Raw genomic sequence first — 72,089 nt, 5'->3', positions numbered from 1 at the left:
TTTATTACTCTGGAAAGCTCTTTAAATGAATCAACAAAAATGCCCCATTTTCCTAAACTTTACAATAACATTTCTGCACTCAAGTACAACAGATTAAATCACTGACTACTACAGAAACAAGAGAAAGGAGGAAAACTCACCAGTGATCTTCAGTGTTGTTCCTTGGCCGAATACCACAGTGCTACGTTTTACGTCCTCCCTCGTACAAGAACCTCCTCAGTTTCAGGAGTGAACACAGTGATGGTGAAGTGTGTCTTTAACACATTCCCTTACGCTCCCACATCAGTCTGGATTTATTCCACAACTCTGTTTTGCCCAAATATATGAGAACAATGTTATTTGAGAGAAATCTGTATGTTTGGTTCTGATATATTGCAGTTACTGTGTGTCCCGCAGATGCAAACTGCATCAAATAAAATTGATATTGTGAGTATTGTAACGTTCGTTAAATACCAGGACAGTTTACTGTTGACAACTCGTCTCTTTTATTTAAACATTAATACAAGCGAACTCACTCAAGAAAAATAACTGAATCCTCTCTCTCTCTCACTCTCGCTCCTCGCGCACTTTTCCACTCACACACACAACTTAAATTAAAGAAACAGTAACCCAATAATAATCCCTTAAGGATCATTACAGTACAATATTATGAGACAGCTGTATGTCACTGAGAAAAAAGACATTATAAAATAATACCCAGAATTACTCAAATTTGCTAAGTGGTAAAGAAATCTCAAACAGATATTTGGAATAAGACTAAAAAGAAGCAATTCCAGTGTATAATGTCATTGTTTTAAATCATCAAAACTATTAATAGACAAGTCACTGCACATTTTCAGTGACAAAGTAATTAATGCTGCTGATTGTATTTTTTGTAGTTAGTAGAAATACTGATCATATATTTAAAAATCAGTAAAATCTATATTCAGTTAGCGTGGATTAACAGACTAGTGAATACATAGTCTTCATCAGCACTTCCTTTACATGATTAACGTGTGTGTGTTGGAAGTGTTCTGGGATGGTGATGTAATGTGTGAATGGAGGTCATCATGAATTACAGACCCATCACTCTGTTCAGTGGATCACACACGTGTCATATTAGTGTGAAGTCCTGTAACACTGCATGTGACCTGCCATGGGACAATATGACTGATCTAGTATTTATCTGATCACACTGATATTATTAAAGCAGCACATGATGGATGTATTATGTAAAATAAATGAGTTAAATGTGTGTCAAACCTTCTACCAATTATATGTAACTGCCAAAAATATCCTGTAAATGTGAGTTAGTTTTTGACTGAAGTGCTTTGTTTGTCTTTACATGTGTCAGTTCCTCAATATGTTTGAAAGCAGAAGTGTATGTGAGCAGTGAGGAGGTTTTTGTCATGGTGTGAATCACTGTGATACGTATTCATTAACAGAGGTGTCCCATGTCTTACAGTAATAAAATGCAGAGTCTCCAACCTCCACATTATCAATGACCAAATTGTAATCTGATGTAGAAGAGTGTGTTGATGTGAATTTTGGAGAGGAGAAACCTGACCCATATTCAGGAGAGCTTGAGTGATAATTTCTCAGCACATACTGTGGAACTCCTCCTGGTAGCTGCTTATACCAACGTGCTCCAGTGTCTGTCACTGTACCCAGATTACAGTCCATAGTGGCCTTCTGTCCTTTAGTCAGCGTGAGAACAGGAGGCTTCTGTGTTACCACGGTTACACCACTGACACCTGCAGTAAACACAGCATCCACGTTCCATTAGCTCATCCATACATTAGAAGTGTGTAAATGTTGAGGAGCTGCAGTGTGGTGAGATCTTACATGAGAGAGCAGTGAAGAGAGTGCAGAGTGCTGGCAGCATCTTGGCCGTGTGTGTTGAACTCTGTGCTGAGTGAAGAGACCAGAGGCTGGAGGAGCAGATGAAGGAGACACTGCAGGGCGGGGCTATAAGAGAGGTAGGAGGGGCAGGGGGAGGGGCCTCTCAACAACACACACCTTATGTGAGGTCCTACACTGGTTTATTTGTTTTACTATATGTTAATCATTTTATTACATATTAACATTGTACAGTGATTTGCCATATATTAGTGACTCATCTTTTAATCTATTTTCAGTGCACTACCATATTAACAGAAAAGCTTCTTCATTTACATATAGTTAAACGTACCAGTATTCTTGCCATATATTAGTCACTCATATTTTAATTAGAGGTGTCAATTCCAGGTTCATAGATTAAAAGTCCTCACTAGGATTTTGCTCAGGCTTCCTGGATTGTGTTGATTCCACTAATTTTACCTGGATTGCTAATTAGAAAATCTAGCAAGCTTGAGCAAAATCCTGGTGAGGACTTTTAATCTATGAACCTGGAATTGACACGTCTAATTTTAATCCATTTTCAGTATTCTACGATATTAACAGAAAAGTTTCTTCATTTACATACAGCTAAACGTACCAGTATTCTGCAGGTGTTTCCGGAGTGAGAGAGGAGGTTCACACTGATTAGGGGAGCGTATAATCTCTTGGGGAAATCTCCACAAGTGCTCCTCTCAGTGTGGTTTCCACTGCCACCTAGTGGAAAAGCATCATACATGTGGGCCTCATGAAGCTGTTTGAAAGAACACCAAGAGTGTGCAAAGCTGTTGTCTAAGTATTGTAGAGTTACTTTGAAGAATCTAAAATCTATGACTCAATATTTGTCCAACAGCATTATTACATATGTCTTATTTTAATGGTCTCACACCTACATGCTTTGTAAAATGTAGAAAATTTAAAAACAGTAGGTGTGTCCAAGCTTTTGACTGGTACTTTATATTAAATGGCATTTCACTAGCATTAACTCTTGTAACAAGAATATAAGTTGGTGATCAGTAATGAAGTTGCATTTGTAACATTCATCATAAGTCTTTATTCTGTGTTTATTTACAGTGTTATCTTTTTTTCATTTTTGTCTTTTTTCATGTTGTGGTGAATCATGTATTGTCTGTATTCCAGCACAATGAATCATTTCCAGAGACTCTGCCAGAGACTCAAACTCCCTCCGCCACTTGGCTACGTCTCAGAAATTTTGTCCATAAATGTTATGAACAGAATAGGTGACAAAGGGCAGGGCTGCCCTTTGTCACCTATTCTGTTCATAACTTTTTAGGTGGGAGTGCAGCTCCCACCGGGAACCAGTCTGAATTACTGCTGGCCATGCGAACCAAGCTCCTGCTCTGTTTGTACAGGAACTCAGGGCGGATCTCGTCCACCCCCAGAGACTTGCTGCCAAGGAGTTTCACAACTGACCTGGTCACCTCAGCCTGAGTGATGGGCAAATCCCCGTCCGAGTCCTCCAGCTCTGCTTCCTCTGTGGAAGGCGCGATGGTGGGATTGAGAAGATCCTTGAATATTCCTTCCACCACCTAATGACATCCCCAGTTGAGGCAGAGGCTGTAAACTAAAAGCTTTATTGTCCATGGTGAAAACAACATAAAGACTCAGGCCAAACGGCAACAGTAAAGAGGCAGGTGACACTTAGCACAGTCCAGGCAGGCAGTCCAGTGGCGTGGCGACTTGTATGAACAGTCAAGCTCGGCTTCCTTCTCCACAGCCCTCACCCACGCTCGCTAAGGATTCAACCCCAGCAGAGCCCATGCAAATCGGAGAGATGACAGCCCCCAAGGAGCAATGGCAGAGCTTGTGTGAGAAACTCCTTGATGGGTCATCTGCTGACAATTAGGGCTATGGTGACATATAAGAGCTTCTCTGTTGGGGTTGTTGCCTTAGTGGACTCAGGAGCATTGGGAAACCTGATGGTGCAGAGCATGGCAGAGAGACTGGGCGTGCCCCTGAAGGCCTTGGACACCCCGAGGCATGTCCAAGCACTGGACGGCAGGCCTGTGAGTGGTGGCATTATTCAATACTGCACTGCTTACTTTCGTCTCACAGTTCAGGGTCACGTTGAGCACATATCGTTCTATATCCTCCCACACCTCCATAACCCCATTACACTAGGACTCCACTGGCTTAGGCTTTACAACTCTGTCATTAGGTGGACCACAGGACAGATTATTAGATGTTCTAAGCCCCTCACACCCGTTCAAGGCAGACACAAATTCACTGTCCAATCCACCTCCATCCCTAGCCAGTATAAAAATCTGGCTGAAGTTTTTAGTTCCGCCAAGGCTACCCAGCTCCTACCGCATCGTCCGTGGGACTGCACCATTGTCCTGAAGGAGGCAACAACACCACCTAGAGGTCGTGTTTATCCGCTATCCCAAGAGGAGGAGTGGGTTATGAGCCAACATGTCGGAGAGGCTCTATCTCAAGGCTACATCACTTCCTCCACCTCGCCTGCCTTGGTCAGCGTCTTCTTTGTTAAAAAGAAGGACGGTGGCCTGAGGCCATATGTGGATCACCAATGACTCAATTCCCTCTTAGTGGGCTATTCCTACCCTCTGCCTCTAGTGCCCTCGGCACTGCAGCAGCTCACCAAATTTCTTCACTAAGCTTGATCTACGCAGCGCCTTCAATTTCATCCACATTAGACAGGGCGATGACTGGAAAATGGTGTCTAGCACATCCACCGGGCATTATGAGTACAGGGTCTTGCTTTATGGCTCTGTCGTTTTTACAGGGGTTCATTAACAAGGTCCTGAGGGAATACCTGAATAGATGCGTTGTCTCTTAAATCCATGACATTTTTATCTATTCACAAACCTTGGACCAACATGTGCGTGATGAATGTGCAGTCTTGGACACACTCCTGTGCAATCATTTATATTGCAAGCTCAAGAAGTGCGAGTTCCACCTCAGAGAGGTGAACTTCCTAGGTTACACCATTAGGCCAGGCTCCGTACACATGCAACCCGGCAAGGTACAGGCTGTGGTAGGATGGACCCAGCCTCACACGACGCAAGCTCCAAAGGTTTCTGGGCTTTGCAAATTTCTATAGGCGGTTAATTTGTTCATTTACCCTAATAGCTAAGCGTCTTATTGACCTACTATGTGGGGGCTCTACTAAACAGGTTTAGAAAAAGAAGGCTGAAGATACATTTGCTCTCTTGAAACAGGCATTCGTCAAGTCCTGCAGCAACCAGATCCGAGTAAACCTTTCATAGTAGAGGTAGACGCTTCCAATGTGGGAGAAGGTGCAGTATTCTCGCAGTGTTTCAAGAAGCACAGCGATTTAAAGCCCATCGTTTTTTTCTCTAAAAAATTAAGTTCAGCGGAGTGCAAGTACGGGGTTGGAGACCGGGAACTGCTGTCTATGCGTCTCGTGTTTGAGGAGTGGAGACACTGGTTGGAGGGAGCGTGGCATCCCTTCACATTCATCACGGATCACAAAAACCTGGAGTACTTGAAGAACACCAAATGGCTGAATGCGCGCCAGGAATAGTGGTTGCTCTTTTTCTCTCACTTTTGTTTTCAGGTGACTTACCATCCTGGGGAGAGGAACACCCTCACCGACGCTCTCTCTCGCTGATTCAACGGCAGTGCTGAGTCAACGAGTGAGAATCCAGTATTACTGCCAGAGTGTATAGTGGGCACTATGAACTATGAACATCGCTGCTGCTAATCCCCATCAGCATTGTCCACCTCACCGTAAGTACTTGCCTCTTGCACAGCGCACAGCTTTGATCAGTTGGACCCACTCATCCCTAGGAACAGGGCACACAGGCTCAACCTGTACATCACAACTGCTGGTGGATCGCTATTAGTGGCTGGGCATGCGCCGTGATATTCTAGCTCATGTGGCTTCCTGCACAGAGATCACATACACCAGCAGCCGGTAAGCTACTCCTCCAATCTGTTCCCAAACAACCTTGGACACACATCACGCTGGACTTTATAACCAACTTGCTTCCCTCAGAAGATAACTAGACCATCCTCGTAGTAGTGGACCGCTTCTCCAAGATGGTGTGGTTCCTTCCTCTCGCCGGCCTTCCCATGGCATTGGAGACTGCTAACCTACTGTTTAGATACGTGTTCCGGCAGTTCGGTCTACCCGAGGACATAGTGTCTGATCAGGGCCCGCAGTTCACCTCACGGGAATGGTGGGAGTTCATGTCGAAATTAAACATTACAGTAAGACTCACCTCAGGTCATCACCCGCAAGCTAATGGTCAGGTAGGGTTGCAACGGTATGAGATTTTCACGGTATGATAACCGTCTCAGAAAATACCGCGGTATCACGGTTATCACGGTATCACAGTTTGTTACATACATTATTAAAAGATACACTGACCCTTAAAGAAATTACAACAAAAGTTTTTTTTTTGTTCAATGAACTATTTATTGTAGAAACCTGGAACTATTGTATACAAAATGTCTCCTTTAAAAAAAATAAGCTGTACACGTGTTTATATAAATACTACAAAATTAGAGAAACCTAAATCATGGATTTCAGTACAATTAATTACGTTTAAATTATTTAATATCTAAAAAACTGAGCCTGGATCAGTGTCTGATCAACAACTGTTGTAAACGTCTTACTGCCAAGTTGGAATATAACCAGACACTGCAGAAAGAGAGCATTTATTTCTGACATGATCCTCACAATAGAGATTTCTGTTTTAAGGCTTTCACACCGAGTCTGGGTTGAACATATGAAAAACAGGCACGTCAGAATTTGAAAATAAATGAATGCATGTAAATTGATGGCGTCTTTCACATCCAGTGAAAGCGAGTGACCGTAGCGCGCGACTCCGCACTAGAGGTGGGCGATACTTGGAATTGTGGTATCGATCCGATACCAAGTATATACAGGACCAGTATCGCCGATATCGATACCGATACTTTTTAATAGATCATAGATCCAAAGGATCCAAAAGATCTAGGACACAATTTCAACAAACATTGTATGTGACAACAAAATACTTTATTATCACAATCAATATTTTTGTTTGGAAACAAGGGAACAGTAACAAAACAAAGTTTGCCTTAACATTAGGAAAATAAATCTATTTTGAATGAATGAATGTTCAATTTATATAGCGCCTTTCAAGATAGTCAAGGTCACTTTACAATTTTAACACAGATCAGGGCCAGCGCCACAGGGGGGCGAAAGGGGGCATCGCCCCCTCAGGCGAGGTGTCCCGCCCCCTCAATGTAAATAATAAGACCCATTTATTTTACAACAATCGCTACATGGCGCCCCCTCATCTGCTCAACAATCGTTACACGCCACCCCCCGCTCAACAACACATGTTTGCCATAACCCCACCGCTCAACAACTTACGTTCGCCACCCCAAAATTTTCTGACGCCCCCCCCACTGTATATGTTCTGGCGCTGGCCCTGACACAGGTACAGTGTTGCCAACTTAGCGACTTTGTCACTATATTTAGCGACTTTTCAGACCCTTTAGCGACTTTTTGTAGTAAAAAGCGAATAGCGACAAATCTAGCGACTTTTTGTGGTGTTATTTGAGACTTTTAGAGACTCTGACACTCTTTAGTTGCTGTCCTCTGGGCCGTGAGCCCCGGCAGGTGCTGCCGTGAGCCCCACAACACTCAGTGCAGTCTCACACTCAGAGCAGACCCTCACCACTCCACGTCCACACTGCAAATGAACTGCGCATGCCCAAAGCTGCTACTGACGGGGGATGTAAATATAAATGGTTTAGTCTTCAGTGAGACACGAAAAGAAATCACTGAATTTAACTCACACAGTCTCAGTCATTCTTCACCTCATTCACCACGTAGCCGGCCACTCGACTCGTCCACAGTGCATCTCTGTGAAAGCTAAACATCTAGCTTAAACATTTAGCTAACTCTCCACAGTATGTGCGTCTATGTGAAAGCTTAACATCTAGCTAACTTGCTCATCATGTCTCACTCTAAACTCTATTCTCAAAAATACAGGAAAGAGTGGGAATCAAGTCCTGAATTTAAAGGCTGGTTGAAGCCATGTATTGGAGATAATACATGGGCATACTGCCTGTATTGTAAGGTTGATTTCTATGCCAATTAGTTCCTGCTAACTGCTACTCATATACTAACATTTAACAACACAGCAAAAAAACTATGTAATTTACATAAATATTATTTATACAAAGCATTAAAGTCATGTATTTCTTTTGAGAAGTGACTGCCTATTTCAAAGGCAACAGATGTTCATTTGTAGTTCTAACATATTTAGAGTGTTTTTTACTCATTTTCTTCTCTCCCAACGTTATTCCTTTACACAGCTTCAAAAACATGTATTATGCAACTTAGGTGATAATGTCATTTAGCGACTTCTAGCGACTTTTAGGACAAGCGACTTTCCTTACTGAGGAGTTGGCAACAGTGCACAGGTACAAGTCTTACACAATCACACACCGGCTGGAAGCGGCAGCCAATTGCACACAACGTACTCTCTACCAGACACCACAGTCCCCTTGAGGACTGAATGGGGTGCAGAAAGTGGAGAGAGGACACACCCTAGTGACAGAGCACCATACACCACTGGGTATACAAGCACACATATATTCATGCACAGACACCTGCTTTTCTAGTGAACAGAGACACACAGTTACACACTCAGGGAGAATTAGTTAGGGAATGCCAATTTACCTAACTTCCATGTTTTTGGACTGTGGGAGGAAACCAGAGACACCTGAGGAAACCCACGCAGACACGGGGAGAAAATGGAAATTCCACTCAGATAGGGACTTGAACCCAAGACCCCAGTGCTAACCACCAAGCCACCGTGTTGCCCAAACAAGTAGAATACACAAAAAATACAAAAATATATAAAAATTATCCCCGCACTAGGAATTTTCTTCCTTTCATTGCAATTGTTTTTTTTTTACATGAGTAAAAAAATGACAGAAAATCATTAATCTATTTTTTTTTACCTCTGTATGTTTAAAGTCTCTTTCATACTTGTATAGCTGTGTAAATATTCATTGTGTGACGGGCAGGGTGAGCAAAAATAAATGGAAGCGATCACGCCAAGTCTCAGGGAAATAGGATGGTTTAATATGTAAAGTGCGCAAACCAAAACCCGTGAACTGATCCGAATTAAGGATATAATAACCAGCGGTCAACTGGTACATAGACAAGACATATATTGACGAACAAACAACCCTCAGGTGAGACGGATCGCGGGCTCCACCCACCCGAGGGACGAACACAACACCACATCCACAGGACAAGCTGCTGCTGTAGACGGGGGCGACCAGTAGGGGGCCCGCCGTAACGTGACACATTGAAGTTAAATTGTTCATACTATTTTTTCTAGTCCACCTCTCATATTATATCTTTCAAACCGTTTTTTGTTGCACTATGAGTTTTTGTTGCACTGAGTAATTTTGTTGCACTATGTGCACTTGCCTGTTGCTTAAATTCTATAAAATTCCCTGTTGTGGGATAATTAAAGCTTAATCTAATGTTATCTTAGATAACACTTTTACAAATATTAGGTTATTATCTCAATGTCTTAATTATATATATTATATATACATAGTGATCCCTCGCCACTTCACGCTTCAGCTTGTGTGGCTTCACTCTTTCACAGGTTTTTATAAGATATTAATTTGAAAATAATTTGTGGATCTTCGCTTTTTCGCCAGTTTTTTTGCGTCATTCGATAGGTGGAAAAAAAAATATTTTATGAATTTTTACATGAAAAAAATCCCAAAATGTATACAAATATTTTACAAATATTAATTCTAACAATAAAGGAATGTTATAAATAATAAAATAGTACAAATTACAGTAAATATTGCATAAACGTGATAGGTGTAGGCTACTTTTCTTCCTCTTGACATTTCAATACTCCTGTGGCGTCTGTCTCTGTACTGTGACATGTCACTCGAGGAAAGTGCTGATTGGGTGGGCCAGGCTACCTGCATGACTGCTTGGCTGGCGCCACTGAGCCACGTGACGATGCAACAAAAGGCGGGTCTGCTCCGTGCAGTGTGACGCAGCGCTGCTCTTACAGACAGAGGAGACTTTGATGAATCCGCGTGCACAACAGTCAGTGCGTGCGGCAGAGAAAAAAAGCTAGAGTATCGATCTTTTTACACGAGTATTGTTCAATATCAATACCAGCGTTGGTATCGATATTGTCAATATTTGGATTGATCCGCCCAGCTCTACTCCGCACACCTCGCGTGAACCTCCGCGAATGGCGGAAGCGTTTATATGTCCGAAACGGTATGTGCTAGTATAAAGAAACACCCCTCAAAAACAGGGAAGGAACGTTTACCTGACAAATTTTTATGTTGGTTTGTGTTTCAGGTTTGAAAAGTGCTGGAATTTAGGCTAAAGTACTTGAAAATGCTTGAAACTGTAACTACTTCGTTTCACAACAAATATCTATCTGACTGAACAGTTCTCTTGTATTACATTAACATGAGAGGACGTGAAGACGTTAAGATTGGGCATTTTGAAAATAAACAACCATTAAATAATGTGATAAAAAAGCGAAATATTTCGAATCATATGTATAAATATTTAACTTAATTAAGTTTAACGTGCTGGGAAATATTGAAATGGACGTTGAAAGCAATGTACAAGTGCTTTAATTCCACCTTGTAAAGGTGTATGAACCCTGCAAACATGAACACTGTTCATTGCGCTGAGGCACGAAGTTACAAAATTCGAGAGGTGCACGCCCTCGCGCACGGGCGGAGCCACCGTGATTATATCATTTTCGCCACTAATTTTAGTTTAGCCTTTTTTTGTTAAAAAATTTAGGCCTGATAGTTTTCAGGCGCCACGCCGGAATTCCGGCGTACCGACAAGTCCGCGAAAAAAAAAATTTGAGGGGGGGAAAAATCCGTCAAATCATAATGATAAACCACACGCGCGCGCATGCTATCTGTTTTGAGGCCGAAATATGATCCTTATGAGGTTCCCAAGTTACGATTTTTCGTGGTTACTACACATCTCCCATTTACTGTATAAAGCCTCGTTTGGACCTAAGTGGTTCTGCGTTGTAAACGGAACTTCGTGTTTGTGTGCGCGGCGTCAGGATTAGTTAAACGCAGTTATGGATAAAGGTATTGGTCAAAAGCCTAGCTTTAGGATAGGATAACTGCGTATAGTATGTTATTTACGTACAGTATGTACGTATGTTCCGATTTACACCGAAAATCGATTTACGACGGATCAACGTCGTAACCCGGGGACCGCCTGTATTTCAGACATCAGAAGACCTTCAGAGGTAGATACAAGATAAATTCAGTATTTTATCTTTATTCTGATTAAGTTAAATTTGTATCAGAAATATAAGAGTGTTTTTTTTTTGAGCCGGTACAGGTGGTCAGACGATCTGGTTAATCCTGGCCGCCTTATGGCATAAGGTGTAATATGAACAAAAGCACAAAATGTATGTCCTAATAAACCAACACAAAATATTATATATAATATATATATAAATGTATTAAATTTTATATATATAAACTAACTATAATCCTAATACTTGTAATTCTTTTAAACTTTATTTGCATAATTTCTTTGAGTTGTATGGTATCCTATAATTTACTAACAGTAATGAATAAATAATTAATCATGCCTGTTTAACATATTGTGTCTAATATAAATCTTTAGGTTACAGCATTTTCTCAGAATATTAATGGAAATTAGTTTTTTTATTTCACTATAATGATTACCTGACTTATTGATTATTAATTAATTTAAAGATTAATTATTAAATATTCTAAATATGGTACACTAACACTCCACACCCCCCCCCCCCCCCCCCCCGCTCAGAAAAAGTTCAGGCTCAGGAATTTTTCCCACTATCACCCCTGTGCGCATGCGCGGGTCAGTTTCTCCGCTGGCTTGCCTTTTACCGCTAATAAGCAAACGCACACGGTATGATAACCGTGCATTTTAATACCGTGGTATACCGTGAAACCGTTTACTGCTGCAACCCTACGGTCAGGTGGAGTGGGTCAACAACCAGGAGCTGGGAAGATTCCTCAGGGCTTACAGTAGTGAGCAAAACGATTCCTGATGCCCACTCCTCACCTGGGCTGAGTACACTCAGAACTCCCTGGTTCAGTCCAGCACGGGTAAGACCCCCTTTGAGAGCGTGCTGGGTCATCAGCCTCCCCTGTATACTTGGAACTCAGCCGAATCTGACCAGCCCATGATAGAAGACTGGTGTAAGCGGAGCGATAGGGTCTGGGCAGACACCCAACAGCGGCTGGAGGCCGCCGTGAGACGCTTTAACCCTTCCAGGACTAGGAATTTTTTTCTGTCTAAACAAAAGGCAGATCGCAGGAGGAGTGAGGCCCTTCCCTACAAGGTAGGAGACATTGTCTGGGTGTCAACTAGACTCGGCCTTAGAGGTAGTGACCCCTATGCTGGCCCCTATGTCATTGGTGAACGCATTATCCGGGTGACCTATAGATTCTGTCTGCCGGGGGATCGACGGGTCTCCAGTGTCTCGGCCTTGAAGCCCTTCTGAGAAAGCCCTCTATGTGCAGAGGAGAAGACAGTCCTGCCTTCTTCTCTCCAGCTGCCGGACGGTCCCGCTTATCAAGTGCAGCAATAACCGAACTCCAAGTGACGGGGTAAGAACCTGCAACAGGGAGGGCTATGGCCCGGAGAAGAGATCTTGGGTTCTGGCTTCCCAGGTGCAAGACCCCTCCTTGATCGCCTCCTCCCATCGAGAGCACTGGACCGCCCTTCTCCTCGCTGGCCCGGTAGGCCTCAAATGCGTCTGCTGGAGTGATCCTTGTGGGGGTCTCTGTCACAATAAGCAGGCCTGGAAGCCACCAGAGGGTGGTACACTGATACACCTACACACACCCACATCAGTCCGTCACACGCCTATCTTCCCCTAGCTCACTTATCATCAATACACTACCTCAGACAGCGAGGTCCAGTGTATATAGTGTATGTTTAAAGCACATAGGCTGTATTTTCAAACTATGACTTTGATATTTTAAATGTCTCCGTGTAGTAGCACTGTGACAGAAATTATGTCATTCTTCATTAGGTCATGTCATTTAGATTATAAGAGATCATTATGAACTTTATAATAATAATAATAACATTTTATTTGTAAAGCGCCTTTCTGGACACCCAAGGACACTGTACACACAGAAAAAAATATCTTAAGATGAACAAGCCCGCATTTCATCAGGGAGCCCATTCCACAGCATCGGACCCGCGACACAGAACGCTCTTTTCCCAGTGGAATTTAACTTATAGGGCGGAACCACAAGCATGTGTTGGCTTGAAGATCTAAGCGTACGTATCGGGGAGTATGGCTGGAGTAACCTACTTAAGTAGGAAGGAGCAAGGTCATGCGGGGATTTAAAAACCAACACTAGCAGTTTGTACTGGATGCGATACTGCACTGGAAGCCAATGAAGGTGACACAGTACCGGAGTAATATGCTCCCAAGATCTTTTATGGGTAAGCACCCTTGCAGCTGAATTCTGCACATACTGCAGCTTGCTCAAAGCCCGCGCAGGGAGGCCATACAACAGAGCATTGGAGTAATCCAGTCGGCAAGTGACGAATGCATGAATTAAGGTCTCAGCAGCAGCAAAAGAAAGGAAAGGGCGAACCCTAGATATATTCCTAATGATGGAAAAAGGCTGCCCTACATGTATTTTTAATGTGTGACTCAAAGGATAACGTAGAGTCAAACGTGACTCCGAGATTTCTTACCTCAGCAGAGGTAGAAAGAACCAAACCCGGAATACTGACAGGGGTGTCCCCAAGTCTCCTAACTGTAGCAGGAGAAGCAATTATGATGGCCTCAGACTTTCTATGGTTCAAACTCAGGAAGTTCTACATCATCCATGCCTTAACATCCGTTAAGCAGCTCAACAAGGCAATAGGAGGCAAGCTATGGGCAGGTTTGGTGTAGATATAAATCTGCACATCATCAGCATAGCAGTGAAACTGCAGCCCATGCTGCCTAATGATGTCACTATGAGGAAGCAGGTACAAAATGAACAGCAAAGGTCCAGGGACTGAGCCCTGGGGGACTCCATGTAACACAGAACAAATTTCAGATTTAAAACCTCCAATAGAAACAAACTGCTGCCTGTCAGAGAGATAGGAAGTGAACCATGCTAACACAGTCCCAGTTATGCCAATCATATTTTTAAGCCGAGATAGCAGTAGGCTATGGCACACTGTGTCAAATGCTGCAGTCAGGTCCAGTAAAATAAGCAAGCTAAGCAGTCCCTGGTCAGCCGCCATCAACAAATCATTCACCACCCTAACAAGAGCAGTTTCAGTACTGTGGTTTCTCCTAAAACCAGACTGAAAGACTTCAAACAGGTCACAGGATTCAATATGTTCCTTTAACTGCGCAGCTACTGCTTGCTCTAACAGTTTATTGAGAAATGGGAGATTCGAAATGGGCCTATAATTATCCAAATTCTCGGGATCTAAGCCAGGTCTTTTGAGAACTGGAGTGATGGCTGCCAGCTTCAAACATGCCGGAACCATTCCTGAGCTAAGTGAAGCATTAATGACCATGGTAATAAGAGGACAGACAGACGGAGAACAGGCTTTCACCCATTGTGTTGGCATGTGATCCAGTTGACATGTCGTTGCCCTAGAGGTCGTCATAAGCTTTGCAACCAACTGCTGATCCACAGCACCAAAAGCCGCAAAATAACTGCTACTGGACTGCGAGAATGGTCGAGATGTGTCCAACACATTCACAGTAGACTGAAACTGTGAGTATACTGTGTCTATTTTATGATTGAAAGAATCCATAAAACGAGAACAAAGTTCAAACGATGGAGTTAAAGGAAAACTCTTCACAGGGCCGAGTATCCTATTAACAGCTTGAAACGGAGCTCTGGGATTACCGTGGGCACTATGAATAACATTAGAATAATAAAGTGTTTTAGCTTCCTGCAGTTTTTCCTTGTAAATCAGGACATGATCCCTGTAAGCACAAGCATGCACAGTCAGGCCAGTTCTCTTTACAAGTCGCTCTAGCTGTTGGCCAACAGCTTTCACCTTGCGCAGCTCAGAAGTATACCAGGGAGCAGGCTGAGAAAAAGATACAGAGCGAGTTCTGAGAGGTGCTAGGTGATTCAGAATATCTGACAGTGTTTCATCATAGTGAGCCACTAGCAGATCCGGATTCAAACATTCAGGTATAGTCCTCTGTCTGAACATCTCCATAACAGCCAGTGGACTAACATTTTTGAGGTTCCGAAATGTAATCTGGCGTGATTGGTGCAGCCCTCGCAGAGGTCGTGACAGTGGAAAATCAAAAAACACAGCTTTATGATCAGACACACATAGATCAATGCTATTAAAATTAAAGGGAGATTTACCCACAGAACAGACAATGTCCAAGGTGTGGCCTTTCTTGTGTGTAGGAAAGTTGACGTGCTGAGCAATATCGAAACTCTGAAGCACATTTAGGAATTCCTTAGCATACAGGTACCCGAATCAATATGAATATTAAAATCACCAAGCAGTAACAAATCAGAGTAAACAGAGACAAGTGAAGAGATTAGCTCAGAAAACTCAGCCATAAAAACCGAAGTTAGCTTAGGAGGACGATAAATAAGCACAATTAGTACGGGTCTAGCAGCAGAGACTAACATAGCCAAACACTCAAACGATGTCATGTTCAAGATTGAGACAGATTTAATTTTAAGGTTAGATCTGTAAACTACTGCAAGTCCTCCACCACGACCAGTTAAACGCGGTTTGTCCATGTATTTGTAATGTGCAGGCAATGCCTGATTGAGAGCATAATACTCATTTAGGCTGCTGCCAGGTTTCGGTAAGACAAAGCAGATCAATGTCATGTTCCAGAATAACATCTGCAATGAACGATGCCTTGTTATTTAAGGAACGAACGTTGAACAGAGCACATTTAAGATTAAGATTAAGATCTGCGCTCAGCACCGGGACAGTTGTTGATATGTAGTGTAGGTTCCGTTTGTTAATCCCCTTTAATACTTTATGATGTCATTCTGATTAAGCAGAAGGACTACAATAATACAAGTATTGTGATTCAGTGCAACCATGTTTAGTTCATGTTATGCTATAATCTGACCCAGGTCAGGGAGAGTGCAAAGGGTAAGAGCACTTTGTTTACTGGTTGTCACTAGTCGCCATACTAGGGTCATTTAGCTGTCTCTGCGTTCAACTGATAAATCAATTGCTTCTGCTAAAACCTAGGGAAGTCCATATTAGGAGATTCACATATGTGAGACAAAGTAGCCTGCTGGGCGCCTATGTTTTGGAACATGCTGTGCTTAAGATATCCTGCTTGCTAGACTTGCTGAATTGTGTTTAGGATTGTATATAAGCAGGGGGACTGCCCCCTTGCTTTCAGAGTTCTTGTTCTAGATGAGACTCTCATGTCTGTGTCTGTCTTTTGTCCTTTTTAATGTTTTTGTATCTTCTAATAAATTAATCATTTTAACCACGTCTGAGTCCTCATCCATTTTCAGAAAATTTCCACGACACTACATCATGTGTATTTTGTTGTGTGCTGATCTGCGGTAGTTTGGCTGGCTAATGAGCCGGGTTGCTTATTATATTGCCCTCTAGCGACGGGATCGCTAGAGGGCGCTACTGCACAAAGAGGTTAATGAATGAGCCATAAGACATCTTGAAGTTATTTGATTTTATGAATACTATGATATTATATTGCTGGTACTGTATTTTGAACACCAAACATTGAACAACACTGCCGTCTTGTGGTAACTCTTGTGAACTGGAGCCACGTCAGCGAATGTGTCTGTGTGTGTTTGTGTGTCTCAGGATGTGCGACTGCAGCGTTTCAGCGTGTTGTTCATATGGCCTTTGTTTGTTTGTGGAGAGTCCAGAAGGAACCACAGATAGGAGCTGAATAAGACTGGTTAAGACTGCTCTGGCTGTGTTTGAGGACATTACTGCTTTTTGTACCTCTGTGTGTGGGTGTAACATTGATTTTAGAAATATGCTTTAAGCGCTTACTCTGATAAAATGAAAGCCTCTGAGTTAAAAGCTGACGTATTAGATATTTATTATACCAGTAGCGAACCGTGACCATTAAACCTGGGCCCGCTACTCTCTCCCCCCCCCCCCCCCCCCCCCCCCCAAAATTTTTTTTCCTCTCCTAATAAACTGCACTAAAGAATAAAGAAAAAACCGAGACGACAGTATAACTTTAGAAACGCATGTAGTGCGTTCAAATAACATTTGTACTAGATAACTTGTTAAGCAAAATAAGTTTCCAAACAAAATAAGGTTTCACAGCTCCGTGGTTCTCGCAAGCGGAATATGTAAATGAGGACGTCAAAGGGCCGAATCGAAACTAGCTAGCGGCCGTAGGCTAACGACAGCTAGCGTCGCCACAGCGGGCGGAAATTATCATACAGTTAAGCCCGCCCACTAAGAGGGAAGATATGATTGGTCAATTTTACTGTCATTTGAAACTGGTATTGCGCTGAATTATAACTGCCAGGCCCTCTGTAAACGAACAGCGGGCATCACAGTCCTGATAGGGGGAGACACAGGCTCACAGGCTTCCACTTAACCCCTCACCTTCCAACACAGATTGAATAGACACGGTTGAATAATTTATTTGCTTAAATTTTTGTAACTGTTTAGATGTCGATTGTAAAACTGTAAGTAGATAAAATAAAATTGGATAATTATATATATATAATGTTTTAAGAATATTTTAGGCCCTCTGAGAGGGCGTAGAGGGCCCTGACGGTTCCCCACTGTATTATACTATATGGTATACAATAAAATACATCTTATCCTATGAATCCTTCTCACACATTTCCCATTCTGTCACCAGGTTGACAGTTGAATCATTTGCCTGACGGAGCATTTCTGTGTGTGATAGTTGAACAATCAGGTCCGACAGGGACAGCTGGGTATATTGGAGTAAGCGCTCCATCTACTGGTGATGTGCTGCAGAGTCTCTGAGCCTGCAGACTTTAGGACAGACACATGCACATGTTCCATGGTCATCAAAAGAGATTGTTTAGAAAGAAATAACTATTCCTGCTCATCTTTGTAGGACTGAGATAGATTCATAGATATGTGGGGAAAGGTTCTTGAATACGATAATAAACAGACTGTGGAAACTCTCATGCATATAGTTACATATGAAAGGACCTGAAAGACGTGCATATGTAATTTGTACATACGTACATGTCAGGCAACATGGTGGCTTGGTGGTTAGCACGTTTGCTTCACAGCACTGGGGACTTGAGTTCAGGTCCCTATCTGAGTGGAGTTTCCATGTTCTCCCTGTGTCTGCGTGGGTTTCCTCCGGGGTCTCCGGTTTCCTCCCACAGTCCAAAAAAATGGAGGTTAGATAAATTGGCAGTCCCTGACAAATTCTTCCTGAGTGTGTATGTGTGTCTCTCTGTTCAATAAAAAGCAGTTGTCCGAGTGTCTATGCATGCATGAATGTGTGTGTGCTTCTATGCCTAGGGGTGGAAAGTGCTCTGTCACTATAGGGACTGTCCTCTCTCACCTTGCTGCACCCCATTCAGTCCCCCATGAGCTGTGGATCCCGATAGAGGGTACGCTGTGCGCTATTGGCTGGCGATTCTCGCCGGTGTGTGTGATTGGTTGTGTGAGACTTGTATCTGTGTTAAAATTGTAAAGCGCATTGGGTATCCTGAAAGGTGCTATATAAATTGAACATCCATTCATTCATACTTATTGTACTGTGAACAAGGGGAACCTTTGATTACACTGCGTGTGCCTACATGTCTGCATATAATACTATATAATATGGACTAAACTATAACATGTGCTTGTCTCTCCCACTCAGAAACAGAGAACTCTCTTCATTTACATAGAGCTAAAAGTATTCTGCAGGTGTTTCCGGAGTGAGAGGAGGTTAACATTGATTAATGGAGTGTATAATCTGTAAGAGAAATCTCCACGAGCGCTCCTCTCTGTGGTCCTGCACTGCCCCCTATTGGTGATCAATATTACCATTCATAGTGCAAATGCTGAGGTAGAAAAAAAGAATCCGAACATTTTGTACACTAGTATGATCAATTTACAGTTTTTTTTTTACAGTATAGGTTGTTCAGTTGACAATGTGCATGTATTTTTTAGAGGGGAGATCACAATAAATACAAAGTTTTTAATCTAATATAGAGGACAATAATGTAATGTAATCCTGTGGTGAATGATGTATTGTCTGTATTCCAGCACAATGAATCATTTCCAGAGACTCTGCTTTGTTATGCACTTTATTAAAGTTCAATTTTGTTCTTAAACACAAATGCTAAAATGATTAAGCAGAAGATTAAGTTTCTGTTTATACTGTCAGCAATAATCATTCACTACACATCAAACTACTGCTTCTGTTAGTTTTTGTCGCATTTCATAAAAGTATTGAAAAATGTAACATCTCTCATCTGGTTCACACAAGGCATTTAGACATCTGAATTTTCCTTGATGCAAGTTGAGATCCAGCAGATACTTCACATGTTATGGTCTTGTCGTTTTTCCACTCTGAGCTCTGGATGGTCAAATAGCTGCTCAGTTTGAATTTGTTATTGGGTTGCTGCTGTGCAGAACCAGTGAGGACTCCACTGGTGACTGGGTTCTCATCCACGAGCCAGCGCACATCAGAGAAGCCAGTGGCCATGTCACTGACCCCACACACTAGAGTGACCCTATCAGACTTCAGCTCTTCACTGGATGGAGGGAAGAGGGTCAGAACAGGAGGAGGCAGAGCAGTGTCTGATCAGAGAGAAGTTTGGAGAAAAAATACTGTCAACGGAGGAAAGTTCACACTTTATCTGAATAACCCAGGCAACCATCTAGGATAGAAATAAATGAATGTATTCATGATAAATAAGCTTTTGCCTTTATTTACCTGTGTCTTAATAAGACAGAGATCATATGAATCCAGTTATACAAAACCATAAGTAGATTAATTTGTATTAACTGTTCAAAATTAACTCACAGTATAACAATCTTTGAGGAATGTTCCAGAAATTTTAGGTTAACACCCAACCTATAATCACTACTACCTATAATCATCATGAAGACTGAAATATAATTCAAACGTTGCTGAAATGTCTGTTTCTGTGAAAATTCAGTCACATTAGCAGTTTTACTAAATCAGTGTTTGCTGGAGTAGGTGAAGAGTTTATTATCTAATGATTATACATCTGTCCATACCAGCTGTTTCCATGGCTACTGTAAAGCTCTTTAAATTAATAAACAAAAATGTGCCATTATCCCAAAATGTTCAATAACATTTATGCACTCCAGAACAACATCTTAAATCACTGAGTACTTCAGAAACAAGAGAAAGGAGGAAAACTCACCTGTGATCTTCAGTGTTGTTCCTTGGCCAAATACCACAGTGCTACGTTTCACGTCCTCCCTCGTACAAGAACCTCCTCAGTTTCAGGAGTGAACACAGTGATGGTGAAGTGTGTCTTTAACACATTCCCTTACGCTCCCACATCACTCTGGATTTATTCCACAACTCTGTTTGGTCGGGGTTATTCACGAGTCCTGCTCAAGAGAATCAGTTCTGTAGACAACACGGGTGTCTGGTGAAGAGCAGACATGATCATTGAGGAGGTTTATGTCATGGTGTGAATCACTGTGGATACAGCTTGTCTGACAGAGGAGTCCCATGTCCCACAGTAATACATGGCAGAATCTCCTGCTTCCACATCACTGATTATTAACTGGTAGTTTATGTCTGAAGACGCCTTAGATGTGAAACGTTGAGCTGGAAAATCTCCATATAGATCAGGAGAGCTGTGTGAATGATAGAACCTCAGAATAAACTGAGGAGCTGCTTGTGGGATCTGTTTATACCAGGAGACATACCGATTGTCATCCTTTGCAACATTGCAGTTCAGGGTGACAGTTTGTCCTTTGTCTGTTAGTACTGAAGGGGTTTGTGTGACTACTTTCTGCGAACTGACCCCTGAAACAAAAAACAACACATCGAATAAGAATACCATAATTTTCAACAGAATCAGAAGCAAATATATCTGTTGAAAGTGAGCGAGGGAGAGATATCTTAAGCTGGGCGTACACTGTACGATATTTTAAATCGTGTACTCAGCTCCAGCTCAAACTGTACGACTAAATCGCAGGGTTTAAAAATTCACAGCTCACGATTCACATACTCACACTATACGACCCGACGCTCTCATGCGATCTCACGAGGAGCGATTTGAATTTCAAACATGTTTGATATTCTTGCGACGCTGCGATTTCTGATCGGGAGTTGGTCGTGAGGTGTGAATCGCTCCTCGTTTACCTGTGTAAACTATACGATGCACGACACGCGATTGAGCCGAAACTCGGCCCGATCGAAAAATAGTCGCACGAGTGAAAAATCGGAGTGCAGGCAGGAGAACACACAGGCTTGACAGCATGTTGTCATGGAGATCACAAGGGTGATAGTTGAGGATGAGAGAGTGGAAGGAACTTTCATAAGTCTGGGGGAGGGGCTGTAAGACATGCCAAGCCCTCAGCCACACCCCCAACTACTCAACCTCAGATCCGCCCCACTCCACACAAAGTCTCTTTTCCTGTCTCAGTCCTTGGGGGGAGACTTTTATCTCTTCACAGAGGAAAAGTAGATATGATAAATAAATTTAATTTAGCAAGGTTTTAAAAAATAAATAATTAGGATTAGATTTGCCCCCGCCTCGGAAGGTGTGTTAATTTGGATGATTGTGTGTCTTTGTCCTTGTCTCTTTTTGTATAGGTGGGTGAATGTGTACGTGTTGTGGGGGGTATATATGGGTGTGTGTGTATATATTGAGGTGAATGTGTACTTACATTTGTGGGTGTAAATATGTCCATAAGAGTGTATTTGAGTGTGGGTGAATGTGTGTGGGAGTGTATATGTTTGTGTGGATGTACAGGTGTATATATGTGTGAGGGTCTATACATGAGGGTGAGTGTGGGTGTGTGTGTGTGTATATGTATGTATATATGGTTGTGTGTAGGTGTATATATAATGAGGGTGTATATAATGGAGTGTGTATATGTAGTGGTGTATATATGGGGGTGAATGTATATAGGAGGTTGAGTGTATGTGTGAGGACAGCTGGTTCTGGGTCGGGAGGCTGTCGTGACCGGTCCTCTCCCGGCTGCTCCCCTGTGATTACTTCTCCCCTCCAGAGGGAGGGCGCCTTGTGGTTTGGGGGCCCACTCCCCTGGGCGGTTGTGGTCCGGGACGGCTCGGGGCTCCTTGGCGGGAGGGGGGCCCTGTCGGGTGATGGGTTGCTCTCAGGGGCATGTGGTGCTGGGGCCTTGCTACTGGCCCATGGTGGGGGGGGGGGGGCATCCTGGGGGGTGGCTCTGTTTCCTCTGGTTCCCCTGAGTCTGCGTTCCTTGGTTGGGAGGGTGCTCTCCGGGGTCTCCCTCTCCCGGGGGTGCGGGGGTCACTAGGAAGTGTGGCTCTGGGACTCCTCTACTCCTGGAGGGGCCGCAGGCGGGTGGGATTCCCGGGTCTCTCTCTGCCTGCCTCTGGCCTCTGGGGGAATGTTGTCGTAACTTTCTACCCTTGCTAGTAAGTGCATTCTGTACATTTATCCTATGTTGCACTTACATAAACACTCACACACACACACATACATCACAGTCATTTGTGCTATATGTCTTAGGTTTACTTTCTGCTCTTCTTTTAGGAGCAGCAGTTGGTGAACCATTGCAGTGGTCATTTGAGCTGGGTTTTTTTTCCCTGCCCTTCTGCCTTTTCCCTTTTTACTTTCTCTATCCCTCTTTTCTCTCCTCCTCTTTTCTATCTTCTTATGGTCCACCTAACCCCAATTATTGTTATCACTATTGCACTGTATTATACAGATTTGTTATCATTTGATCTGTACATAAAAACAAAGTTGTCCTCCAAAGATGGGGAGTGGATGTGGGCCACAAAAAAAGCAATGATGTGTTCAGTATCATCACTAAAAGCAATGATGTGTTCAGTATCATCACTAAAAGTAATGATGTGTTCAGTATCTCACAGATCAATAATGTTTGACACGGATTTTGTTATTTAGCAGGTCTCATATATGTTTCATATGTCATGTTTTATTTTTAATTAAGCAGATAGGACGTTTTATTCCACATTTTGAATGACAATGTAATTGATCATACTGAGTGCATTTATTTCAGTAAGTAGAAGAATTCCTGATCAAATATTAAAAATACAGTCAAAATCTATATTCACTTAGAATGGATTAACAGACTAGTGTATTCAGACGTAGTCTTCATCATCACTTCCTTTACATGATTAACGTGTGTGTGTTGGAGGTGTTCTGGGATGATGAAGTAATGTGTGAATGGAGGTCATCATGAATTACAGACCCATCACTCTGTTCAGTGGATCACACACGTGTCATATTAGTGTGAAGTCCTGTAACACTGCATGTAACCTGCCATTGGACAATATGACTGATCTAGTATTTATCTGATCACACTGATATTATTAAAGCAGCACGTGGTGGATGGATTATTATGTAAAATAAATGAGTTAAATGTAAGTCAAACCTTCCATAAATTATATGTAACTGCCAATAAAATCCTGTAAATGTGAAATAGTTTTTGACTGAAGTGCTTTGTTTGTCTTTACGTGTGTCAGTTCCTCATGCTGTTTGAAAGCAGAAGTGTATGTGAGCAGTGAGGAGGTTTTTGTCATGGTGTGAATCACTGTGATACGTATTCATTAACAGAGCTGTCCCATGTCTTACAGTAATAAGATGCAGAGTCTCCAACCTCCACATTATCAATGACCAAATTGTAGTCTGATTTAGAAGAGTGTGTTGATGTGAATTTGGGAGAGGAGAAACCTGACCCATATTCAGGAGAGCTCCAGCTGTGGTGATTTCTCAGCACATACTGTGGAACTCCTCCTGGTAGCTGCTTATACCAACATGCTGCACTGCCCGTCACTGTACCCAGATTACAGTCCATAGTGGCCTTCTGTCCTTTAGTCACCGTGAGAACAGGAGGCTTCTGTGTTACCACGGTTACACCACTGACACCTGCAGTAAACACAGCATCCACGTTCCATTAGCTCATCCTTACATTAGAAGTGTGTAAATGTTGAGGAGCTGCGGTGTGGTGAGATCTTACATGAGAGAGCAGTGAAGAGAGTGCAGAGTGCTGGCAGCATCTTGGCCGTGTGTGTTGAACTCTGTGCTGAGTGAAGAGGAGCAGATGAAGGAGACACTGCAGGGCGGGGCTATAAGAGAGGTAGGAGGGGCAGGGGGAGGGGCCTCTCATCATCACACACCTCATGTGAGGTCCTGCATTGGTTTATTTGTTTTACTATATATGAATGATTTTATTACATATTAACAGCATACCGTATAGTGCAGGGCTATTCAACTATATTTTTCTGTGGGCCAGATTTGGCAGAGAGCTCTGACCTGTGGGCCAGACAATTTTCAGACCTATACCAATACTGTCATAGTGGATGTAAAATTGAAGAAATACATCATTTAATTTTTCTCCATTTTATTAATTAGGAGATCATCTTCAACAGTCACAACAGTAACATCTGTTTTTAGCGAAAAAAAGCCTACTTTTGGCTTAAAGTGCAAAAAGAAAAATTTTAATAAATAACGACTTCAAGTTCCAACACATCACAGTAACAAGTAACAGTCTCAGCGCTTGTAGTTTGTAATAAGTGATTGTATTTTTGTTTGATGAGCACCAGAACCCGGTGGATATTCATTGTCAAAATGAGAGTGGGTAGTAGTAAAGTGCCTCCGCACGTTGTACTCCTTTATCACCGCACAACACTCGTAACAGAGCAGGCACATAGGATTGAGTTTGGGGTATGTGTGCATATTTATCTGTCCAGTCATTATTATATTGTCTGGTTTCGGTATCAATTTTACGTCTCTTCTTTGACAGCGCCATGCTTCTCAAGTGAGTCTGTTTTGGAAACCATGAAAATAAATGGTTGCAAATGTTGCAAATAAAATGTTATTTATTTTTACAGCGGTTTATCAAATATTTATTATTATTTATTAGGAGATGGACTGCGGGCCGGTACAAATTCATTAAAGGGCCGGTTCTGGCCCGTGGGCCGCCAGTTGAATAGCCCTGGTATAGTGATTTGCCGTATCTATTAGTGACTCATCTTTTAATCTATTTTCAGTACTCTACCATATTAACAGAAAAGTTTCTTCTTTTACATACAGCTAAACGTACCAGTATTCTGCAGGTGTTTCCGGAGTGAGAGAGGAGGTTCACACTAATTAGGGGAGCGTATAATCTCTTGGGGAAATCTCCACAAGTGCTCCTCTCAGTGTGGTTTCCACTGCCACCTAGTGGATAAGCATCATACATGTCGACCTCATGAAGCTGTTTGAAAGAACACCAAGAGTGTGCAAAGCTGTTGTCTAAGTATAGGAGAGTTATTTTGAAGAATCTAAAATCTATGACTCTTGTTACGTATCCCGTCTAGGTAGGGACTAGTAACAGAGAAAATGATAGTGATGAACCGGTATATGATAACCTGTGACGGCCAAATGACCAAAAACACCCAGAGAGAGAGACCAAATTGAATAGTCGAAAGATGTTTTATGTAGTATGTAAATATATGAGATGTATATTGAATGACACGAATAATAACACCAGGTAAACTTCAGGGTGACCCTCACTGAAAACAAACAACAAAAGAAAACCCACTCTAACACAGGGACTACTAATTAACCCTTCTCAAACAAACGTGAAACAAAAGCACAATGTCTCTCCTAACTCCCTGACTAATCAAACACACAGAACCAAACCCATAAACCAGAAACAAAACAGCCAGTCACCCTTACTACTGGTGCAATAGATTATATATACAGATATATACAAATATACAAATGTAGACAGCAAGACAGCAACTAGAAAGAACCAACAATCGAATGATCAAATCTCAGAACAAGCACAAAAGCGAGGCGTAGCCTGCTTCGTCCATGTCCAAATCCGCCTTTTATGCTTCCTTTTCCACCTTCCTCCGTCGTCACGGTAAGCCGCATCAGGTGTGGAAGGTGAAGTACGGACGGCCCCTGTAAACAGTCTTAAAGGGGCAGACTCACAAATACAGGCATAGCATATGACAAATGACAAAATGCACAATACACAATATGACGGAGGTCATAACACTCTAAAAATATTTGTCCAACAGCATTATCACATATGTCTTATTTTAATGCTCTCACACCTACATGCTTTGTAAAATGTAGAAAATTAAAAACAGTAGGTGTGTCCAAGCTTTTGACTGGTACTTTATATTAAATGGCATTTCACTAGCATTAACTCTTGTAACAAAAATATAAGTTGGTCATCAGTAATGAAGTTGCATTTGTAACATTCATCATAAGACTTTATTCTGTGTTTATTTACATTGTTATTCTTTTTTTCATTTTTGTCTTTTTCCATGTTGTGGTGAATCATGTATTGTCTGTATTCCAGCACAATGAATCATTTCCAGAGACTCTGCCAGAGACTCAAACCCCCTCCGCCACTTGGCTATGTCTCAGAAATGTTGTCCATTAAAGTTATGAACAGAACAGGTGACAAAGGGCAGCCCTGGTGGAGTGCAGCTCCCACCGGGAACCAGTCTGAATTACTGCTGGCCATGCGAACCAAGCTCCTGCTCTGTTTGTACAGGAACTCAGGGCGGATCTTGTCCACCCCCAGAGACTTGCTGCCAAGGAGTTTCACAACTGACCTGGTCACCTCAGCCCGAGTGATGGGCAAATCCCCGTCCAAGTTGTTCTCACCTCCTCCTTGGTACAGGAGAAAGCTGAAGTTGAAACTTCAAAAAAACAACCTAAGAGAGGTCTGGAGTGGAATGAGGACCATCACTGGCTTCGGGACTAGTAAGAACAGAGGAGTGGAAGGCAACATGGACAGGGCTAATGAGTTAAATCTGTTTTTTAACAGATTCGACATTACAGGTTCTGTCCCCCCCTGTCTGGATCCCTCAGATGGCCCTCAGAAGCCAACTGTACCATCCACCCCTCCTCCTTCTCCTTCCCCTGATGGTCTGCCTCACACCTCCACCACCCCTTCACACATCACCTCTACACTGTCTATCACCACTGACCAGGTGAGAAGACAACTTAAAAGACTCCAGAACAATAAGGCTGCAGGACCTGATGGCATCCCCCCCAGGGTGCTTAAAGCCTGTGCCGACCAGCTTGGGGGAGTTCTTAAATATGTTTTCGACTTGAGCCTGAGTCTACAGAGGGTTCCAGTGCTGTGGAAGACGTCGTGCATTGTTCCTGTCCCGAAGACGCCGAGACCGAGCGGCATCAAGGACTACAGGCCTGTAGCATTGACGTCTCACATTATGAAGACCATGGAAAGACTCATCCTGGATCAGATACGGCCTATGGTTCAGCCACTTCTGGATCCAATCCAGTTCGCCTATCAGCCACGTCTGGGAGTTGATGATGCCATCATATACCTCCTGAACAGAGTCTACGCTCATCTAGACAGGCCAGCCAGCACAGTGAGGATCATGTTTTTCGATTTCTCCAGTGCTTTTAACACCATTCGGCCTGATCTCCTGAGCGAGAAACTGAAAAGGATGAAGGTGGATACCCCCATTGTGACCTGGATTACTGACTACCTTACCGGCAGACCACAGTATGTACGTTTGCAGCAGTGTGTGTCGGACAGGGTGGTTAGCAACGTTGGTGCTCCACAGGGGACTGTCCTCTCTCCCTTCCTTTTCACTCTCTACACCACGGACTTCAACTACTGCACAGAGACTTGCCACCTTCAGAAGTTTTCTGATGACTCAGCAATAGTTGGATGTATCAGCAAGGGTGATGAGGATGAGTATCGGACGACGGTGAATGACTTTGTTGAATGGTGCGAGATGAACCATCTGCAGCTTAATTTAACAAAGACTAAAGAACTGGTTGTGGACCTGAGGAGGGACAAGGCATCGGTGACCCCTATGTCCATCAGGGGGGTCAGTGTTGACATGGTTGAACACTACAAATATCTAGGTGTTCACATTGACCATAAACTGGACTGGGGTATGAACACTGATGTCCTCTACAGGAAGGGCCAAAGTCGCCTCTATTTTTTGAGGCGTCTGAGGTCTTTCAACATCTGCCGGACCATGCTGAAGATCTTCTATGAGTCTGTTGTGGCGAGTGCTATCCTGTATGCTGTGGCATGTTGGGGGAGTAAGCTGAAGGTGGCAGATGCCAACAGACTTAATAAACTGATTCGTAAGGCTGGTGATGTTGTGGGTGTGGAGCTGGACTCGCTGACGGCAGTGTCAGAAAGGAGGACTCTGTCTAAGTTGAGGGGTATTATGAACAATGTATCCCACCCACTCTACAACACTGTAATGAGACACAGGAGTACTTTCAGTGAGAGACTCATAAATCCAAAATGCACTACAGAGCGCCACAGAAGATCATTTTTACCTGTGGCCATTAAACTGTACAACTCCTCTTTAAAAGCATAATGCTCAATATTCATCTGTGTAATGTTTACTACTAGTATTACCTTCAAATGTGCAATACTATTATCATTACAAGATTATACAATATTATTATTACTTTTCAAATGTGCAATACCCTCTCAATAACAACAACAATTGCATCTGACACTTCACACTTTATTTTTATTTCTACTGACACTTTATTTTTATTTCTATTGACACGTTATTTTATTTATTTCTTCTCCTAAACTCTGTTTGATTTGTTATTTAATTATGTAAATATTTTTGGTATTTTTTATATAGTGTACTTTTATTAATAGGAGCAGCCGTAACAATTGCAATTTCCCCCAGGGGATTAATAAAGTATTCTGATTCTGATTCTGATTCAAGTCCTCCAGCTCTGCTTCCTCTGTGAAAGGCTCGATGGTGGGATTGAGAAGATCCTTGAATATTCCTTCCACCACCTAATGACATCCCCAGCTGAGGCAGAGGCTGTAAACTAAAAGCTTTATTGTCCATGGTGAAAACAACATAAAGACTCAGGCCAAACAGTAACTGTAAAGAGTCAGGTGACACTTAGCACAGTCCAGGCAGGCGGTCCAGTGGTGTGGCGACTTGTACACTGTAAAAAAAAACAGTTTTTTTACAGGTTTTTCCCAATAAATTTTACAGTTTTTTCCTGTATTTTAAAATGACAGGGAAAGTGTATTACAATTACCAGAACAAACTGTTTATTTAAAAATGTCATGTGATTTAACAAGAAAAATCTGCATAAATTAAATACATTATAAATCTGTTTTTTAACAATTCTTAGATAATAATTTTAACTAAACAAACTGTAAAAAGAAAGTAATATTGATTAATCTTATTGAGACAAAGTAATAGAATCTTCTGGAATTAATTTCAAGGAAATATTACAAGACAACATTGATGCATGTTTTAATTTAAGTTTTGACATGTTAAATATGTGATTTTCATGTTATAAAAGTGAGTAAAAAGTAAAATGTTCTTGACTGTGATTTATTTTTATATTTATAACATACAAAAAGAGTTAAGGCGTTCCAGATCCATCTCATTTTCAATCCACTATTAAATATGCACTGTATCTGTATCACTGTATCTACACTGTATTAGGTTTTAATAAATTATTTTAGTAATCATTAATTATTATTTCATGTTTCGTAAAAAATATTGCCATTACTAAATAAAACTAGTTGTTATCATTATTGAGCTGAAATAGGCATTGCAATGATCATGTTAAGTAAAGATAACTGAATATGTTAAGTTTATGATTGGTAGGGGTGGGGCCTATTTGAATCGGACCACTGCACAGTGTGCATGAAGAGTTGTTCTGGTTGTGCATATTGTTTGAAGAACCTTTCGTTATCACCCCGCTGCAGCCCAAATGTATGAGTTTTGAAATTAGTGTTTCTTCAAATGAGTTTTTGCAACGTTGTCAGCTTTCAGTGCATGCAACTTATTTAGTTAACGCGTAATATATTCTTATCGGTTCATGTGTCTGGCATTCCTGTCCGATCATAGTTTAACTATAACCGTAGCGTTGAAATGTGTGTTCTGACGGTTCGGAGTTTATGGCTCATTTTAACTATTAATGTTATATATATTTTTATATTGAAGCGTCGGTCCAATGGGGGACGGCGCTACTTCCCATGAGTCCCTGCGACTCCGGTATTGTTCTCTGTTAATGTGATGTCTATGCATGTGTTGATTAATTGTGTACTTGATTATGTGCATTACTTGGTTTAAGTCCCCCTTCATCAATTTATGTAGTTGTACTGTGTGAATTATTCTATGGCATGTTTGTGTAGTGTTGTCGTGTTATTGCCGTTCCCTCATGTTTTGTGTCTAAATTAAGTCTCTTCTGTGTGATCGTGGGGTCTGGCGTGATTATGTTGTTGAGGCAGTTTGAATTAAAAAAGCCTTGTGCTGTGGTGGATCTGTTTGCTACCTCTCCTTCCTACACCACACTGCAATATCGTTATAATTGAATGTGAACTAGAGTAAAGACCACATTCAATTTTAGGAATATTTCCTGTAAAATGACAGTGTTGCATGTTAAGTGTTATAATCACCGTTTTTTTTACAGTTTATGTATGTTTTTAAATTTACAGTACTTATCTGTTTTTTTTACAGTAATTTTCTGGCGCCCCCATTTCCAGAAAAATTACCGTTTTTTTTACACTTTTTTTTTTTACAGTGTATGAACAGGTTCACTTGAGATGTGAGGTGAAGGCTCATCAATGTGCAGCACTGGACTGCAAAAACTGTGGGCTTAAGTGCTGGGTGAGTGAATGACAGACTGTTGCATGAGAGAGGCAGTCGAGCTCGGCTTCCTTCTCCACAGCCCTCACCCACACTCACTAAGGATTCAACCCAGGCCGAGCCCATGCAAATCGGAGATATGACAGCCCCCAAGGAGCAATGGCAGAGCTTGTGTGAGTAACTCCTTGATGGGTCATCTGCTGACAATTAGGGCTATGGTGACATATAAGAGCTTCTCTGTTGGGGTTTTTGCCTTAGTGGACTCAGGAGCATTGGGAAACCTGATGGTGCAGAGCATGGCAGAGAGACTGGGCGTGCCCCTGAAGGCCTTGGACACCCGAGGGACGGCAGGACGGCAGGCCTGTGAGTGGTGGCATTATTCAATACTGCACTGCTTACTTTCGTCTCACAGTTCAGGGTCACGTTGAGCACATATCGTTCTATATCCTCCCACACCTCCATAACCTCATTACACTAGGACTCCACTGGCTTAAGCTTTACAACTCTGTCATTAGGTGGACCACAGGACAGATTATTAGATGTTCTAAGCCCCTCACACCCATTCGAGGCAGACACAAATTCACTGTCCAATCTACCTCCATCCCTAGCCAGTATAAAAATCTGGCTGAAGTTTTTAGTTCCGCCAAGGCTACCCAGCTCCCAACACATCGTCCGTGGGACTGCATCATTGTCCTGAAGGAGGGAATGACACCACCTAGAGGTCGTGTTTATCCGCTATCCCAAGAGGAGGAGTGGGTTATGAGCCAACATGTCGGAGAGGCTCTATCTCAAGGCTACATCACTTCCTCCACCTCGCCTGCCTTGGTCAGCGTCTTCTTTGTTAAAAAGAAGGACGGTGGCCTGAGGCCATATGTGGATCACCAATGACTCAATTCCCTCTTAGTGGGCTATTCCTACCCTCTGCCTCTAGTGCCCTCGGCACTGCAGCAGTTGTGCTCACCAAATTTTTTCACTAAGCTTGATCTACGCAGCGCCTTCAATTTCATCCACATTAGACAGGGCGATGAGTGGAAAATGGTGTCTAGCACATCCACCGGGCATTTTGAGTACAGGGTCTTGCCTTATGGCTCTGTCGTTTTTACAGGGGTTCATTAACGAGGTCCTGAGGGAATACCTGAATAGATGCATTGTCTCTTATATCCATGACATTTTGATCTATTCACAAACCTTGGACCAACATGTGTGTGATGTATGTGCAGTCTTGGACACACTCCTGTGCAATCATTTATATTGCAAGCTCAAGAAGTGCGAGTTCCACCTCAGCGAGGTGAACTTCCTAGGTTACACCATTAGGCCAGGCTCCGTACACATGCAACCCGGCAAGGTACAGGCTGTGGTAGGATGGACCCAGCCTCACACGACGCAAGCTCCAGGTGCAGTACTCTCGCAGTGTTTCAAGAAGCACAGCGATTTAAAGCCCATCGTTTTTTTCTCTAAAAAATTAAGTTCAGCGGAGTGCAAGTACGGGGTTGGAGACCGGGAACCTCTGTCTATGCGTCTCGCATTTGAGAAGTGGAGACACTGGTTGGAGGGAGCGTGGCATCCCTTCACATTCATCACGGATCACAAAAACCTGGAGTACTCGAAGAACACCAAATGGCTGAATGCGCGCCAGGCATAGTGGTCGCTCTTTTTCTCTCACTTTTGTTTTCAGGTGACTTACCATCCTGGGGAGAGGAACACCCTCACCGACGCTCTCTCTCGCTGATTCAACGGCAGTGCTGAGTCAACGAGTGAGAATCCAGTACTATTGCCAGAGTGTATAGTGGGCACTATGAACTATGAACATCGCTGCTGCTAATCCCCATCAGCATTGTCCACCTCACCGTAAGTACTTGCCTCTTGCACAGCGCACAGCTTTGATCAGTTGGACCCACTCATCCCTAGGAACAGGGCACACAGGCTCAACCTGTACATCACAGCTGCTGGTGGATCGCTATTAGTGGCTGGGCATGCGCCGTGATATTCTAGCTCATGTGGCTTCCTGCACAGAGACCACATACACCAGCAGCTGGTAAGCTACTCCTCCAATCTGTTCCCAAACAACCTTGGACACACATCACGCTGGACTTTATAACCAACTTGCTTCCCTCAGAAGGTAACTACACCATCCTCGTAGTTGTGGACCGCTTCTCCAAGATGGTGTGGACCGTAGCGCGCGACTCCAGTCCCCACACTTCGCGTGAACCTCCGCGAAACGGCGGAAGCGTCTATACGTCCGAAACGGTATGTGGTAGTATAAAGAAACACCCCTCAAAAACAGGGAAGGAACATTTACCTGACAAATTTTCAGGTTGCTTTGTGTTTCAGGTTTGAAAAGTGCTGGAATTTAGGTTAAAGTACCTGAAAATGCTTGAAACTGTAACTACTTTGTTTCACAACAAATATCTATCTGACTGAACAGTTCTCTTGTATTACGTTAACAAATACGAGCCTCTTGTAATTCCAGGACGAAATATGAGAGGACGCAAATACGTTAAGATTGGGCGTTTTGAAAATAAACAACCATTAAATAATGTGATAAAAAAGCGAATTATTTCAAATCATTTTGACTATATGTATAATTATTTTACTTAATTAAGTTCCACGTGCTGGGAAATATTGAAATGGACGTTGAAAGTGACGTACAAGTGCTTTAATTCCACCTTGTAAAGGTGTATTGTAACACCAGGTTTGGACACCAGTAAGTTGTCAACACCACAGAAGAGCAACAAGACAGATCAAATGTACTTGAGGGTTTATTTAAGCAAATAACATCAGACACATGGGAGGATTGGAGGGGTAGCTGCTCACCTACAGGGGCAACACTACAAACAGGGAGCACAGCAATCATACAACACAGCTACAAAGCCCACTACCAAAACCATCCAACCATTTGGTGTGAAAAGGGTTAAAACTATCAGAAGTAAATCATCAGAAGTAAACCTCTACAAAACCTGGACTAAGCCTGTAGTGAACAGCTAGACTCCTCACCCCAGCCAGTGGCCCCAATGCACAAGCTTGAACCCCACTAATTAGAATTACCTTTATTAGCTTTAAAACAATAAAAACATACATCAAACACACATTGCAGAATCCAAACTACTGCCTGCACTAAGCCACTGGCTAGAATAATTGGTGGCGCACAGTGTCCCAGTACTGGTTGGCCACCCAGTCTGAGACAAACAAAAATCAACTGAAGTAAACACGCACACAACCATGCACCAAATCACACGTTGAAATGGCACCCACTCGTACACTCCCCCAAATCTCAGCAAAACCCAACCACAGAGATCAAGCAAATCACTGATAAGTTAACCAGACCAGTCAAACAGTCTCAACCCACACACCCACAAACAATACCTCACACGCCTAACACAGACACTCCAAAAGAAACCAACCTGTACGCCACCAACCTTACCCCCTGCACAGAGGAGACCAACTGGTGACCAAATGCACTGGTGGGGCACGGGAGAAGAAGTCTATCTGTGACCGTGTGTGCTGTGCTGAAGACGCTTCCTTCCACTCGCTGAACTGAACTGCTGCTGCAGCGCATCTGGTGTTAATTAAAGGAAGAGAGAGGTCGGGTGTGTGCGAGGTGGTGGCTCATTTCAGGGCATTGTTTTTAATCGCTCAGGTTTTCTAAAGACCATTTTAAACCGACCTCAGTAACATGTTAATAATAATAATTTTTTTTTTTTAACCGAAGTTTCAAAAGGGCACTTTCGTTGATAAAGGGCAGAGTTGGTGGTGGTTTTTTGGAAAAAAAAATCTAGTTTATTTACCTCCGATCTACATCTATGATTCAATGAGTTACTAGTTCGCTCTGGCGCCAACCACCGACGATCGATCGATCGATCGCGATATAATACTTAATTTGTGTCCAACAATTTACACTCGCCACACCCCCCCCCCCCCGCGCCAACATTTTACACACATGCCACCGCCCCCCCACCCCACAATAATAATAATAATTTTAATAGAAATTTTAATAATTTTGCTTCGCCTCGCTCATATTTGTTTGCCTTCGCCTCCCTCATAGGAATGAATTGCGAAGTTCGCTTCGCTTGGCCAAATTCGCGTGTATGTCCCCGGCTTTAACGTTTGATGTGGGAGTCTCCTGTGTTAAACTGGCGTTTAGCATCTCCACAGATTGCAATTTGGGTACTAGCACATTGCTTTGGATAAAAGCATCTGTTAATGTTGTGTATTTCAATGTGATATCATTAACCGGGGTATATAAACCACCCTGTTGGTAGTACTCATCTAATGGCGAACTTACTTCGATATGTTTTTTCAAGTTTGATGGTGAGTTCATAAATGATGACAGCAATGTGTTCTTCGGAATGCAGAGGAGGAATACGAATAATTTTTCTTTTCGAGGAATTCAAACAATTGGGCTAAGGCCAGGGGTGTTGGGGAAAGCCATCTATTGCAGCCATGTCAGATACTCAGCCATTTAGCGTACAAATCTTAATCTCTTACTGAGCGCTGATTGGTTATAGTCTGTGACACGGTACACTTTGACCTTTCGGTATTTTATTAAGCGTTGATTTAAAAATGAAAAAGGAACGAGATGTTTCTGTAAATGTAACGAAGTGAAAAGTAAAAAGTTTTGCTTTGAAATGTAGTGAAGTAAAAGTATAAAGTCTTACCAAATAAAAGTACTTGAGTAAAGTACAGATACATGGAAATGTTACTTAAGTACAGTAACGAATTACATTTACTTAGTTACTGTCCACCACTGCCCACTGGCTTAAGATATCCTGCTTGCTAGACTTGCTGAATTGTGTTTAGGATTGTATATCAGTCCCACCAGGATTTCGCGGGCCTTTTTTGTGATTGTTGCGGGCTAAAATGTTTGATGTTGTGTGTTTTTCAAAAACATTGCGATGCAAGTTGCGGTGTGTTTTTGCTTTTTTTTGTGATTACATTGCAATAGGGAGTAAATGTTGTATGGTTTCCTCTATTTAGTAATCCATTTTAATTATCTATTTACCTATTTATTTACCCATGTATTTATTGTCCATTTATTTATTTATTTATTTGCATCTCCCTATGGCAGGGGTCACCAACCTTTTTGAAACTGGGAGCTACTTCTTGGATAGCAATTATTGCGGAGGGCTACCAGATTAAGGCCCTGTCCACACGACGCCAGAGATTTTTAAAAACGGAGGTTTTTGTCTGTTTTCAAAAATATCTCCGCTGCGTATCACAACACGCACACCACTCAGAAACACTGCAATTAACATGATCGTACTTCTCACAGAATGACATCAAAACACTTGAAGAAGACTAATGTATTGCTGAACAACTCCAGTGCACCCGTGAAGAATGTCTAAAACGAAAACGAAAAGTTATCTTTATCTTTATTTATTTGTCTTCTCCAGAATCGCCGTGCACGATAAGGTTTGTACATTCGGGTAGGAGGATTCGAAAAAACTAAACGCAGCGCATTTAGGCGCCTCCGCTGTGTTATGTAATGGGAAAGTAACATTAAATTAAACTGTAAACATGTTAATAATCCACTAATTGCAGAGAGAACAAAAACAATCACAGAGCTGTCCATGCTGAACAAGCTGAGCGCATGTAAACAAAAAAAAAAGACATGCGCACTCCCGATGTGACGTCAGCGTTTTCCTAAACCTGCGTTTCCCCGTCCACACGAATACGCCGAGACCGGAGTTTTCAAAAGTCTCCACCTTGGAAGGCGTTTTCAAAAACCTCCGTTTTCGGTGACCGAAACGCCGTTTTCGTGTGGACGGTAGGCTGAAACGGAGACAAAAACCTCCGTTTTTAAAAATCTCCGGCGTCGTGTGGACGGGGCCTAATACGCATCAATCGAACAAAGGTTGTTAAGTGGGGGTTGGGGGGTGGTTTAACGAAAGTTGCGTGTGCGAGTGTCAATTGCTAAGCGAGAAGACCGCTAGCAACCGCGGACAATCTATAATAGTAGCAAAAACATAAACGATGCAGCGCTTTGGTGCATGGCGCTATAGTGAGCTATTTTTAAAACAAGCCCGCGGGCGACTTGTGATGTCCTCGCGGGCGACATGGTGCCCGCGGGCACCACGTTGGTGACCCCTGCCCTATGGGTATTATGCTTCTTATCCTGTGTTTTAACCCTGGTTAAAACACTTCAAGCAATGATTTTAATTCTCTTACTCGATGTGGTATGAATAGTTTGGGCAAAAATGATCCCTCTCAAGCAGAGGCGTAGCGCAAAATTCTGGGGCCCCACCGCAAGGAGGCAATGAGGAGGCCCGTGCGTGAGCTAAAATCTCACGAGCGACCGTAGCGCGCGACCCTGCGCGAGCGGTGTAGGCGTTTATACTTTCGCGAGCGTCACTGCAGTGTAAATATGGCTTTGCAGTGTTGTCCGAAACGATACGTTAACAAATACGAGCCTCTTGTAATTCCAGGACGAAATATGAGAGAACGTGAAGACGTTAAGATTGGGCGTTTTGAAAATAAACAACCATTTTACTCTCACAAAATTAGCATCAGTTCAGGAAACTCGAAACAGCTGTTTTCTACAATAAGCCACTTACTGAAACCTCAAACCCATACATGCAGTAACCAAACGGGAGAGCTTTGTAATAGGTTTATAACATTCTTCTCCAACAAGGTAAAATCCATCCGCTCTGCCTTACTATCTCTATCACCCTCTACACCATCACCAGTGATACAGACTCCAGAGCCAGTGACCTTACTCTCTCACTTTACTGACACCACGCAGAGAGAGGTGGAGGAACATATCCGGAAATTAAGGCCCTCCACATGTTCACTTGATCCTCTCCCAACAGCACTAATAAAAGCTAACATCTCTGTTATTAGCCCACTCATTACTGCAATAATAAATAACTCACTGCAAACTGGGAAAGTCCCCTCAGTTCTAAAAAGGGCTCTTATTCACCCACTCTTGAAAAAACCCTCATTAGATCCTGAAAACTTGTCAAACTACAGACCCATCTCTAACCTGCCATTTCTCTCCAAGGTCCTGGAAAAAGTTGTTGCTGTTCAGCTTCATCATCATCTTCATACACACAACTTGTATGATACTTTTCAATCTGGTTTCCGGATTGCACACAACTCGGAGACAGCACTGGTCAGGGTTACCAATGACCTCCTGATGGCTGCTGACCATGGCTTCCCATCACTCCTTATACTCCTGGATCTCTCAGCTGCCCTTGATACTGTGGACCATAACATCTTGCTGCATCGACTCCAAACTACAGTTGGGCTTTCTGGGACCATCCTCCAATGGTTCCAGTCATACCTCACTGACAGAACTGAGTATGTGGCCCTGGGGGAAGCAAGGTCAACTCCCCACACTGTCACCTATGGGGTCCCTCAAGGGTCAGTGCTTGGACCAGCACTGTTTACCGTCTATATGCTCCCTCTGGGCCACATTATCAGGAAACATGGTCTATCATTTCACTCCTATGCGGATGACAGTCAGTTATATCTTAAAACAGATCCCATTTCCACCTCAGCCACACCACCAGTTCTCACTGCATGCCTGGAGGAGATTAAGGTATGGATGTCAAAGAACCTTCTTCAGTTAAATAGTGACAAAACAGAAGCCATTCTAATAGGTACTCCACATCAGACCAAGGCAGCTCTCATCAGTAATATCTCTGTCTCTGGCCATAGCATTCCCCTTTCTTCCTCTATTACAAATCTAGGTGTCAAATTTGACCCACATTTATCATTTACTGAACACATCCGTCACCTCTCCAAAATCTCCTTCTTTCATCTCAAAAATATAGCAAAACTCCGTCCCTCTCTTTCCCAACTGGATGCTGTAAAACTGGTCCATGCCTTTGTCTCCTCCAGGCTGGACTACTGCAATGCCCTCCTCGCAGGAATCTCTGACAGGAGCCTACAGAAACTTCAGCAAATTCAGAACTGTGCTGCCAGGATCCTGATGAGGAGGCGCAAATATGACCACATCACACCGGTTCTACAAACTTTACACTGGTTACCCATCCATTACAGAATCCAATATAAACTCTGCCTTCTTACTCATCAATGTCTCCATGGAAACGCTCCACTCTACCTCAAAGAGCTTCTTATTCCGCACAACACCGCAAGACATCTCCGCTCAACTAATACCTACTGCCTTCAGCAGCCCCGGACCAAACTACGCACTATGGGTGACCGGGCTTTCCAAGCTGTTGCCCCACATCTCTGGAATGCTCTCCCAGACCCCTTGAGAGCACCACAGAGCGTGGAGTCTTTTAAAAGAAATCTTAAAACGTTTTTATTTAAAAAATCCTACTAGTATTTGTTGTATTATCTCTGATGTGCGAAAATTTTTGTTGCTTTTATCTACTTGCTCTTATATGTTTGTTCTGATTTTAACTACTATGTAGCACTTTGAGGTTTCATTGAAATGTAAAGTGCACTATAAATAAAATGGATTATTATTATTATTATTATCATTAAATAATGTGATAAAAAGCGAATAATTTCGAGTATATGTATAAATATTTAACTAAGTTTAACGTGCTGGGAAATATTGAAATGGACCTTGAAAGTGATGTACAAATGCTTTAATTCCACCTTGTTAAGGTGTATGAACCCTGCAAACATGACTTTGTTCATCGCGCTGAAGCGCGGCGCGCGCGCGAAATTACAAAATTTGAGAGGTGCACGACCTCGCGAATTGACAGCGCGCGAGGCCCTCGCGCACGGGCGGAGCCACAGCGATTACGTCATTTTCGCCACGCAGACCCTCAAGTATTCACCGTATTTCGCCACGCCCACTTTCAAGTGTATGTTTCTTCCGCCTTTGTGTTAGAACTTCCGGTCAGCTATTTTTGCATTAGTGTACACTACTACATTTTAATTATTTTTTTCATAAAATAGGCATTCTTGTCTATTTACTTCTTTACTTCCTAAAATTACAAAATGAATGCAAGGAAAAGATGTGGCCACTGATTATAAAATAGTTACTTATCTGATCACAAGCACCCGACACGTTTGCTTCATCGGAGCTTCATAACCGAGCCATGTCTCGGCATAAGGGTGATCTGGTGTTGGTTTCCCCTCCACAAAATGATAAGAGCAGACGTATGGACGTTTGGGTGGATATTTTAAATTTAGCGCCTTCAGCCTTATACGCAGGTCCTCTTCTTTGGAAGCCCGGTTACCTCATCAGCTCTGAGGGAGACACACTGCTACACCTTCGTGGTGCGCGGTGTGTTTACAAGCAGTGAGCCGCTAACACTTTTAAAACCGGCGTAGTGGAAAACGGGAGACTAGTGGCATGAAGTGTCTGTGCTGTTGTGATTGTGCTTTGAGTCTCGTTGGTGAGACGCTTCTGTCACACGTTTTGGAATAAACCACATACGAGGTGCAGCAAAGGCACCGCAGACGACTGAGGGAGCTTCAAAACTACTGACACTGTCTGTTCTCTTCTTCCTAAGGATGAGCGCAGGTCAGTGGCGTTGTAACGAGTGTTAATAACGGAGTTTATACACTTTTCACATAGAAAACAACAGTTGCGTACATAACAGAGCTTGTAGTGTGCTCCAAACGTGACAAAGTCCTGAAGCATATCACGCCATATGTTTATATCAAAGTTTGTGCTTGTTTTTTTTTACTTAATACTTAATTTGTGTCCATTTTACATCCGCCCCGCTAATAATTTACACTCCCCCCCTACACTTGGCCACCTCTGCTCTAACTGAACATATTATGCTAGTCATATTGTGTTTGTTGTCGTTTTGCTTGTAATCGGTATCAGCGTATACGTAGCACCGGAAGTTCGAACACAAAGTCAACCAATATGGCCCCGCCCAGCGTTGTCAGGAAAATAGCGTGAATAAACCAGGCTTAACATCACCCAGGACGATGACTAAACAACAAACTCGTCCTAAGGCGGGGCCCACCTGTGTTCGCGGCCCCCCCGCAGTGCGTGCCTTGCGTGCCCCTCCCCTACGCCAGTGCTCTCAAGTTTTTGTATGCCCCGCCCCTGAAACACAGGTGTTGGGACAGAGAATGCACAATGATCCCTCTCACTTTCTTGAAATGATCCCTCGAAGTGCAACAGCTCGGTGGCAGTGGACTTTCCGTCTCTTAAAAGACTATTAAAATCACTTGGAGTGGATGGGCTGGTGCTAGAAAGGTTAAACTTGGTGGAAATACATGTATGAACCCGTCGTTGTGAAACAATAAAACACTGAACCCCCGCTTTCATGTAGTATACTGGGATGCTGCTTTTCCCGATCTTTTGCCGTTATTTTCGTGGGCAAGTGTGAAACGTTCGCTCATGTTGCTTTCAGTCTGCTCCTCTTGAACGTATACACGGAAGTAAGGCGGGTGTTTGTCGACGTCACATCAAGACGACATCAGTGATTGGTCAAATTTGCGGGAAAGTTGCGGTGATTGGCTGAAGTTGCAACACCGCCCTGAATTCACAGGGTTTGCTTGAATTTGCGTTGAAGTTGCAAATCGCAACATCGCCAAATTCTGGAGGGTCTGATAGTATATAAGCAGGGGGACTGCCCCCTTGCTTTCAGAGTTCTTGTTCTAGACGAGACTCTTATGTTTGTGTCTGTCTTTTGTCCTTTTTAATGTTTTTGTATCTTTTAATAAATTAATCATTTTAACCACGTCCAAGTCCTCATCCATTTTCAGAAAATTTCCACGACACTACATCATGTGTATTTTGTTGTGTGCTGATCTGCGGTAGTTTGGCTGGCTAATGAGCAGGGTTGCTTATTATATTGCCCTCTAGCGACGGGATCGCTAGAGGGCGCTACTGCACAAAGAGGTTAATTAATGAGCCATAAGACATCCTGAAGTTATTTGATTTTAAGAATACTACGATATTATATTGCTAGTACTGTATTTTGTTCAACTGTTCACCAAACATTGAACAACACTGCCCTCTTGTGGTAACTCTTGTGAACTGGAGCCACGTCAGCGAATGTGTGTGTGTTGATGCGTCTCAGGATGCATGACTGCATCGTTTCAGCGTGTTGTTCATATGGCCTTTGTTTGTTTGTTGAGAGTCCAGAAGGAACCACAGCTAGGACTGAATAAGACTGGTTAAGACTGCTCTGGCTGTGTTTGAGGACATTAACGCTTTTTGTACCTCTGTGTGTGGGTGTAATGTACATTGATTTTGGAAATATGCTTTAAGAGCTGACTGATAAAATGAGAGCCTCTGAGTTAAAAGCTGACAGATTAGATATTTATTATACTATATGGTATACAATAATATACATTGTATCCTATGAATCCTTCTCACACATTTCCCATTCTGTCACCAGGTTGACAGTTGAATCATTTGCCTGACGGAGCATTTCTGCGTGTGATAGTTGAACGATCAGGTCAGACAGGGACAGCTGGGTATATTGGAGTAAGCGCTCCATCTACTGGTGATGTGCTGCAGAGTCTCTGAGCCTGCAGACTTTAGGACAGACACATGCACATGTTCCATGGTCATCAAAAGAGATTGTTTAGAAAGAAATAACTATTCCTGTTCATCTTTGTAGGACTGAGATAGATTCATGGATATATGGGGAAAGGTTCTTGAATACGATAGTAAACAGACTGTGGTGGAAACCCTCATGTATATAGTTACATATGAAAGGACCTGACAGACATGCATATGTAATTTGTACATACGTACATGTTACTTATTCCACTGTGAACAAGGTTGTTGCTGCATGTTTGCAGGAACAGTCACTGTTTGCAACAGCTTATTTGAAGCTCAGAAACATTACAATTATTCTGACATACACACTACTATTACTGTTTCTCTTCTCACAATCATATCCTTCTAGCTCGGCAGTAAAACCACTAAACCTTTAGTAGCTATATAGTATATAGTATATACAGTATATAGTACTAATATATATATTAGGCTATAGACTAACTATAAAATGTGCTTGTCTCTCCCACTCAGAAACAGAGAACTCTCTTCATTTACATAGAGCTAAAAGTATTCTGCAGGTGTATCCGGAGTGAGAGAGGAGGTTAACATTGATTAATGGAGTGTGTAATCTGTAGGGGAAATCTCCACGAGCGCTCCTCTCTGTGGTCCTGCACTGCCCCCTATTGGTGATCAATATTACCATTCATAGTGCGAATGCTGAATTAGAAAAAAAGAATCTGAACATTTTGTACACTAGCATGATACATTTACAGTTGTTCAGATTATAATGTGCATTTATTTTTTTAGATTTTAATTCAATATAGAGGACATTAATGTAATATAATCCTGTGGCGAATCATGTACTCTCTGTATTTCAGCACAATGAAACATTTTCAAAGACACTATTTTATTATGCACTTTATTAAAGTTCAATTTAGTTCTTAAACACAAATGCTAAAATGATTAAGAAGAAGATTAAGTTTCTCTTTATACTGTCAACACTAATCATTCACTACAGATCGAACTACTGCTTCTGTTAGTTTTTGTCACATTTCATAAAAGTATTGAAAAATGTAACAACTCTCATCTGGTTCACACAAGGCATTTAGACATCTGAATTTTCCTTGATGCAAGTTGAGATCCAGCAGATACTTCACATGTTATGGTCTTGTCGTTTTTCCACTCTGAGCTCTGGATGGTCAGATAGCTGCTCAGTGTGAATTTGTTATTGGGTTGCTGCTGTGCAGAACCAGTGAGGACTCCACTGGTGACTGGGTTCTCATCCACGAGCCAGCGCACATCAGAGAAGCCAGTGGCCATGTCACTGGCCCCACACACTAGAGTGACCCTATCAGACTTCAGCTCTTCACTGGACGGAGGGAAGAGGGTCAGAACAGGAGGCGGCAGAGCAGTGTCTGATCAGAGAGAAGTTTGGAGAAAAAATACTGTCAACGGAGGAAAGTTCACACTTTATCTGAATAACCCAGGCAACCATCTAGGATAGAAATGAATGAATGTATTCATGATAAAGAAGCTTTTGCCTTTATTTACCTGTGTCTTAATAAGACAGAGATCATATGAATCCAGTTATATAAAACCATAAGTAGATGAATTTGTATTAACTGTTCAAAATTAACTCACAGTATAACAATCTTTGAGGAATGTTCCAGGAATTTCAGGTTAACACCCAACCTATAATCACTACTACCTATAATCATCATGAAGACTGAAATATAATTCAAACATTGCTGAAATGTCTGTTTCTGTGAAAATTCAGTCACATTAGCAGTTTTACTAAATCAGTGTTTGCTGGAGTAGGTGAAGAGTTTATTATCTAAAGTCAATACATCTGTTCATTCCAGCTGTGTCTATGGCTACTGTAAAGCTCTTTAAATTAATAAACAAAAACGTGCCATTATCCCAAAATGTTCAATGACATTTATGCACTCCAGAACAACATCTTAAATCACTGAGTACTACAGAAACAAGAGAAAGGAGGAAAACTCACCAGTGATCTTCAGTGTTGTTCCTTGGCCGAATACCACAGTGTTACGTTTCACGTCCTCCCTCGTACAAGAACCTCCTCAGTTTCAGGAGTGAACACAGTGATGGTGAAGTGTGTCTTTAACACATTCCCTTACACTCCCACATCAGTCTGGATTTATTCCACAACTCTGTTTGGTCGGGGTTATTCACCAGTCCTGCTCAGGAGAATCAGTTCTGTAGACAACACGGGTGTCGGGTGAAGAGCAGACATGATCATTGAGGAGGTTTATGTCATGGTGTGAATCACTGTGGATACAGCTTGACTGACAGAGGAGTCCCATGTCCCACAGTAATACATGGCAGAATCTCCTGCTTCCACATCACTGATTATTAACTGGTAGTTTATGTCTGAAGACGCCTTAGATGTGAAACGTTGAGCTGGAAAATCTCCATATAGGTCAGGGGAGCTGTGTGAATGATAGAACCTCAGAACAAACTGAGGAGCTGCTTGTGGGATCTGTTTATACCAGGAGACATAGTCATCATCCTTTGCAACATTGCAGTTCAGGGTAACAGTTTGTCCTTTGTCTGTTAGTACTGAAGGGGTTTGTGTGACTACTTTCTGCGAACTGACCCCTGAAACAAAAAACAACACATCGAATAAGAATACCATAATTTTCAACAGAATCAGAAGCAAATATATCTGTTGAAAGTGAGCGAGGGAGAGATATCTTACATGAGAGTGCAGGCAGGAGAACACACAGGCTTGACAGCATGTTGTCATGGAGATCACAAGGGTGATAGTTGAGGATGAGAGAGTGGAAGAAGCTTTTATAAGTCTGGGGGAGGGGCTGTAAGCCGTGCCACGCCCTCAGCCACACCCTCAACTACTCAACCTCAGATCCACCCCACTCCACACAAAGTCTCTTTTCCTGTCTCAGTCCTTAAGAAGACTTTTAACTCTTCACAGAGGAAAAGTAGATATGATAAATAAATTTAATTTAGCAAGGTTTTAAAAACTAAATAATTAGGATTAGATTTGCCCTGCCTCTGAAGGTGTGTTAATTTGGATGAATGTGTGTCTTTGTCCTTGTCTCTTTTTGTATAGGTGGGCGAATGTGTACGTGTTGTGGGGGGTATATATGGGTGTGTGTGTATATATTGAGGTGAATGTGTACTTACATTTGTGGGTGTAAATATGTCCATAAGAGTGTATATGAGTGTGGGTGAATGTGTGTGGGAGTGTATATGTGTGGATGTACAGGTGTATATATGTGTGAGGGTCTATACATGAGGGTGAGTGTGGGTGTGTGTGTGTCTATGTATGTGTATATGGTTGTGTGAGGTTGTATATAATGGAGTGTGTATATGTAGGGGTGTATATATGGGGGTGAATGTATATATGAGGTTGAGTGTATGTGTGAGGACAGCTGGTTCTGGGTCAGGAGGCTGTCGTGACCGGTCCTCTCCTGGCTGCTCCACTGTGATTACTTCTCCCCTCCAGAGGGAGGGCGCCTTGTGGTTTCGGGGCCCACTCCCCTGGGCGGATGTGGTCCGGGATGGCTCGGGGCTCCTCGGCGGGAGGGGGGCCCTGTCGGGTGATGGGTTGCTCTCAGGGGCATGTGGCGCTGGGGCCTTGCTACTGGCCCATGGTGGGGGGGGGGCATCCTGGGGGGTGGCTCTGTTTCCTCTGGTTCCCCTGAGTCTGCGTTCCTTGGTTGGGAGGGTGCTGTCCGGGGTCTCCCTCTCCCAGGGGTGCGGGGGGCACTAGGAAGTGCGGCTCTGGGACGCCTCTACTCCTGGAGGGGCCGCAGGTGGGTGGGATTCCCGGGTCTCTCTCTGCCTGGCTCTGGCCTCTGGGGGAATGTTGTCGTAACTTTCTACCCTTGCTAGTAAGCGCATTCCGTACATTTATCCTATGTTGCACTTACATAAACACTCACATATACACATACATCACAGTCATTTGTGCTGTATGTCTTAGGTTCACTTTCTGCTCTTCTTTTAGGAGCAGCAGTTGGTGAACCATTGCAGTGGTCATTTGAGCTGGGGTTTTTTTTCCCTGCCCTTCTGTCTTTTCCCTTTTTACTTTCTCTATCCCTCTTTTCTCTCCTCCTTTTTTCTATCTTCTTATGGTCCACCTAACCCCAATTATTGTTATCACTATTGCACTGTATTATACAGATTTGTTATCATTTGATCTGTACATAAAAACAAAGTTGTCCTCCAAAGATGGGGAGTGGATGTGGGCCACAAAAAAAAGCAATGATGTGTTCAGTATCATCACTAAAAGTAATGATGTGTTCAGTATCATCACTTAAAGTAATGATGTGTTCAGTATCATCACTAAAAGCAATGATGTGTTCAGTATCATCACTAAAAGTAATGATGTGTTCAGTATCTCACAGATCAATAATGTTTGACACGGATTTTGTTATTTAGCAGGTCTCAAAATGAAATGGAATTCATAGTCAAACAGTGGTGAACATTATATTTCTGAATTAACAACATATTGGAGTTTCTAAAACGTGTTTTGAGTTGTTTAGGATTAAGACCTGTGGAGGTCTGTAGGAGGTCACTTTGATGCAATATGTAACTGTATAAACAAGACATAACATATAATCTCTAAATATTCTACTGAATGGTGAATCATCAGTGTTCATGAGATTATTGTGTATTTATTTCATTTATTGCATTTATTTCATAATTCAGTATTGTGTTTTTCAAAGGTAGCTGTGTGATTAATCCAGAAGTTGAAATATAATACAAATCAATCATATTAGTGAAACAGAAACTTGTTTAAGTTGTGCTGTCTGTACACAATATGGACATATTCAGAGTTCTTTTAATAGTATGCACAGTTTACGGATTTTAAGAAACTAATTTCTAAACACTTTTTGACTTGGTGGGGTTGAAAAATAAACTCATCTGTGTCACGTTTGGTCCCCGACCCCTCCCTTTGGGCGTGTGTTTACGTCGTCTGCGTCTGTGGATCTCCGTGGGTGCGGTTATGTCCTGTGATCATCCGTCTCACCTGTGGCTCGTCTCGTCATCACTTAGGGTTTATGTGGTTTGTCTATTTATTGTGCGTTCGCGCGGTGTCCTGTGCTCGTCGTTGTCTAGATGTACCTTGTTCATTGTAAACGTGTGTTTTTTGTGCGCTACCTGCACGTTGTTATATGTGAACTAAAACGTTACGTTGAGGGAATACGTTGGACTCGTGCCTCGTCCTTCAGCAGGGACGGCGCCAGAACATATACAGTGAGGGGGCGTCAGAAAATTTCGGGGGGGGCGAACGTAAGTTGTTGAGCGGGGGGGGGGGTTGGGTGGCGAACGTAGGTTGTTGAGCGGGGGGGGGGGGTGCGTGTAACGATTGTCGAGCGGCCGAGAGGGCACCATGTAGCGATTGTTGTAAAATAAATGGGTCTTATTTTTTACATTGAGGGGGCGGGACACCTCGCCCCCCATTCGCCCCCCATTCGCCCCCCCGTGGCGCCGGCCCTGTCCTTCAGCCAGTCGCCAGCGTCACAATCTGTACATGAATCTTCTAACCTGGACAAGAGCAGATCAGAGTCACCAAATTACTGTCTTGTCCATATAGACATGAGAAGAATTTTCTTTTAGAGAAACACATTTAGTTTTGGTATGTTGTTGTTAATGTTTAACTTCCAGATATCAATCTCACTGTAATAAAGAAACTTCATATTGTGAGTGTTGTGAGATACAGTTGTGATCAAATTTATTCAACCCCCAATGCTGCGAAGGGTTTTATGGAATTCAGTGCACATTTGTAATTGTGTTCATAATGAAATCTTACAAGGACTTGTTAAAGAACTAAATGCAACTAAGATAGCATCAATTTTTTTTGTCATAAAGTATTAAATGGCCTTTTTGTGATTTCTTCATTGACACAATTATTCAACCCCTTTACGACTACCACTCCTAAGAACAGAGGTTCATTCCAGTGTTTTCCATCAGGTATTGAAAACATCTGTGGATGTCAACGAGCAGCAATCAAGCATGATAAGCACCAATTAGGCAGATTTAAAAGGACTGTGATACTCAGCTCCTTCTAGACATCTACTGGTGTGTTTCCAAGCATGGTGAAGGCAAGAGAATGGTCCCAGAAGACAAGAGAAGAGGTTAGTGCTCTTCACAAGAATGGCAATGGATATAAAAAGATTGCGAAGTTGTTAAATATTCCAAGAGACACTATCGGAAGTATCATTCGCAAGTTCAAGTTAAAGGGCACAGTGGAAACGTTACCTGGTCGTGGCAGAAAGAAGATCCTGACCGCGACTGCTGTGCGCTACCTGAAGCGTAATGTGGAGAAAAATCCCCGCGTGACTGCTAAGGAACTGAAAAAAGACCTGTCAGATGTGGGCACTGAAGTTTCAGCTCAGACAATAAGGCGCGCACTGCATAACGAAGACCTCCATGCCAGAACGCCCAGACGCACCCCCTTGCTGACTCCAAAGAACAAGAAAAGTCGACTGCAGTATGCCAAAAGTCATGTGGACAAGCCACAAAGGTTTTGGAACAGTGTACTGTGGTCAGATGAAACTAAATTAGAATTGTTTGGGCCAATGGACCAGTGCTATGTTTGGAGGAGGAAGAACCAGGCTTATGAACAAAAGAACACCTTGTCTACTGTGAAGCATGGCGGGGGGTCAATTATGCTTTGGGGCTGTTTTGCTTCTAATGGTACAGGAAAGCTTCAACGTGTGCAGGGTACCATGAATTCCCTTCAGTACCAGGAGATCTTGGAGGAAAATGTGATGGAGTCAGTCACAAACCTGCGGCTTGGGAGACGTTGGACCTTCCAACAGGACAATGATCCGAAGCACACATCCAAGTCCACTAGAGCATGGTTGAACATGAAAGGCTGGAACATTCTAGAGTGGCCATCGCAATCACCAGACTTAAATCCAATTGAGAACCTCTGGTGGGACCTAAAGAAGGCAGTTGCAGTGCGCAAGCCTAAGAATGTGACTGAACTGGAGGCTTTTGCCCATGAAGAATGGGCTAAGATACCCATAGGTCGCTGTAAGACACTTGTGTCAAGCTATGCTTCACGCTTGAAAGCTGTCATAACTGGAAAAGGATGTTGTACTAAGTACTAAAAAATAATGTCACTAGGGGGTTGAATAAAACTGATAATGATGTGAGCACAGTAAAGACATTTGTGGTTATTCCATCATAAATATTATGTTATGTTTGTCTAATTTATAAGTGCCTCTTTGATATAATTGTAAATAAGATGACTGAAATGATCAAAATCAATGTCAAACTGGCCAAAACACTTTATTTCAGTGGGGGTTGAATAAATTTGATCACAACTGTAGCTGTATATCACTTATAACACTGGGAACGTGAGATTGAAGATATCATCAAATTAATATCCAGAATTATTCATATGTTCAAAGCGATAAACAAATCTGACCCAGATAATTGGAATTCGTATGGAAAGAGAAATTACCAAAACAGGTCATTCCAATGTTTCATATGTCATGTTTTATTTTTAATTAAGCAGATAGGACGTTTTATTCCACATTTTGAATGACAATGTAATTGATCATGCTGAGTGCATTTATTTCAGTAAGTAGAAGAATTCCTGATCAAATATTAAAAATACAGTCAAAATCTATATTCACTTAGAATGGATTAACAGACTAGTGTATTCAGACATAGTCTTCATCATCACTTCCTTTACATGATTAACGTGTGTGTGTTGGAGGTGTTCTGGGATGGTGATGTAATGTGTGAATGGAGGTCATCATGAATTACAGACCCATCACTCTGTTCAGTGGATCACTCACGTGTCATATTAGTGTGAAGTCCTGTAACACTGCATGTGACCTGCCATGGGACAATATGACTGATCTAGTATTTATCTGATCACACTGATATTATTAAAGCAGCACGTGGTGGATGGATTATTATGTAAAATAAATGAGTTAAATGTAAGTCAAACCTTCCATAAATTATATGTAACTGCCAATAAAATCCTGTAAATGTGAGTTAGTTGTTGACTGAAGTGCTTTGTTTGTCTTTACGTGTGTCAGTTCCTCATGCTGTTTGAAAGCAGAAGTGTATGTGAGCAGTGAGGAGGTTATTGTCATGGTGTGAATCACTGTGATACGTATTCACTAACAGAGCTGTCATATGTCTGACAGTAATAAAATGCAGAGTCTCCAACCTCCACATTATCAATGACCAAATTGTAGTCTGATTTAGAAGAGTGTGTTGATGTGAATTTTGGAGAGGAGAAACCTGACCCATATTCAGGAGAGCTCCAGCTGTGGTGATTTCTCAGCACATACTGTGGAACTCCTCCTGGTAGCTGCTTATACCAGTATACACTGCCCGTCACTGTACCCAGATTACAGTCCATAGTGGCCTTCTGTCCTTTAGTCACCGTGAGAACAGGAGGCTTCTGTGTTACCACGGTTACACCACTGACACCTGCAGTAAACACAGCATCCACGTTCCATTAGCTCATTCTTACATTAGAAGTGTGTAAATGTTGAGGAGCTGCAGTGTGGTGAGATCTTACATGAGAGAGCAGTGAAGAGAGTGCAGAGTGCTGGCAGCATCTTGGCCGTGTGTGCTGAACTCTGTGCTGAGTGAAGAGACCAGAGGCTGGAGGAGCAGATGAAGGAGACACTGTGGGGCGGGGCTAAAAGAGAGGTTGGAGGGGCATGGGGAGGGGCTTCTCAACCTCACACACCTTATGTGAGATCCTGCATTGGTTTATTTGTTTTACAATATATTAATGATTTTATTACATATTAATAACATATTGTAGGCTACAGTGATTTGCCATATATTAGTCACTCATATTTTAATCTATTTTTCCGCACACTACCATATTTACATATAAACAGAAAAGTTTCTTCATTTACATACAGCTAAACGTACCAGTATTCTGCAGGTGCTTCTGGAGTGAGAGAGGAGGTTCACTATGATTAGGGGAGCGTAAAATCTCTTGGGGAATCATCTATGTGAGCCCCTCTGTGTGGTCCTAAACTCCCCTAGGTTACAGTAATATTCATATTACTATTTACTTAATATTCATCTTAAATGTCTGCTGTGTCAGAAAAAAATGTCACCTTGTTTGAATACACCAGACTGGTGTATAAATTAATAGTAATAAAGGCATTTGATCTAATGCATAATTATACTGAAACTAGTTTATTGTGCTTAAATTTGATTCTATAATTAATAATTTAGGAAAGTTCTTGTGACGGCCAAGGAGTGCAAATAAAAAAGGAAGCGATCACGTCAGGACAAAGGGGGGATTTAAAAACCCGTAACATAATCCAAATTAAAGATACAATAACTAGCAGTCCACTGGTACAAAGATATGACATATATAGACAAATGACCGTCAGGTGTCGTGTATCCTAATAGGCCCCGCCCACCCGCGTGAGGACCGTAACAATGAACACAACTCAACAACAGGACAACATGAAATACCGCCGCTGCAGATGGAGGTGGCCAACAGGGGGCCTCCGTACTGTGACTGTTCTTTGACTACATATGAATTCATTTTCAAAACACACACAATGTTCAGCTATTTGTATTTATTTTCCAAACTTTAATTTCTCACCTCAAGTTCTCTGCATATGTGAGAATGTCTTCAAGACTGATGGAGAAGCATCATATATGTTGGACTCATGAAGCAGTTTGAAAGAACACCAAGTGTGCAAAGCTGTTGTCTAAGTATAGAAGAGTTACTTTGAATAATCTAACATCTTGTCACTTTGAGGACCCCGGCCCCTCCCCTTTGGGCATGTGTTTACGTTGTCCACGTGTCATCGTCTGCGTCTGTGGATCTTCGTGATGGTGGTTACGTCTAGTGATTGTCCGTCTCACCTGTGAATCGTCTCGTCATCACGTGGGGCTAATGTGGTTTGTCTATTTAATGTGCGTTCGCGCAGTGTCCTGTGCTCGTCATTGTCTAAGTCTACATGTTGCTGTGTGTGTGTGTGTGTGTATGTTCACTGTGCGCAACCAAGCGCAATTATTCGTAACAATAAAAGTGACGTCAGTCATACGGAGGATTTTGTGTCTCATCCTTCGCCCCGGGCCCAGCGTCACAGAACGACGAGCCGTCCGAGACACCAACGGCTACAGGCTACAAAACCAAGCCTAAGAAGGGAAAGAAGCCCAACAAACGGCATCACCGCGCCTCTTCCTCCCCCCCACGCCACAGATCCATGCCGACCCTGGCGCAGCTCGAGTCAGACCCTGAGTGTGCCTACTTACTGTGTGCGGCTTGGGAAACCGCTATCCCAGAGCTGGCGGAGTAATACCGCCAGACTGCTGCACGGGTGTGGCGGGAGAGACATCCCTCTCCTTCCCGAGGACTTTTGCCCATACGGGTAAGCGTCCCTGAGCTCTGCGGGGCAGGCAGGCCACCAGAGGGCGGGCTTGGGGAGGAGGAGAAACCCCAGACGCTGGTGCAGCTGGAAGAGGACCCGGTGTGCACCTTCCAGCTGGCCTCAGCCCGGTGGCTAGAGGAAGGGGACCCCGAGCTGGCGAAGACCCTCCGCCAGGGCACGTGGCGAATTTGGAGGGAGCGACACTCTCCTCCGCCCCGCGCCCTCTCGCCTCTGAGGGTGGGCTCCTGCGTCTGCGGGGTTACCGAGTCCACCTCAGAGAGCGAGTTTGGGGAAGGGGACTCCGAGGAGGAGGAGGAGCAAGAGGAAGAGGCCTACCCTCCATCGCTATGCGATGCCTCCACCGTTGACTACGGTGGGGAAGGGGAGGAAGCCTACCCCCCGTCGGTGAGCGACTACGGTGAAGAGGAGGTGGAGGAGTCAGAGGAGGAGGACTACCTCCCTCCGCCCGTAGGTCCCTCTCCCACCGGCGAGGAGGGGGAGGAAGATGGCGAAGGGGAGTACCCACCGTCGGAGTGCTCCGCCTACCCCGCTGTATACGAGGAGGAAGACCATCCTCTGTCCATGCACTCGGGTGTCGCAGAGTGCACGGACAGCGACCTCTATTCAGAGGGGGAGGGCAGTCCGCCTCCCTCTGAGTGTTCAGCTGGGACTGTGTAGGGGAGGTGGACTCCGTTCTCCAATCGCTCCGGAGGAGAGGAGATGGACTGCTCCCAGGGTGGCAGCCCGGAGCAGTCCATGGAGTGGAACCGGAGCGAGGACGAAGAGGACATGGAGACCGAAGGGGACTCCCCAAGCGATCCATTTGGGGAGTCTGCCGGCCGCGCTGCACCCGGCGCCTACGCCGGCCGAGCTGCACCCGGCAAGTCCGCCGGCCGTACTGCACCTAGCGGTGGGTCCGCAGCGAAGACGGGAGGAGGACCTTCCGCCGCAGCCCCGGCAGCTCCCGGTCTCTCTCCCCTCCTAGCTCTCCTCCTGGCGCGTAGCCTGGCACCTGTTACGTGTTTGTGAGTCTACCCGTATGTGTACCAAACCCCTTTTTCCCTTTTGTGCTTATGTGTGTAAGCGTGCCTCTCTGTGTGTTTGTGACCATGCCGTTGTCTAACGTCTTCTCCCCTGTATTCCCAGGGAGGGTGTTCTAGGCGGTCCGTGGTGGACGCCTCACCGAGGGCAATCACCTCCCAGACGCAGGACGGAGCGCACCGGATCCGTCCATCGTCGTGGGTTCGAGGCACTCGGTCCTGTTGGCACCCCGGGATGGGTAGTGCCCTTGGAGGGGGCGTCTGTCACGTTGAGGACCCCGGCCCCTCCCCTTTGGGTGTGTGTTTACGTTGTCCACGTGTCATCGTCTGCGTCTGTGGATCTTCGTGGTGGTGGTTACGTCTAGTGATTATCCGTCCCACCTGTGAATCGTCTCGTCATCACGTGGGGCTAATGTGGTTTGTCTATTTAATGTGCGTTCGCGCAGTGTCCTGTGCTCGTCGTTGTCTAAGTCTACACGTTGCTGTGTGTTTGTGTATGTTCGCTGTGCGCAACCAAGCGCAATTATTCGTAACAATAAAAGTGACGTCAGTCATACGGAGGATTCCGTGTCTCATCCTTCGCCCTGGCCCGAGCGTTACACATCAAGATAATCAATATTTATCTAACAGTTTTGTCACATATGTCTTATTTCAATGGTCTCACAACTACATGTTTTGTGAAATTAGATTAGATTAGATTCAACTTTATTGTCACTGTGCAAGTACAAGTACGCCCCAATGAAATGTGGTTGGCATCTAACCAGAGTGCAATAGAAAACATTATTTACAGAAAGTGCGGTAGTGCTGATTTGTAAATATAAATGTACAATTGAATGTAATATAGAATATAATACAGAATATAATACAGTTATATGGTATATACAGTAATATAGTCTGTGTAATATACAGCAGAACAGTACTATGACTTGGTTATAGGTATGTTAACAGTGCATAGGAGGTGCAGAGAAAGGTTGTGCAATGCTGTGTGACGTTTAAAGTGACTGTGCAGTGTTCATGAGGATAACCGCTTCAGGAAAGAAACTCTTCCTTAGCCTGCTGGTGCGGGAACGGATGTTCCGGTAACGCCTGCCAGATGGTAAGAGGCTGAAGAGTCTGTGGCTTGGGTGGGTAACATCCATGATGATGTTTCTCGCCCTGCCCAGGCAGCGCTTGCGGTGGATATCCTCCATTGTGGGTAGGTCAGTGCCAATGATGCGCTGCGCTGTTTTTACCATTTGCTGGAGTGCTGTGCGGTCTGCAGCGTGGCAGCTGCTGTACCAAACAGAGATGCAGTTGGTTAGTATGCTCTCGATGGTACAGCGGTAGAAGTTCACCAGGATCTTGGGAGCCAGGTGAGCTTTCTTGAGGCTGCAAAGAAAGTAGAGGCGCTGCCATGCCTTTTGGATGAGGACAGAGGAGTTCAAGGACCAGGTGAGGTCATTGGAGATGTGGAGTCCGAGAAACTTGAAGCTGGACACCTGGTCCACTGCAGCTCCGCTTATGACGATGGGGGCATGTGCTTGTTTCCTCGTCCGCCTGAAGTCTATGATGAGCTCCTTTGTTTTGTGTGTGTTGAGTGTCAGGTTGTTGTCATGGCACCATGAGGACAAGTGCTGTACTTCGTCCCTGTAGGCTGTCTCATCATTGTCTGTGATCAGGCCTATCACTGTGGTGTCATCCACGAACTTCACTATGGTGTTTGAACCATGAACCGGTACACAGTCATGGGTGAAGAGGGAGTACAGTATCGGGCTCAGAACACAGCCTTGTGGAACGCCAGTGTTTATGGTGATGTGTGGGGAGTGCAGGTTGCCTAGTTTAACGGACTGGAGTCTGTTGGTCAAAAAGTCAGAAATCCAATTACAAAGTTATGTGCTGATGTGAGAATGCTCTTTATCGATTTCAGTTCGGCATTCAGCACGGTAATTCCATCCATGCCCCAGATGGTTGAGCTTGGAAATCAGCATGGATGGAACCACCGTGTTGAATGCCGAACTGAAATCGATAAAGAGCATTCTCACATATGAGTTCTGACAGTCCAGGTGGGTCAGTGCAGTGTGTAGTGCTGTGGAGATAGCGTCCTCAGTGGATCTTTTGCTGCGATATGCGAACTGGTGTGGGTCCAGCGTAGCAGGCAAGAGGGTTTTCAAGTGAGAGAGAACTAGTCTTTCAAAGCACTTGGAAATGATTGGGGTGAGTGCAACAGGTCGGAAGTCATTCAAGGCCGAGGCAGTTGAGTGTTTTGGCACTGGCACAATGGTGGCAGACTTGAAGATGGATGGGACGGTTGCTTGGGCCAGTGAGACATTGAAAATGTGCGCAAAGACACTTGAGAGTTCCTTGGCGCAAGCTCGTAGGACACGGCCAGATACACCATCAGGGCCAGCTGCTTTCCATGCATTCACCCTGCTCAGCGTTCGACTGACGTCTGAAGTGGAGACTACAAGCGGATCCCCATCTGATGGGAAAGCGTTTTTTAAAGGTGTCACCTTACTACCCCGGTCAAAGCGAGCGTAGAATTGGTTCAACTCATCAGGGAGTGAAGCACTGTTGGTGGGTGGCACCGTGCTCGGTGGCTTGTAGTCAGTTAGGGTGTGTAAGCCCTCCCACATACGCCGAGGGTCAGAGGAGGTGAAATGCGCCTCGATCCGCTGTTTGTAACGGTGCTTGGCTGTCGCTATTCCTCTCCTCAGATTGGCTCTGGCTGAGCTGTAAGCCTCCCGGTCCCCTGACCTGAAGGCCACATCTCTGGTCTTGAGCAAAGAGCGAACTTCTCTGTTCATCCATGGCCTCTGATTGGGGAATGTTATTATTGTCTTTTGTGTTGTCACTCTGTCCACACAGTTGTTGATGTGTTCCAGGACAGAGTTAGTATAGGTGTCCAGGTGGATGTGGGAATCAGTGGTGGCCCGGGCAGCATACTCACTCCAGTCAGTGTGCTGGAACTGGTGCTGAAGGTAGGAGTCAGCCCCCTCCATCCAGATCTTTACAGTCCTGGTTGTTGGCTTGATCTTTTGGATGACTGGAGTGTATTTGGGAAGTAAGAACACAGAAATGTGGTCAGAGAGTCCGAGGTGGGGGTGGGGTTTGGCTTTGTATGCGTCAGCCACGTTTGTGTAGACTTTGTCCAGGGTTTTTTGTCCCCTTGTGATGCAGGAAACATTCTGGAAAAATCTTGGCAATGCAGATTTTAAATCAGAGTGGTTGAAGTCACCTGCCACAATAAAGGCTCCATTCGGGTGTATGGTTTGCAGTCTGTTGATGGTAGCACAGAGAGCCTCTATGGCCGAGTTAGCATTAGCATCAGGAGGCACATAGACTGCAGCCGCGATAATGCAGCTAAACTCACGAGGCAGATAGAAGGGTCTGCATTTGATGAACAGGAACTCCAGGTCCGCAGAGCAGTGGGTCTCCACTACAGTAGAGTCTGTGCACCACGCTTTATTTACGTAGATACAGTTTCCACCGCCGCGGGTCTTCCCCGTGGTCTCTTTTGACCGGTCAGCTCTGAACAACGCACGCCCCTCCAGTTCCACCACGCTGTCCGCCACCTCGTCCTTTAGCCACGTTTCCGTGAAGAAGAATAAATTACAGTCCCTTAGCCATCTCTGTGTGAGGGTCCAGATCTTTAATTCATCCAAACTTCCCCGTCAGTTTGCGAACATTGGCGAGAAAATTGCTCGGTAACGCCGGCCGGTGTGGATTTAGCCTTAGCTTAGCACGCAAACCTCCACGCTTACCCCGTCTCTGTTTACGCTTGCGTCGCCGGCGTCGGGCACTTCCGGTCGGCAGAGGTGTCTCACTAGGTCCCGGTGTCCGGATCAGTTCTGGAGGAAGCTGGTTGAAGTCGAACTGATGCGTGAGTCCGATGTTTGTGCTGCGAATATTAATGTCCAAAAGTGACTGTCTGTCGTAGCTGTAGTTCGCGTGAGTGATTCGCGCGAAAAAACTGAAGAAAGTTAGGTAAATAAGTATTATACTGCTAATACTGGTAAGACGCCGAGCCTCGCGGTACGATCGCGACGCCATCTTGCGTGAGTGTGAAATGTAGAAAATCATAAAACCAGAGTAAATGTGTCCAAGCTTTTGACCGGTACTGTAGCCTATGTTTTTACTGGCATTAACACTTGTAGTATAAATATAAGTTGGTAATCAGTTATGAAGTTACAGTTGTAACATTCTCCATAAGACTTTAGGACATTTATTCTGTGTTTATTTACAGTGTTATCTTTTGTTTCATTTTTGTCTTTTTTCATGTTGGTGAATCATGTATTGTCTGTATTCCAGCACAATTAATTATTTTCAGAGACTCTGCTTTGTTAAAGTTTTTGTTTGTTCTTAAACACAATTTTGTTCTTAAACACAAACGCTAAAATAATTAAGAAGAAGATTAAGTTTCTCTTTACACCGTCAGCACTAATCATTCACTACAGAAAAAACTACTGCTTCTGTTAGATTTTGCCTCATTTCATAAAAGTATTGAAAAAACTTAACAACTCTCATCTCACACATCCATCTCTGGATGGTCAAATAGCAGGACCACATCAACCGAAAAAAGGAGATGCAGAATCCTGAGGCCACCAAACTGAACCCCCTCTGCCACTTGGCTACGTCTCAGAAATTCTGTCCATAAAAGTTATGAACAGAATCGGTGACAAAGGGCAGCCCTGGTGGAGTGCAGCTCCCACCGGGAACCAGTCTGACTTACTGCCGGCCATGCGAACCAAGCTCTTGCTCTGTTTGTAAAGAGACTGGATAGCCCATAGCTGTGGGCCCAAAACCCTATACTCACGGAGCACCCCCCAGAGCAATCTCGAAGGACACCGTCGAATGCCTTCTCCAAATCCACAAAACACGTGGACTGGTTGAGCAAAACCCCATGCATTTTCTAGGGCCCTCGCAAAAGTAAAAAGCTGGTTCAGTGTTCCACGACCAGGACAGAACGCTTGCAAGGTATTGTGTGTGTCCATGTCACTTTGTTTTGAAGGTCAGTCCAGGTTTGTTTGGTGGTCTGAGTACTTGGCAGTTGAGGCAATGGACCATGAACATAGTGCGCTGTGCTTCTGGATCCTTGTCGAGCCAGTATCAGATTGTAGCTGCTGCTGTGTTCTGTTCAAGCAACTAGTGTGTGCATAGGGTGTGTGAAATCTATCTTGTCTTCTTAGTAGTATTGTGTAGGTATTATTAGATCATGGTTGTAGGTTGGTTAATACATCCTAGCCAAGCCTGTTGCATGACTCCGGATGTTAGGTGCAGGATTTATCATCTTCCTGTTTTATGTTACTTGTCTTTGTCCTTGTCTCTTTTTGTATAGGTGGGTGAATGTGTACGTGTTGTGGGGGGTATATATGGGTGTGTGTGTATATATTGAGGTGAATGTGTACTTACATTTGTGAGTGTAAATATGTTCATAAGAGTGTATATGAGTGTGGGTGAATGTGTGTGGGAGTGTATATGTTTGTGTGGATGTACAGGTGTATATATGTGTGAGGGTCTATACATGAGGGTGAGTGTGGGTGTGTGTGTGTGTGTGTATGTATGTGTATATGGTTGTGTGAGGGTGTATATATAATGAGGGTGTATATAATGGAGTGTGTATATGTAGTGGTGTATATATGGGGGTGAATGTATATATGAGGTTGAGTGTATGTGTGAGGACAACTGGTTCTGGGTCGGGAGGCTGTCGTGACCGGTCCTCTCCCGGCTGCTCCACTGTGATTACTTCTCCCCTCCAGAGGGAGGGCGCCTTGTGGTTTCGGGGCCCACTCCCCTGGGCGGTTGTGGTCCGGGACGGCTCGGGGCTCCTCGGCGGGAGGGGGGCCCTGTCGGGTGATGGGTTGCTCTCAGGGGCATGTGGCGCTGGGGCCTTGCTACTGGCCCATGGTGGGGGGGGGGGGGGGGGGGCATCCTGGGGGGTGGCTCTGTTTCCTCTGGGTCCCCTGAGTCTGCGTTCCTTGGTTGGGAGGGTGCTGTCCGGGGTCTCCCTCTCCCGGGGGTGCGGGGGTCACTAGGAAGTGCGGCTCTGGGACGCCTCTACTCCTGCAGGGGCCGCAGGTGGGTGGGATTCCCGGGTCTCTCTCTGCCTGGCTCTGGCCTCTGGGGGAATGTTGTCGTAACTTTCTACCCTTGCTAGTAAGCGCATTCCGTACATTTATCCTATGTTGCACTTACATAAACACTCACATATACACATACATCACAGTCATTTGTGCTGTATGTCTTAGGTTCACTTTCTGCTCTTCTTTTAGGAGCAGCAGTTGGTGAACCATTGCAGTGGTCATTTGAGCTGGGGGTTTTTTCCCCTGCCCTTCTGTCTTTTCCCTTTTTACTTTCTCTATCCCTCTTTTCTCTCCTCCTTTTTTCTATCTTCTTATGGTCCACCTAACCCCAATTATTGTTATCACTATTGCACTGTATTATACAGATTTGTTATCATTTGATCTGTACATAAAAACAAAGTTGTCCTCCAAAGATGGGGAGTGGATGTGGGCCACAAAAAAAAGCAATGATGTGTTCAGTATCATCACTAAAAGTAATGATGTGTTCAGTATCTCACAGATCAATAATGTTTGACACGGATTTTGTTATTTAGCAGGTCTCAAAATGAAATGGATTTCATAGTCAAACAGTGGTGAACATTATATTTCTGAATTAACAACATATTGGAGTTTCTAAAACGTGTTTTGAGTTGTTTGGGATTAAGACCTGTGGAGGTCTGTAGGAGGTCACTTTGATGCAATGTGTAACTGTATAAACAAGACAACATATAATCTCTAAATATTCTACTGAATGGTGAATCATCAGTGTTCATGAGATTATTGTGTATTTATTTCATTTATTGCATTTATTTCATAATTCAGTATTATGTTTTTCAAAGGTAGCTGTGTGATTAATCCAGAAGTTGAAATATAATACAAATCAATCATATTAGTGAAACAGAAACTTGTTTAAGTTGTGCTGTCTGTACACAATATGGACATATTCAGAGTTCTTTTAATAATATGCACAGTTTATGGATTTTACTGGTTAAAGTAAGAAACTAATTTCTAAACACTTTTTGACTTGGTGGGGTTGAAAAACAAACTCATCTGTGTCACGTTTGGTCCCCGACCCCTCCCTTTGGGTGTGTGTTTACGTCGTCTGCGTCTGTGGATCTCCGTGGGTGCGGTTATGTCCTGTGATCATCCGTCTCACCTGTGGCTCGTCTCGTCATCACTTAGGGTTTATGTGGTTTGTCTATTTATTGTGCGTTCGCGCGGTGTCCTGTGCTCGTCGTTGTCTAGATGTACCGTGTTCATTGTAAACATGTGTTTTTTGTGCGCTACCTGCACGTTGTTATATGTGAAGTAAAACGTTACGTTGAGGGAATACGTTGGACTCGTGCCTCGTCCTTCAGCCAGTCGCCAGCGTCACAATCTGTACATGAATCTTCTAACCTGGACAAGAGCAGATCAGAGTCACCAAATTACTATCTTGTCCATATAGACATGAGAAGAATTTTCTTTTAGAGAAACACATTTAGTTTTGGTATGTTGTTGTTAATGTTTAACTTCCAGATGTCAAACTCATTATAATAAAGAAACTTCATATTGTGAGTGTTTTGAGATATGTAGCTGTATATCACTCATAACACTGGGAACGTGAGATTGAAGATATCATCAAATTAATATCCAGAATTCTTCATATGTTCAAAGCGATAAACAAATCTGACCCAGATAATTGGAATTCGTATGGAAAGAGAAATTACCAAAACAGGTCATTCCAATGTTTCATATGTCATGTTTTATTTTTAATTAAGCAGATAGGACGTTTTATTCCACATTTTGAATGACAATGTATTTGATCATGCTGAGTGCATTTATTTCAGTAAGTAGAAGAATTCCTGATCAAATATTAAAAATACAGTTAAAATCTATATTCACTTAGAATGGATTAACAGACTAGTGTATTCAGACGTAGTCTTCATCATCACTTCCTTTACATGATTAACGTGTGTGTGTTGGAGGTGTTCTGGGATGATGAAGTAATGTGTGAATTGAGGTCATCATGAATTACAGACCCATCACTCTGTACAGTGGATCACACACGTGTCATATTAGTGTGAAGTCCTGTAACACTGCATGTAACCTGCCATTGGACAATATGACTGATCTAGTATTTATCTGATCACACTGATATTATTAAAGCAGCACGTGGTGGATGGATTATTATGTAAAATAAATGAGTTAAATGTAAGTCAAACCTTCCATAAATTATATGTAACTGCCAATAAAATCCTGTAAATGTGAATTTTTGTCTGAAGTGCTTTGTTTGTCTTTACGTGTGTCAGTTCCTCATGGTGTTTGAAAGCAGAAGTGTATGTGAGCAGTGAGGAGGTTTTTGTCATGGTGTGAATCACTGTGATACGTATTCATTAACAGAGCTGTCATATGTCTTACAGTAATAAAATGCAGAGTCTCCAACCTCCACATTATCAATGACAAAATTGTAGTCTGATTTAGAAGAGTGTGTTGATGTGAATTTTGGAGAGGAGAAACCTGACCCATATTCAGGAGAGCTCCAGCTGTGATAATATCTCAGCACATACTGTGGAACTCCTCCTGGTAGCTGCTTATACCAATATGCAGCATAATTTGTCACTGTACCCAGATTACAGTCCATAGTGGCCTTCTGTCCTTTAGTCACCGTGAGAACAGGAGGCCTCTGTGTTACCACGGTTACACCACTGACACCTGCAGTAAACACAGCATCCACGTTCCATTAGCTCATCCTTACATTAGAAGTGTGTAAATGTTGAGGAGCTACAGTGTGGTGAGATCTTACATGAGAGAGCAGTGAAGAGAGTGCAGAGTGCTGGCAGCATCTTGGCCGTGTGTGTTGAACTCTGTTCTGAGTGAAGAAACCAGAGGCTGGAGGAGCAGATGAAGGAGACACTGTGGGCCGGGGCTATAAGAGAGGTAGGAGGGGCATGGGGAGGGGCCTCTCAACAACACACACATTAAGTGAGGTCCTACACTGGTTTATTTGTTTTACTATATGTTAATCATTTTATTACATATTAACATTGAACAGTGACTCATCTTTTAATCTATTTTCAGTGCACTACCATATTAACAGAAAAGCTCCTTCATTTACATATAGTTAAACGTACCAGTATTCTTGCCATATATTAGTCACTCATATTTTAATTAGAGGTGTCAATTCCACAATATTGTGAAAGTGATCCTTATGCTAACCTGTCCAACGTCCAGTGGCCAGTGGCGTCTACTTGAGAAGATCCTATCACAAACATCACTGAACCATTAACTCCATATGCTTACTTCAAATGATACGTTCCACAAGAGATGTTTGAGCTGATGACCACCATGACAAATGTCTATGCTGAACAAACTGCTGTCAGGGGCTACAAACATGCATCAGTGCATGAAATAGAAGCCTTTGTAGGCTTGCACATTGCAATGGGAGTTCTGAGGTTTGCGAATGTACTGGGAATCGTACATGCAACCATAATTTCAACTAATTTCTCCTTGTTATATGTTATATATATATTATTTTTCATAATAAGAGATGTTCCCAAAACTTGGATAGCATTTTTAGTCTATTGATCAGGTTTATTTTCAAAAAGAATAACAAACAAACCATAAAATTATACATATGATATAGCATTGCTTTACAACTGTTAAGACCCACCGTCCACTGCAGTGGACATAAAAAAAAAATACTATAAAAGTATTATATTTAATTCTTTTTTACTGATTCTTGTTTTGGAGTTCATTACAGACAGAAAATTGCATTTGTATATTTTTTTCATTACTGGAACATAATTCGGGTCTGAAGGGGTTAATTAGAGGTGTCAATTCCAGGTTCATAGATTAAAAGTCCTCACCAGGATTTTGCTCAGGCTTCCTGGATTGTGTTGATTCCACTAATTTTACCTGGATTGCTAATTAGAAAATCTAGCAAGCTTGAGCAAAATCCTGGTGAGGACTTTTAATCTATGAACCTGGAATTGACACCTCTAATTTTAATCCATTTTCAGTATTCTACGATATTAACAGAAAAGTTTCTTCATTTACATACAGCTAAACGTACCAGTATTCTGCAGGTGTTTCCGGAGTGAGAGAGGAGGTTCACACTGATTAAGGGAGCATATAATCTCTTGGGGAAATCTCCACAAGTGCTCCTCTCAGTGTGGTTTCCACTGCCACCTAGTGGATAAGCATCATACATGTCGACCTCATGGAGCTGTTTGAAAGAACACCAAGAGTGTGGAAAGCTGTTGTCTAAGTATTGGAGAGTTACTTTGAAGAATATAAAATCTATGACTCAATATTTATCCAACAGCATTATCACATATGTCGTATTTTAATGGTCTCACACCTACATGCTTTGTAAAATGTAGAAAATTTAAAAACAGTAGGTGTGTCCAAGCTTTTGACTGGTACTTTATATTAAATGGCAGAGAGATTAGAGGACGGCATATTCCAAAAAAGTGATTTACGACTTTGACCTCTTGTTGACCCCGCCCCTTACCCCCCCCTCCCCCCCCCACCCCCTCCCCCCACACTCCCCCTCCGCCCCTCCACCCCCCCCCCCCCCCCACACTCCCCCTCCGCCCCTCCACCCCAACTCATGACATCATCATCGCATCAATCAACGTCAAGACGACCAAAGAGTATTAAGTTGTGCTTTGATATTTTGCTTGATAAGGTTAATTAAAACATTATTTTGATCTTCTTTGATGTTGACTCTCCGGAGCAGTATAACCCTAGACACCTGCGACACACACACACACACACACACACACACGCACACACACATAAACAAACACGTGCACAAACCCTAGTCACACAGACCAGCGCTAAAAGATAGGGATCTCAGACACACGCACACACACACACACACACCCACTCCCCTGAACAGCGCACACACACCCCTAGTCACGCACACCCACTCCCCTGAACAGAACGGCGCACACACCCCTAGTCACACACACCCACTCCCCTGAACAGCACACACACACACACACACACACACAGAACCGCGCATGCGCACACAAATATGCTTACTTTGAGTAACTTCAAACAGTTAACAAAACTATGATGAACCAATGAGGAGGCAATCTCAACAGACCAATCCGGGGTGCGTGTTTAGCGCGCGAGCATTTAAAGAGAGAGAGGGGAAACGTTTCCTTGAGGAGTCACCATGCATTCGACTGTGGTATTGTCCATACAAACCATTTTTTTTCCTGAGTGAGGCCTCATACTGACTTAAAGCTGTAACTCTGAGGGTCCTCGGCACGCTGAGTTGACCTCGTCACCTTTCCCTCAATGAATTAACTCAGGTCTTCCCACACACACACACACACACATACACACACACACACACACACACACACACACACACATACCGATGCACTCGCACATGACCTTGACTCACGCTGTAGGGAAACCTCCGTCCACTGCCCGCGACACACACACACACACACACACACACACGCGCCCCCTAGTCACACACTCCCCTAGTCACACAGAACAGCGCACACACACACATATGCCTACTTCAAAGTAGCGTATTTCAAACAATTAACAAACTCTGATGAACCAATGAAGAATCATTCTCAACCGAGTTAAACCACAATGTATAAACATTAAAATTACCTCTTTTAAAATTTTATGTAGAGAACTTGTTAAACTATCAAGTTTATAATGACAATCTTAAAACAATGTAAATATATGTAAAAGATTAATACATTGTTTTATTCACTGTTTTTTTCTGAAAACATGGAACTCAGATTTCAGTCTCCCTATATCAAAGAAACTGCCATAACTTTTTATCAAATGTTGGAATATCTCCTCAGGAATCACCCGACTCTTTTAAAACATATCCTTTCTAAAGTCTGCAGGAGCCTATGATACATGTTGGGTCATAGTGCTTAATATCCGTTATGTGAAGCTCCACTGTGTAGCAGAGTTTCAGGGAACTTCCTGAAGACTTATGAAAGGCCGTCCTTTAACAGTAAATGTGGGTTTATCAATAAATGTGACAAACCCATAGAAAGTTGCAAAAAAAAAAAAAAAAACACTGGACCGAGGCATGAATTGTGCACCAGTTTAACACCAAGTTTAATCTATGTGCATAGCAGTTCACAAAAATTGCTTCTGGGGCAATTTCTTTAACTTTATCTTAAAGTCCTTTAGCGGGAGCCATGACAGTAGTCACAATGTACATCACCTTTTTACATCACAAAGTGCTGCATCTGTTATTTTAAAACACCAAAGACAGATTGGACATTTTGTCGTTCTGAAATATAAAACATCCACAAATCATTACTAAGTTGGGCCTGCGGTATTTACATAACAAATTATCAGACTGTTGTGCATGACATGAAAATGTCAGTTGTCTTATCTACTCGCCAGTCAAAAATGTAAGCAGATGGAACTTCATCTTTGATTTCATTAAGGCCAGAGGCTGTAATAGCAGAGCCTACAGTTGTAAATAACTCTGAATGTAGTTGGACATCCCAGAAAACAGAGGATGACTGGAGTGGTTAAGACATCATCGTACACGGATATTCTCTGTAATTGCCCTTGTTAGTAGATTCTACCCTCATTACAACCTCTAAAAGTGAGCTGTTTACCGTCGAGCAGTGAAGAACATCGAGATCTGGATAGTTGCTATTTTGTGCTGTTAAATCTTTATCTTTTGGTCCCTTAATATGTAGCCCATCATCAGACTCTACATAGGAAACCTGACCATGAACATGAGCTCACGTTCATTGTTTTTCTATTGAGTTTTGCATATCTAGTCAAAATTAACCAAACCCTCCAAACACACCTTTCACCAAACAATATGTAACTGAGATGATTGCGGCCAAACATTCTCTTCGTTTAAGGTAAGACACTACAGGTGAATAGGGTAAAAATGTCATCTAGCAATCACTATGAAACTTACCACATTGATTATTGACATTAAGAGAATTACAAGTTTTCTGAAATGTTGTGTGTAAATATGCAACTTAGGCGTTATCTAATTAAATATATGTTCATTTGCATTTATTTCAAAAACAGAAATCTAAACAATGCATAAAGTCAGGTTCAAAATTCTTGTTTTGAGATTCTCAATATCTCTTTATTACTTTATAAATCAGAAAAAACTGTTTACTTACTCTCAATCTAATCATATCATTAGAGCATCCCCAACAATAAAAGGACAAACAACAGCAAAACAGAGCAATGTAATGACTAAGTTTAACTTCAATAAAACGCAATCACAGCGCACACACTGCAACCTGTAGAACTTTTACCTTAGATTGTTGTATGTCTGTCCTGCACAATAGTTCCCCAGTCCTGTTTACAACCTAGTCATCCATCCCTGCTCCATATGTATGTCCCTCACACATTTCCTCATGATGTCTTTTCAGCTTTTTAGCTGTGCTCAGGTTTGCACTTGTGTTTCACACTGGCAGACGTGTCAGATGCGACAACCTCTGCTTTTGATATTCTGAGTATATCAGGTTCATTACATTGACAGTAAGACTTATCTGATCATATCAGGTTCATTACATTGACAGTAAGACTGATCTGATCATATCAGCTTCATTACATTGACAGTAAGACTGATCTGCAGCCACAACCTCTCCATATCAGTCATCATAGCAGAGACACCTTCACTAAAGGTAGAAATGGTCATACCTGCTGCTGCCTCAACCCTGCATTTACCAATAAAATTAAATGTATAGGATATCACTACCTGTTCATCTCCTCACGTTTAATTGGTGTATTTATTTTTTACTTTTACATAACATAGGTATGAGTTTAAAACCTTTAGTCACAAAACATTGTATTCATTCACTTTTATTAATATTTTGTCCATTCTACCACTAAAGAAAAATCTGTAGGGTAAAACTGACATTATTTAAATGTCATTATATAAAACTGTCTCTATCTCAACCCTGTCCCATACCTGTATTATTTTTGTAAACCTGCATGTCCCAGGACGCGTATATGTATATACAGGTTTGCGGTACCCATCTCTTTCACACAGACTGCACTCTTAAAACAAACTGCTGCAAAATCCGTGGTCTGATATTAATTTTAAGCCCTGTGCCTACACAATTAGGACAAATTAATCCACTAATTAGTTCAAACGCGCTTTGCTGTGCGGCGCATTTGGTCCGACTTGCTATCTAAAGTCTAAATGCGTGTAAGCATTTCATTATCTAATTGATTTTTGCAAGTTTCACCTTGCTTCTTCTCGCAAGTGACAATTGTTGTCTTTTCTGAGAAGCTGTTAAAAGCAATACTTTCGGCGTTTTTATATTATAACGATACTGAAATGCTAAACCAGAAAGTGTGACCGCATGTGACCACGTGACGCTCTCAGGTTTCACATTCTCAGAAATCGACACGGCCAACGAGATGTCAAGCTTGCGTTTAAATCACCCTTTTATTCTTTCACGATCTTTTGCTGTTAGAAAGGAAATGATCATATTTGGAGCAGATGTACTCGTGTAGGAGAGAGAGAGAGTTTTACAACGATACCCATGATGATGACAGGTAGATAACGGGAGCGGCGGTTCATGCTCCGTAAGAACGCTAACTTTTCGTGAACTTATGAAAAATCTACAGGCGCATCCAGATAAAGTGTAGATAAATAAACACTTTAATGTTTATTTTGCACATTTTCTTTCCATCAGCTTGAAATAAGACATGTTACGGAATCAAAATAGCCTAAAACCTCAAAATTGACCGGCGCATGATAAAACGATGTATTTGCCTGCCGTGTCTCGCCATAAGCACCTCTAATAATCATGTTCCCGGTCATAACAGGAGAGTTAAAATAATGCGCTCCGGACACGTCCAACAGGGAGGAGACCCAGGTCACGTGGGAGAGATTCTATCTCTCAGATGTCCTGGGAACACCTCGACACCCCCCCAGAAGAGCTAGAAGAGGTGGCTGGGGAAAGGGAAACCTGGGCCTCTTTGCTCAGGCTACTGCCCCGCGACCAGGGCCCCAGATAAGAGGATGAGAATGGGTGGATGGATGTATCCTGAATTTTGAACTAAATGAATGCTGTGTGATGCTGTTTAATTCTCTACATAAGGAATGCCAAAACATGGCACACATTTGCATTTTACACCTGAGAATATCCCTCTGCAATCTTCACTAAAATGAAGCGACTTAAGAAGTCAATATTTACATTTAAACTATGTTCTTTGTCAAAGTGATGAAAAGCTTCAGATGATCTTCCAATCATTATATATTACACTGCACAAATTCATTCCTACTGTGCAATAAATGTGTAAATATTCCAGATAACAACTGAACTGAAAACTGAACTGAAAAAGAAGTATACAGTCTGAAGTGTAGTACTGAACCCCAAATATGCGCAATGTCCGAGGGGTTAAACGTGTTGTGCTTCTATGGGGGGGAAAACGTCACGCTAGTTGATGACAACCTGTGAGAACTTGTTCTTTGAACACTTGCACGTCCGGTACATTGTTTTGGAAGAATATAGTTATGTACATATAATATTAAATATCTGCAGAACTTTTTTCAAGATATTTTGGATATTTTACCTGTCCTTACCTCGCAGTTGCCTTTGAACTGCGGTTATCTATTACACTTTAGGTCTAAACTCATATCCATACTGTTTCAAAGGTTTTTGAAGTAACGTAATGTTTTGTACTACATTTTCCATATGACTTGTGCAGTTTAATGAAGTTTATATATAGGCTACTTTGCACTTCACTTGCACTTGCACTGAAGACCTGTAACGTTGGGTGCAGGAGGCAGACACCACGACGATTACGGTGCACAATCAACATTTATTGGACACAACACGAAATAGCTTGGTGCGGAGCGCAAGTAGCACACAAACACTCACTCACGCTGACACGTAGCTTTAGACATAGACGAGCACAAGACACTGCGCGAACGCACATTAAATAGGTGAATAACACAAACCCTCGTGATCTCGGGACAAGGCACAGGTGCGACTACGAACACGCTCACGAACAACCCACACCCACGGAAGTACATACATGGGCATAACGACACGCAGACGACATAGTGGCACGCCCACAGGGAAGGGTCCGGAGCTGTGACCGTGACAGAACCCTCCACCAGGGGCTCGCTACTCCCGGAGCTTCCCGCGTAGCTGGAAAAGCCCCGAACCAATACCAACGGGCAGGTCCGGAGCCGCCGGGTTCACGAGCCTCCGAGAGCCGTCTCCCCCGATGGTGGGAACCGCCGCGAACAGCTCTAGAACACCCTCCCTGGGAAGACAGGGGAGAATACGTTAAACAATGGCACAGTCACAAACATGCACACAGGGACGCTGAACACAAAGGGGACAAACGGGAACAGTGGATTAGGGAGAAACACTGGGACTGACAAAAACACCGGTACACAAACATTCATCATCGGAGCCAAGCTCCCCGCCTTAGGCAAAGCCTGCAGCGAAGAGAAAGCTCCGGGGACTGGAGGTGCTGCAGAAGGCGGTACACCTCCCGCCTGTTCCGCCCGTTCACCGCCAGGTGCCACACGGCTAGCGGATGCGCTGGGTGTAGCGCGACTGGCCGACCGCTTGGGGGACGCACTTCTGGTGGACGCGCGAGGTGTAGCGCGACTGGCCGACCGCTTGGGGGACGCACTTCTGGTGGACGCGCGAGGTGCAGCGCGACTGGTCGCCCACTTAGGGGCAGCACGTCTGGCGGACGCGCGAGGTGCAGCGCGACTGGTCGCCCGCTTGGTGGCAGCACTATCGGTGGGCGCGCGAGGTGCAGCTCGACCTGTTTCCCGCTTGGAGGCGGTGCGACCAGCGTGTCTCGCGGCAACTGTCCTGCCTGGTCCGCGGCTACCTCCTCCGGGAGTGCCGTAGGGGCTTGCCGCCCTATAAGCCTGCTGGCACTCCTCCACCCTCTCTGGGAACCTCCCGTAGGAAGCCCCTCCTCTGCCAGGCCAGCCTCCCCTGGTTCCGGTATCGGGGGTGGTGTCCATCGCCGGCATCTCCTCCTCGGCCACGCTCCAGTCCATGGACCGTGCGGGGGTCTCACATCGGGAGTGGTCCATGGGCTCCTCCCCACAGGACTCCCCACTCTCCAACCTGGGCGGACTGTCCGGTCCGCTCCCTCCCCCTTTGTAGACTGTCGGGAGCGAACACACTGACGGAAGGCTCTCTCCCTCACTCTCCTCGCTCTCGTCCTCGCTCACCAAGGACGATGAACCAACGGACGGAGGTGGGCTGGCGCTCCCTCTCTCTCCGTAGCACACCGTTGTCTCGGAGTGCAGAGACGGAGGGGGACTAACGTTCTCCCCCCTCTCCGTAGTACACCGTCGAGTCGGAGCACACAGATGGGGGAGGACTGACGTTACCCTCCGCCTTCTCGGGGTGCTCGTAGGCATCGGAGCAGACCGATGGCGTGGGGCTGGTTTCCCTCTCCTCGTCCGACGTCAGGGGAGCCGCTGACGTGGGGGAAGGGCAGCTGGCCTCACCCTCACTCTCCTCTCCGGAGTCCTCACTCCCGAACTCATCCTCGGGGGGAGCGAGGGCAAAGGCACCTACCCCCACCATGAACGGTTCACTGGACTCCTCCTCTGGGAAGTCCAGGGGCGGTGCTCTCCTGTCCTCCGATCCGCTGCTGCCCACCGCTCTGGGTGGCCGCCCTAGGGACGCGGGAGGGTGCAACTCTCTCCATATGCGGACCGCGGATTGGCGGATACCGTCTGCCATCTCTTCGTCCTCCGTCTCTCGAGCCGCGCACAGCAAGTACGCACACATGGGGTGCTGCTGCATGGTCTGCTCGGTGACAGGGGATTCGCGGCGCCGAACCGGGGAAGAGCCGTGGTGACGTCGGCTTCTCCTCTTCCCCTTTGGGGCACGGGTGGCGTATCCTGGCATACTTCTTATTCGGCTCGTCTTTCTGTAACGTTGGGTGCAGGAGGCAGACACCACGACGATTACGGTGCACAATCAACATTTATTGGACACAACACGAAATAGCTTGGTGCGGAGCGCAAGTAGCACACAAACACTCACTCACGCTGACACGTAGCTTTAGACATAGACGAGCACAAGACACTGCGCGAACGCACATTAAATAGGTGAATAACACAAACCCTCGTGATCTCGGGACAAGGCACAGGTGCGACTACGAACACGCTCACGAACAACCCACACCCACGGAAGTACATACATGGGCATAACGACACGCAGACGACATAGTGGCACGCCCACAGGGAAGGGTCCGGAGCTGTGACCGTGACAAGACCTCCTGTTTCTCTATAAAATCTGCACAATTAGGGGAGACCGGGTATGTTTGTAACACTTTTTGCTTCCAGTATGGAAAACACAATATGTATTAGTTAAACAATATACAAGACTCGTGTGGCTTAATGAAATGTGGGAGTGATAGAATTTATAATTATTTTATAACTGTGGGGTATTTTTCTTGTCCAGAATCAACCAGCTTTTTGCTGCCATGGTTCTATGGTGTAACTAATTTGCACTTCACTGCACACACACACACACACACACACACACACACATCAACATTTTTCTCAACTAGGTATTCAGCAAGTGTATCAACCACTTTGCAAACTATAATCTGTTTCTTTGTTGAAAGTTTTACTACACAAATGTCTATTATATACA

At 43.6% G+C, this 72,089-nt stretch overlaps 3 protein-coding genes across 8 annotated transcripts in view; all 3 read right to left on the bottom strand.

Moving 5' to 3' along the window:
- Positions 1-21,996, bottom strand: part of LOC143508346 (immunoglobulin lambda-1 light chain-like) — a 42,854-nt gene extending 20,858 nt beyond the window's left edge. Inside the window, exons 1-3 of one of the 4 annotated variants that reach the window (XM_076996789.1) lie at positions 21,180-21,996; positions 20,518-20,840; positions 141-174 (exon numbers count right to left, since the gene is read on the bottom strand). In XM_076996789.1, coding sequence (XP_076852904.1) covers positions 141-174; positions 20,518-20,840; positions 21,180-21,297 — 475 coding nt within the window. In that variant the 5' untranslated portion in view covers positions 21,298-21,996. Of the gene's footprint in view, positions 1-140; positions 175-1,410; positions 1,734-1,824; positions 1,967-20,517; positions 20,841-21,179 lie in introns of those variants that run through there. The other 3 variants (XM_076996790.1, XM_076996791.1, XM_076996792.1) reach the window with 3 other exon arrangements.
- On the bottom strand, positions 19,119-24,077 carry LOC143508348 (immunoglobulin lambda-1 light chain-like). Its single transcript, XM_076996797.1, has 4 exons — positions 24,008-24,077; positions 23,591-23,916; positions 20,224-20,257; positions 19,119-19,630 (listed from the first exon to the last, which is right to left on the bottom strand). Exons 1-4 carry the CDS (start codon positions 24,045-24,047, stop codon positions 19,308-19,310), a joined length of 723 nt encoding a protein of 240 aa, XP_076852912.1. The 5' UTR covers positions 24,048-24,077; the 3' UTR covers positions 19,119-19,307.
- An 18,831-nt stretch (positions 24,078-42,908) lies between these two features.
- On the bottom strand, positions 42,909-62,309 carry LOC143508347 (immunoglobulin lambda-1 light chain-like). 3 transcript variants are annotated; one of them, XM_076996793.1, is made up of 4 exons: positions 62,255-62,309; positions 61,838-62,163; positions 44,027-44,060; positions 42,909-43,433 (listed from the first exon to the last, which is right to left on the bottom strand). In XM_076996793.1, exons 1-4 carry the CDS (start codon positions 62,292-62,294, stop codon positions 43,111-43,113), a joined length of 723 nt encoding a protein of 240 aa, XP_076852908.1. In that variant the 5' UTR covers positions 62,295-62,309; the 3' UTR covers positions 42,909-43,110. The 3 variants fall into 3 exon arrangements, with proteins under 3 accessions (XP_076852908.1, XP_076852909.1, XP_076852911.1); XM_076996794.1 differs by lacking the exons at positions 61,838-62,163; positions 62,255-62,309 and adding exons at positions 50,147-50,469; positions 50,561-50,621; XM_076996796.1 differs by lacking the exons at positions 61,838-62,163; positions 62,255-62,309 and adding exons at positions 44,321-44,640; positions 44,741-44,866.
- Positions 62,310-72,089: the final 9,780 nt, after the last annotated feature.

Source organism: Brachyhypopomus gauderio, chromosome 2 (assembly GCF_052324685.1).
Source record: "Brachyhypopomus gauderio isolate BG-103 chromosome 2, BGAUD_0.2, whole genome shotgun sequence".
In the NCBI taxonomy this organism is placed as follows: Eukaryota; Metazoa; Chordata; class Actinopteri; order Gymnotiformes; family Hypopomidae; genus Brachyhypopomus; species Brachyhypopomus gauderio.
This window is presented reverse-complemented; position numbering and strand designations above follow the sequence as displayed.

Coding starts and splice junctions, on each gene's coding strand:
- LOC143508348 (XM_076996797.1), bottom strand. CDS start 24,047: ATGCTGCCAGCACTCTGCACTCTCTTCACTGCTCTCTCAT. Junction 20,258..23,590: donor ACAGCTCTGTTAATGAATAC/GTATCACAGTGA, acceptor CGTAGCACTGTG/GTATTTGGCCAAGGAACAAC. Junction 19,631..20,223: donor AACAACACTGAAGATCACAG/GTGAGTTTTCCT, acceptor CTCTCTGATCAG/ACACTGCTCTGCCTCCTCCT.
- LOC143508347 (XM_076996793.1), bottom strand. CDS start 62,294: ATGCTGCCAGCACTCTGCACTCTCTTCACTGCTCTCTCAT. Junction 44,061..61,837: donor ACAGCTCTGTTAATGAATAC/GTATCACAGTGA, acceptor CGTAACACTGTG/GTATTCGGCCAAGGAACAAC. Junction 43,434..44,026: donor AACAACACTGAAGATCACTG/GTGAGTTTTCCT, acceptor CTCTCTGATCAG/ACACTGCTCTGCCGCCTCCT.